The sequence below is a fragment of the Macadamia integrifolia genome, chromosome 6 (assembly GCF_013358625.1).
Source record: "Macadamia integrifolia cultivar HAES 741 chromosome 6, SCU_Mint_v3, whole genome shotgun sequence".
Lineage (NCBI taxonomy): Eukaryota > Viridiplantae > Streptophyta > Magnoliopsida > Proteales > Proteaceae > Macadamia > Macadamia integrifolia.
In genome coordinates, this window is record NC_056562.1 from 20,438,604 (window position 1) to 20,510,692 (window position 72,089).

General features: G+C 40.5%; 2 protein-coding genes and 1 pseudogene across 5 annotated transcripts; 1 reads left to right on the forward strand and 2 right to left on the reverse strand.

Moving 5' to 3' along the window:
- Window positions 1-6,325: 6,325 nt before the first annotated feature.
- LOC122081625 lies at window positions 6,326-31,531 on the reverse strand. The gene is made up of 3 exons (XM_042648808.1): window positions 31,384-31,531; window positions 8,558-8,637; window positions 6,326-6,562 (listed from the first exon to the last, which is right to left on the reverse strand). The coding sequence occupies exons 1-3, from the start codon at window positions 31,492-31,494 to the stop codon at window positions 6,490-6,492; spliced, it is 264 nt and encodes an 87-aa protein (XP_042504742.1). The 5' UTR covers window positions 31,495-31,531; the 3' UTR covers window positions 6,326-6,489.
- LOC122081624 lies at window positions 6,513-8,547 on the reverse strand (annotated as a pseudogene).
- Window positions 31,532-31,715: 184 nt separating the features above from the next.
- LOC122081626 lies at window positions 31,716-51,681 on the forward strand. Of its 4 annotated transcripts, XR_006141147.1 has the most exons (5): window positions 31,717-32,103; window positions 32,202-32,392; window positions 47,619-50,153; window positions 50,438-50,616; window positions 50,725-51,681. XR_006141147.1 is itself a non-coding variant. In XM_042648809.1 (3 exons), the coding sequence occupies exons 1-2, from the start codon at window positions 31,783-31,785 to the stop codon at window positions 32,388-32,390; spliced, it is 510 nt and encodes a 169-aa protein (XP_042504743.1). In that variant the 5' UTR covers window positions 31,719-31,782; the 3' UTR covers window positions 32,391-32,392; window positions 50,438-50,700. The 4 variants fall into 4 exon arrangements, 1 of the variants encoding a protein (XP_042504743.1); XR_006141146.1 differs by lacking the exon at window positions 47,619-50,153 and having other exon boundaries at window positions 31,719-32,103; XR_006141148.1 differs by lacking the exons at window positions 47,619-50,153; window positions 50,438-50,616; window positions 50,725-51,681 and adding an exon at window positions 32,555-32,690 and having other exon boundaries at window positions 31,716-32,103; window positions 32,202-32,493.
- Window positions 51,682-72,089: the final 20,408 nt, after the last annotated feature.

The window sequence follows — 72,089 nt, forward strand, 5'->3', positions numbered from 1 at the left end:
CCAAGGTCCCTCCTCTTTATATGTCAAGTTTCAATACAAATGGAATTTGTCAAGGTTTGAAATAAAATATTATAACATTTAAAACTGTGTGGCATGATATTAGAGATATGTGAAAAGACATAATAGAATTTGGTTTTAAATTTGACACGCGGTTAAACTATATCATCTCGTTAATGTCCAACAGTCAAAATTGTTGTGCGGTTAACTAATAGTTATCTACTAAGGGGGGGGGGATCATGAAGACTTTGCGCTTCTATTTTCTTTTTCCAAAATTTTCATTTACTTGTAAATCGTGCCAATAATATAAAATAATCTGAAAGGATTGATTATTCTTTCAAATTATTCAGGAAATGTTATAAAAATGATTAGAAAAAACCACATGCAAGGAATCATTCATATAATAACAATTGCCAACTCAATCTAATTGATCCACAGTCCAACCAAACATAAACTGATCTATTTCCAAACCGGGTTGGGTTTAGACTAAATTTGATCGGATCAATTTATTGGACCAGAATTCTGTACCCTAACGCGGAATTGAGGAATTAGTGATTTGTCTATGGATAAAGTTTTCTTTCTCCATGTGATGATGAGAAGATACCCATGCGCCCTCCCCTTACCCCACACCTCGAGTGGCCTTGATCCCTGCAGTGAACAGATTGGCATTTACTGTGGGTGGAGGAAAATTTAGTGCTTGTCCATTTGATACTGTCAGCCTCGACATACCAGAAAAGTTAGAAGAAATACTATGATTTCACTAGGTTCTTTCCTTTTCCATTGGGAGTACTTGGACAGCCGGACCAAACATCATTTTGTGACGGTGACTTTATCATTGATTTGTAACATCAACTTTACATTGATATCGCCCAAGAGGTGGTCCCACAAGCCCATGGTCATGGGCTGGAAATTGAAAGAAATTAGCCCAAAAAGCTGAGGAATAAAAAATTTTAAAAAAGGGAGAGATGGGTGAGGGTGAGGGTGGGGGTGGGGGTGGGGGTGTGAGGGAGAGAGTAATCTACACGTCAACCCAATTGGAGCACAGAAATGGGTGCCCAAAAGTCTAGAAGAGAAAATGCTTTGTCCCAAAAACGAAAAAAGAGAACCAATAGTAGGCATAGATTATATCATGGTAGTTAGGGGTGTCAACGGTCCGGGTTGGTGCGGTTTCGGTCCGGTTCCACCGGTTTCGGTGTGAGTTTGGAAGTGACCGAAACCGACCCATTAAGGATTTATCGGTTTCGGTCCGGTGTCGGTTTCGGTGCGGTTTGGGTTCGGGTTGGTACCGGTTTGGATTTATTAGATTCATTTCGGTTTGGATCGGTTTTTAAGCCGGTATGGAGCCATTAGGAAACAACCAAATGATGAATTGTTGAACTTCGGTTTCTTAAATCGATTTGTAACCGGGTTGGTTTTGGTTTTTGGTATAGTTTGGATTCGATTTTCCATACAAATGTATACAAAACTATTCAAATTTTGATTTTTTTAATGAATTTTGGAGTGTTTCGGTTTCTTACCGGTTTGGTTTCGGTTTCGGTCCGGGTTTGGAGCCGGTTTCAGTTTGGTTTCGGGTTCATCCGGTTTTCGGTGCGGTTCGGTTTGGTTTTGGGGTTACAATACTCGAAACCGAACCGAACCAATAAGGCTTCGGTTCGGTTCGGTCCGGGTTGTTATCGGTTCGGTCCGGCCGGTTTTACCGGTTCGGTTTAGGAATTGACACCCCTAATGGTAGTCAAGAGACTCGAGACGTCTAGGAGACCCAAGGATTTTTTTTTTTTTAATAAAAAAGGAAAAAACTTTATTAATTAATATAATAGAGAACATCAAGAATAGGTCTTGTATCTAAAATTCTAAATTTCCTATGCATAGCCAAAGTAGCAATGCGTTTGACTAATACCACACATTCATTTGAGGACTTAAAACAAAAACTTAGTTGGGAGAATGACTTATAAACATCCAAAAACAGTGGGATTGTGCTTCAAGGCCACGAGCTGATGCTATTATCTTGAATCAAGTTGTGCAATTCCTCCAAATCACTCCAAACTTGTGTCACGTTCTACCCTTCCTCCTTGGACTTCTTCAGGCAATAGACAAAAGTTCTAGTTAATGCCTCACTGTATATTCCTGTCATCAAATAATCGACACAAAGTAAGACAAATTTTCCTCTAAAAATTACTCCACATACCCAATTGAAGTAATTAAGAGATCTATTTGAAATACTTGTACAAATCAAAATGGGGTGTCATGAAAGTGGGGAAAGGGTAACATGATACGGGTTGTTTCATTGGATTGTACAACATCTAAAGATTCACATGCAGAGCCAATGTCTAGAGAAACTGAACTCCATCGATTGATATTAGTAATCATAGCCATTTGATTTGGCTGAACCTTGGAATATACAACCTGATTCCTATGCAACCAAATAAAATAGCATGATATAATTAGAATACCAAAAAACTTGGTTTTATCAGGGCCAGGCTAGGAGTACGATCAGAATTAAAACATGACATAATAAAGGACGGAAAGGAGGAATTAATTATGTTCTCAGTACGTAATCCTCGAAAACCAGTAGTCTAAATTCACTTAGAAAAATCACAAGCAAAGAAAATATGCCACACAGATTCGCAATTTGAATGACAAAGATCGCAAGTACGGTCAATATCCATCCACTTCCTAGTGATATCTTTAGTAGGAATGCCCTCAAATACAAGCATCCAGAAGAAAATCTTAAATTTTGGATGGAGTTCTAATTTCCAAAAGAATCTCCACCAATGCATGCACAGATAAGAGCATGAACACCTATTGGACATTCCTTTAGAATTATTAGAGTCAATTGAAATCAAATAATTGGCAGCTAACTTTGTAGTCAGTGATCCCTTCCTACAGAGAGAACACCACCACTTGTCAACCAAAGGGGAAACATGGATTGTAGAGATTTTATTAACGATATTCATGGGCAAAGAATATACTAAGAGAGGTAGATTCCAAGAATTCCTCGTAAGGAAGTCCTTGAACCAATGGATGGAAGTACGTGTGGGGATAGACAAGGGGATGGTAAACTCAAGTAAATCAGGGATCCAGGGGTCAGTCCAAAAAAAAGTATTTCCACCATTTCCAACTTTGATATACACTAACTTTTTCAGAATGGGTAAGATATTAGCATTACTAGTCCAAATAATAAAATCTCTTTTTTTTTTTTTTTTTTTTTTTTTTTTTTTTTTTTTTTTATAGTGGATGCATCAAAGATGGACTTCTTGTGAAAATATTTAGCTCTTAAGGTTTGTGACCAAAGAGAGTTCTGATCAGAGAGAAGATGCCAGCCAAGTTTAAGTAACAAAGCCTTCTTCTGAGTGGTAGAGTCTCTCAAGCCAAGACCTCCCAAAGACTGGAGAATACACTTTTTTCTAGCTATTCAAATGGATTTTTTTGGACTTATTAGGGTCACCATTCTAGAATCTTAAATATACAGAGTCCAATTTATTGCAAATCTATTTAGGAAAAGCAAGACAATTAATTAGGTAAGAGGGGATTGATGAAATAGCTGATTGGATAAAAACAATGCACCCTGCATAAGATAACATGTTAGATTTCCAAATAGAAAGACGGTTTTCAACACAAGAAATAATATGCTTAAAGCCATTAATCCTAGATCTAGAATGAAATAGGTTGGTGCCAAGATATGTGGAATCATTCTCTCTCTTTAATGCCAATAACATAACACAAGAGTTCACGATCAGCCAAAGAAACATTTTTACTGAAATAAATGTCACTCTTATCAAAGTTAATAACTAGGCCTGAAAGATTAGAAAAAAGCTCAAGGATGCACCTAATCGTGGCGAAATCATCAACAATAGCACAACAAAAAATAAACGTATCATCAACAAAAAAAGATGTGAAATTTCTGAGGCATGGCGAGCAACCTTAATATCTTTGAAAAGATTTAGGTCCCTATAGGCATTAAGCAGCAGAAAAAGGGCTTCCATCGCAGAGATAAAAAGAAATGGGCTTAAGGGGCATTCCTATCTAATACCTCTAGAGGGCTCAAAAAAGTCAAAAGCAGACCCATGCAATTTCACAGAAAAGAGGTTATGCTTAAAAAGATATCCAATCAAATTAGACCAACAGGGTCCAAACCCCAAAGAATCAAAGATCGATTTGATAAACCTCCATTCAAGCCTATCATAGGCCTTAGTCATGTCCAATTTGATAATAACAAAGCCCATTTTACCTTTTTTGTGCTTCAAATAATGGAAATTTCTTGAGTAATGATGATATTACCATGAATCTGTCTCCCTAGGACAAAAGCATATTGAAATGGTGAAATGAATGAAGGTAAATGAATTTAAGTCTACTAGAAAGAATCTTCGCCACAACTTTATAAAACACTTTGCAGAGATTGATAGGCCTAAACTTCTCAACTTTGGATGCCTCCTTTTTGGGAATTAAACAAATGAGGGTATGATTTGTCTGAAAGGGAGAGAGACATCATAAAAAAAGGCAGTCACAAAATCACACACATCATTGGCAACAATATCCTAGAAATTCTGAAAAATGTAGGGTTGGAAACCATCAGAGCCAGGGGCTTTATATGACCCAAATGAGAACACCACTTTACGAATTTCATCATGTGAGGGAAACTTGCATAAATGGGTAGCATCCGAGGAAGTAAGAATTGAGGGAAACAAGCATTCGATAAAAGATGGGTCGAGGGGGTTGGAAGTTGTGAACAAGATAGGAAGGAAGCAAATTCCCTTGCTATAAGACGAGGGTCAAATATTCTGGTTCTAGAAGAAGTGATGATAGATTTAATTCTGCGTTTACAGAGAGTTGACACAACAGACGGAATGATATAATTAAGTGTTTTGATCCCCTTGTGTTATGTACAAATGTCGAGATTTTGGTAACCAGAATTTTTTCTTAGTATCCAAGATCCATCTCAACTGATTAACAGTCTCAGAAAAAAACTCGGGGACAAAATGATTAGCGTTTTCAATGGATAGGACATTGGAGAACAACGCAGATTTGATATTTTCAATCCAACCAAAGACCGAATAGTTCCATTTATAGAGGAGATGACTAAAGCTGATGAGTTTGGCAGCAAAGTTTTCATCTAATAAATCCCTCCATTTATGAAGACAGAAAGAGCCAAAATCAGGATGGGCGGCCAAGGCGTTAGAGAGGGTATATGCCCAAGACAACCAAGGCATCACCTTGACAAACAACTATGGATTTTATGAAAGCTGCATTTGTCAAATGCTTTCTTAGATATTGCCATTGTTGATCCAACATGGCTGCGTAGAAATACAAGTCAGTTTTATACAGAATCCATTAGCTCTAGCCAACTGGCTTATCAGTAGCCATATTGCAATTATACACCTGAACCTGCAAACCAACTGATGAAAACTAATTAGGTGTTGTAATGAAGGTTTTGCTGTAGTGCAAATGTCCCAAATGTGAAGGAACATATTCTCCCCACACTTATAACATGCAATGAACCAATTAAAGCTCCAGCACTTAGATAACTAGTGCATACTCACCGCATCAACTTGTATGAAATGCACCATCATCTTACTCTGCAAATATTTCTACCCTCACCAATAGGGAAAATATTAGTGGTTACCGGATGATTTACTCAATTTCAGTGACCTTTTGCGGTTCTATTTGCCAACCCTAACGAACTGCAATGTGAACATTGATTTGGGGAAAATAAGGATTAAGTGAAAGAGGCACCAGTAAAGTTCATATGGTGTAGAATCCCAGTAGTTGCATAGAGTAGTTATGGTTACTAGGGTGTACCCAGGTTTTCTTCAAAGGGGAATAAGTACAATGTATGTCGAAGGGAAAGAAAAATACCATATTACACAATAAATGTGTTTCGACTCTGATCCATATACATAATGAATGTTTGGTTCCCACCACCCCCCCCCCCCCAAAAAGAGGAAAAAAAGAAAAAAAAAAAAGAAGAAGAAAAAAAAAAAAACAGAAAAAGATGTGTAACTGCTTTACAGTGTCATGATCCCCATACGTATGGGAACTTTGGACTACATCTTGAACATTTTTCGAGCTCCTTCGGTGTGCCATTAACAGAGTCACATGCTCGAGAGAAACCAACAAAATAATCCTGCAGAGACGAGTGGACCGTTTCTTCAAACAAGAAGGAGCTGAGTCAACCATTCAATCAAATGATATTGAGCAGAGACTCATCTTGCACCTTTCTCGTGATCATCGGGGAGGGGGCAGATAGAAGAGCTACGAGAGAGAGAGAGATGCAAGGTACCAACTCATCTTATAGCTGAGAGAACATTAATTTGACGACTACTCTAAAACAGAGAATGGAAAGTAATCACTTAATTGAATTCCAAGCAATACTCTCCCAACAGTGTCTTTTATTATGAATGTATACTACCAAAATAAAGGGGAAAAAAAAAAAAAGGTTCAGAATATAACTTTCACAATTTATGGATTTAAAACACTGACAACACTATAAATGCTTTACTCAAGTTTGATTTCTTCTCTTTTGGGGGGATCAAGCTGCAAATAGTGAAACGGCTCTGTGGGCTCCTCCCTGCAAAAAAAAAAAAAAAGAAAAAGAAAAAAAAGAAGAGAACATCAAGTGGTAATTAAGAATAGTGAAAAGGTTCTCTGAGCTGCCAGAGTAGAATGAAATCTGCTGCACCCCCCTAGGTCGGATGGGGAGAAAAAGATCTAAATCATTCAATCTGTTCACCATCGCATCTTTTTCTCCACTGCCGCTGAACCCTCTTTTACGCCCTCTTCCCCAGTTCACTGCTGCAGTCCACTGCCCCTTGAATCTCTCTCTCCTCAGCATAGACTCCTATGCAAGTTGCCCCATCGTCACTAGCCCCCTCCTCCCACTTCCCCTTCCAATACTGGCTAATGCACGGTCCCTGCTTGCAGTCTCCTTCAGATCCCCAGTTGCGGCCTCTGATCCCCGGCTGCAGACCCCTCCAATCTCCTCTTGCAGCTGCTTGGTGAGGAGAGCAGTAGAAAGCACAGGTGCCCTTCTTGTTGAAGGTGACTGCATAGGTCTCAACAGCGCCATTGAGAAGATCTTCCCCACTCATTGAGATGGCTGAAGCATCGATACCAGCTGGAATCTCATCCTTGTCGAACACTACATTGTGGGGGAACCCAGCATTGTTCTTGAAGGTGATCTTCCCTCAAGCGCTGGCAAGCATAGTGCAAACGCCAGCACCCATCGTCTCTGCACAGCAAGATCTCGGCCCCCATAGCATTGCTGGCAGGCATTGCACTTGTGCAGGTGGCCACACAACAGGCACTCCCACCTATTTCAGTGATGCCTTCACACCGTTGACCATGGGAGTAGGGGCAGACAACCTTTGTGGTGGTGCCTACTCTGTAGGTTGCTAGGGACTTTAGGCCGGTCAAGGATGGGAAAGCAGAGAGTGTGACACTGGCCATTGTGTTTGTTCTATTTTCTGAGGGAGGTTAATTTATGAAGCTCTTGGGTGTGGACTGCAGAGAAATCAAAATGCAGGAAGGGAAGGATTTTAATAAAGTTGAGTAGAGAAAGTGAGGTGGATATGAACACTCTGCTTTTGTGACTTGTGTTTGATGATTATGGATAGCAATGGAGGAGGTGAGGGCACACGGGTAGAAGGGGATGACGTGGTGGGAGAGCTAGTGGCAATGGGGGTGGTGATGGTGGAGGACGAGAGAGATGTGGAGGGTGCAGCAGCACTGTAGAGAGAGAGAGAGAGAGAGAGAGAGAGTGGCAGTCAGATTGAACGGTTTGGATCTTCCTCCCCCCCCCTCCCCCCGTGTTCCCCATCCAATGGTTAATAAACATGTTGGAGTAGGAAGGTGTGGGAGATTCCATTCCACCCTAGCAGCACGGAGAACCTTTTCCCTTGAGAATAAATCATAGCACAACTGAACATTTTCATATTATAAGAATTCCTTTTGACTTTTGTCAATTATGCAAAACCCATTTAGGCTAATAAACTAACTTCATTTAAAAAAAAAAAAAAGGAAAAAAAAAAAGGCACATTTCTGGGGAAAGTAAGGTGCTAATCTCCATCCCATATTTTGGAATGCAAAATACCCTCTTGTGATGGTTATATCAACTTTCAAAGTTGTTGCAGTTCAAAAGTACAATGCCAACAGTTTTGAAAAATACACAGCATGTAAGATGAACAAATTCAAGGACTGAAATTCATCCAGCTTATGGACTCAACTCACAGTCAATGAAGCTTCAAGCAAGCAAACCAACTTCTTTGGAAACTTCAATTGACCTTAGGTTACAAGCCATCTAAACACCACACAGCTGTGTGTTATAAATTGAAGTTCCAAGAGCATTGCTAGCGGGACCACAGAGTTCCTTATCTAGAGGACCCCCCAACATCTGATTGAGAACTTTCCAGTTCAAGGGCAGAGGTGGGAATTTCATCTTATTTTTCATTTAAAGCAGATACCATCACACCCAATCACATATGCAGGTCCTGTGGTTCTCTAAACAAATTCTGAAATTGTAAAATATTCTTTCAAATAAATACATGGTAAAGGAGCACAAGCATACCCTGGTTTCGAACGCATGCATTGCCAGAAGAGCTTGAAAGGACCTGGAACTGTTTTAAATGGATTCCCTTCAAAGCAAGCCTAGAGAATTTTCAAATAGCAAAGTGTTATCATAGAGACCAAAAAAGCATTAAAATACCCACACCCACACAACATTTGATGAAAATAATTACAATACAATACAATACAATGAAGAGATAATAAGACCGTCATAGGAGATGCATGTAAAAAGCTAGGGGAAGAAAATCTCGTGTACCCTGATACACACACAAACCAGTTTTAGAAGATGAAAACATTTCTTGAGCTTATTGGGGGGGGGGGGGGAATAAAATGCAAGTCTTATTGAAGGTCAAATATAACAAGTCTTCTCGGATCTCCACAAGCATCTTCATGGTTCAAATCCCATTATAAACATACTCAGTATTGCTTACCGCCACAGCCAGGATCAGAAGACACTATAATGAAGAGATGTGAAAAGAAATATGAAGATCAACAGCGCAAACGTAGGTTTTTCACTGCTCTTTTCCCCTACTCTGAACCCAATCATCATTATTTCAATAAAGAACACAGAGAATTTTTTTTTCACCGGGTATGAAGTGTTTTACGGTCAAGTAAAGCCTAGTGACAGATAAACCTCAGAGAAAATATCCAAAATATGAATATATTCAAGAAAATATAATGACATTGAGATCCAGTTTACATTGTTGAATCCAACATGAAATCTACCAAAGCAGACTAAATTCAATAATATATCCCAAAGGGAGTGGTGTTGGAGAAGAACAACAAACGAAGAGCTTCTCAGCTCTCCCCTATTTGTCGTCTCTCAAAATTTCTCTCCCTCCACTAAGATGAATCCCCACCCTTAGCCTGTATATCTCTCTTGTCTCCATAGTTGTTGCTTCTAACGTTCATATATCATTCTAGATCATTGCTTACTATAGTCAGATAAGAGGGAGGGGGGGGGGTGTGAAGAAGAATAAGAAGAGCAACCATCCTCTAGCAAATGCGTGAAAGCAATTTGAGTTTCCTTTGCTAGCGTAACAGTTTTTTTCCCCGTTTCTTTTCCCTCATGTTATATTTTGTTTGTTTTATTCTTAATACTTCTGTCAAGTCCCATCTACGTTGTCTCCATGGATTTTATTAGAATAAAAAAGAAGAGCCACACCAGCACAAATTACAACAAAAAAGGAAATGCCAAAGGCCCCAAAACCTGATTAAAATAAATTTACTTTCCCAAATGCAGATGCTGTTCTTCCAAACCCACTTCAACTAACTAGTCCAACAAAGAATTTGGATGGTTTCTACAGCCGGCTTCAGCTGGATCCAGAGGGTTAAGAACTAGCATTATGACTCATTAGCTGCCAATGAGGAGTCTCTCATAAGATTAAATGATGGAAGTAATTGGTGAGCACCACTACTAACCTTTAAGAGAGAGAAGTTGCCACCATAGTTGTTAGGGTGTGCCATGGTGAGCCATGGTGCCGGTCACCCACTAAGTGCTTAGGCATCGTCTAGGTGGGGGTGCAGTGGCAAGCCGAGTGTGATATTTCTACCAATGAACGGTATTAGTAGAAATACCAAGCTGAGTGTGATACTCCATGGAAAAAAGCGTAAAAATGCTTTATATCTAACAATTTATTCAAAAGAGCATAGTTGGGGCTTCTGTGGTACGAGAGTTGAGATGGTGAGTGTTCGACACCAACATCAATTTGTAACATGAGCTGGTGATGTTAATCAGGTATGCAGGTTCCACTTCTCCCTCCAACGCAGTTCCTTCTTTACCCTTCATATACAAACATCGCATATCTATGGATGTTTTTAGTGATTCCTTACTTGTGTTCAAATATGAAAAAGCTTACTCTTATTGGTATATCTAATCTCTCCTCTCTCTTAAGTCTCATAGTGTGCAGGATGCTTTGTGTTGTTAGTTCCTTGGTTGGTCATGTCTCTAATGAGCTTGGCCTTCCTATGTGTGGCCGCAATTGAAAAATTCCAAGAGTAATCAAGAGCCTTGCATAAGTCCAGCCCAGTTGGAGATGGTCATTGATAGAATGGGTCAAGACTTCAAAGGATTATTTATCAAGGACTTCACTGGATGAAATCTCTAGACTTGTGATTTTTCGTTCTATAATTTGTAAATCATGCAAATCCTAAGTATATATGTAAAGCGATTCTCACTCTAGACACCAAAGACACCTAACCCAAAAGACCTATACTGAACCATATTGGTATACCTTGTCTTAGGCATCTTTTGGCATTGTTCCTTCGGGAAAGACCTTGACTTGATTGGGAGCTTTTTAACTTAAAGAGTATATGATAAAACTGGCTAATATTTCAGAAGTTAAAAATCCACTTTTTTGCACAGCCCCTTGTGGGCTGCCAGTCGATGTAACCGATCGAGCGATTTCCCCCCTGATTGATGCTTTTTTATATCTATATTTAAGCTATTCTTAATAATTATTCTCAATAAACATACTAATAATGATGCAGATAAGTCACTTAAGGGCTTATTTTATTGGAAATAAGGCTTGGTAATGCGATACCGGGATTTAAAAAACCATGTTCAGTTCGCTTAATGGGCCCACCCAAATGAGAGAACTCAATAATCAAGATGCAGTGGCAGTATTATAAATAAACTGAAGTTATAAAGAGAGTAGCCGAGTTGTAAATAACCAGATTAACTAATGAGCTACTTGGGAGATGGGACTTAAGGGGAATTAGTAATTATTTAGTGGGAATAAACTAGGAAGCAAAATAGTAATATGGGATATGAGAGAATTAGAGGCAAAGAGAAAGGTATAACAGGAAATCAGAATAAAAGAGAACTAAACAGCAAACTCATGATTCTTCTTCAACCTTGCGTTAGAACCAGAAAGGGAGTGGAACTCCAATTAGTAGTCATGTTTGATTCGTCCTTCACCACTAATCTGCTCCACATGAGTTTCCAGGCATAGGAAGCTACTCTGAAACCCTTCTGCTCTCAAGCCCTAGCACCTCCAAAAGTCATCAACCAAGAGAGATATAACCTCCCGAACTCAGATCTGCGGGTAGCTTGAGAGAACATGAGTCGCAGGTTTCAGATCTCACAGTATACTCATCATCAAGCACTCATACCATAGGTATTAGGTTGCCTACAGGTAAGGAAGTAACCCAATAAACTTTAGCCCAAACCAACGAAGCACCAATGAGTTTGAAGTCACTGTCCAAGGCTGTAGGTACCACCCAAAAACAGGGAATGGGAAGACAAACTAGAAACGGAGGAGAAAAAGGAGGTGTTTCTCACAAAGGAGAGAAGAAGAAGAGGGGGGTGGGGGGGAAGAGAGCACACGCACAACAAGCCCACAGGCTACACAATTAGAACTCAACTTCAATTTATTCTTTCAATTCTCAAAACCTCCTCTCTAGAATCGTTTTACAGCCATTTAAAGAACTCATTGCATAAAATTGGAAACCAATTAAAAGATAGAAACTGCTCTAAAATAGAAACTAACTATTCCAAAAGGAACTACTTCTAAAACAAAACAGAATCAAATATACTATGATTGCTTCCCTAATTATCAACTACCAACTCTTGCCAGACCAGAATATCGATTTGGGTTGGTTGTGTCTTGGATTAGGCATCCATAGTGGGGTGGTTCGGTCCAGCAAAGCCAAGGTATCTGCATCACTTGGGTTGGGTTATGTAAGTGTTGGGCTTTCGATCTCATGGGTTTCTTTGTAATAGACTACTTTAATGTGCTTAAAATATAGCTCGAAAGGAAGAAAACGAGATTTACTTCATTAGTTTAGTTAGACTCTTGTTTTGAGTCAATTTCTTTCATTATTTTAGTTTCCTAGTCAGTTTATGTTATCTTATTAGTAACACCTTATTAGTAACAGATTGGATTAGGCTTTCATTTTTAGTGTTTTGAGTATTTTTTGAGTCTTCTATATAAGTTTGTAAGGGGCTACAACCTTGTACACGAATTTGATTGATGAGATTTTGACTTGAGCATTTTCTTTTGCTGCTGAGAAAGTATACATGCTGTGAGATTCAGTTATGGGCATGGTTTTAAGTATCGGTGCGTATCGTGCTATATCGGCCGATACATATCGGTATCGGTAGGCATTGGCATGATACATACGGATACGCTACAGGGAATTTTGGGCCCTCTTTTGTGTACCGGTGTATTGGTAGTACCGTATCGTGCCTTACTGATACGCACGATACTCTACGATACGAACTTTTGAAAACATGAAAATTCCCATGAGTATTGGTACGTATTGGTACCGTATCGACTGTATCGTACAGTATCGAACCGATACGGTACGATATGGCTACTTAACTATGAATGTGCCTTTTGTTGTTTGAAACAAACACTTCAAACTCTCACCAACAGTTTTCTATATTTCTCTTCTTTCTTACCCTTTGATTCACACACCTTTTTGGAGACTCAAATGGTAGATTGAAAGAAACATTGTGGAAGTGAATGGTTCAAAGAAGGAGAAAAACATAGTCTAAGAAGAACCTTGAACTTGAAAGTCTTGAATAGTAAGTTCTTGAATCTTTACTCACTTTTTTCAACTTTAACCTTAGATTTTCAAGTTTTTTTTATAAATCTAAGGTTCATCATACTTAGAATCACATTTTGTGCATCATTATTACATGAAATCATTGGATTTATAAGGATTTACACACTTTTTTCAAGAGAAAATGAGGGTTTCAATTTTTTTCAAATTTCTTAGATCTACTCATGCTCAATGGTTAAAAATGTTTAGATTTTTTACATGTTATGTAAAAACAAGTGTTCTACAACTTCCATGGAAAATTTTGATTTTTCTCAAAAAAATATATTTTGTTAAATTTTTTTATTCAGAAATTAATTAAAAAAAAAAAAATCCCAAAAAAAAAAATTTTTTTTTTTTTTTTTAGAAAATTTAGTTCATTCCTCTTAAAAATAATGTCATAACTTATAATTACTAAATACATGATTTCAAATAAAACCCACATTTTTCCCCAAAAAAGTGAAGGTTTCAAATTATTTTTTTATTTCTTAGATCTACTAAAATATATTGGTCCACACTTTGTTAATTTTTTATATGTTCTTTAAAAACATTTAATCTACAACTTCTATAAAAAAATTGATTTTTTCTAAACAGTTTGTATTTTTTATTTTTTTTTTAATTTCAAAAATTAATTAAAAAATAAGAAAAATACTAAAAAAATACAAATTTTTTTTTTTTAGAAAATTCAGTTCATTTTAGTTTAAAAAAATATATATAATTTACTTGGCCAATGACCATGATGTAAAATTAGATGCACAATTTTTTCCAAAAAAAATGTGCATTTCAAATTTATGTAAATTTGGAAAAATATAAAAAAATCTTTTTTTTTTCTTTGGATGCATCTCATTTTAGTTTCTAAAAAAAATGCTATTATGTACTAAATACAAAATCAATATATATGCATATTAAGATTCATTACGTATCTTTGTAGGAAGATGGCGCCTAAAGAACGGACTAGGGATATTGGATGGGCTACAACCGAGAAAGTATAAGGCAATAGGTTGTGTACAAAATGCAATTACTGTGACACTATCCACCTAGGAGGTGGAATTACTAGACATAAACAACATTTGGCTGGAGGATTTTCTAATGTTGCCAAATGTAACAAGTGCCTAGATAAAATAAGCAAAGCAATGAGGAAGAACTTAAGGGGAAGTAGAGATAAAGCAAAAAAAGCTGTTGAAGAAGATGATAGAATGGTTGAGAATCTAAGGGATCATGAGGATTATGAAGGATCTGATATGGAGGCAGAGGATGAAGATCAACAGCTTGCACGAGCGATACATATTTCAAGGGAGGAAGCAAAAGAAAAACAATGAATAGCAGAACAGCTGAGAAGAAGTCAATATGTAGGACCTAGGTGTGGTGGCCCGCTGATTTATGAACAAGGTTCTGGCTCTAGAAGTCATCCAAGTGTAGATATTGGAGGCACTATGAAGGGCATGTTTGACAAATTTGCCTCCAGTGGTAGAGGTAAGGGGAAAAGGAACCCAGAAATTAGAGATATGAGAGATGCACCCAAGGATTAAAGTATCGGTATCGGTCACCGTATCGGTCAGTCAAAATTAAGATACGTATCGGAGGGTATCGTATCGTATCGGAGATACGCTAAAGATACGCACATAATGGATAGGGAACACATTTTTATACACTTTTGCATAAAAAAATAGTTAAAAAAAGCTATATATAACATGTATAATGCATAAATACTTAAGTAGAGGGTATCGTATTGATAGACAAATATATTGAGTTGAAAATGTTCAAAATGATGAGGTTTGAGTTTCTTACAGTTTTTTCTTTCCTCATTGCCATTGCCACTATGATGAGTGCCGTGAAGAGTGTCGTGGTGGTTTAAATCCATGGCTAGGACCTTCTTCTTCAATAGGAGCAACTACGATGATATTCTGCACTTGTCGAATATAGGCACAATATTTACCCCAGTCGAAATATTTATGGTAGTGGGTCTCCCATTCATTGTAAAAAAATTAAATTTTTTTATAGAAGTTGTAGATTAAATGTTTTTAAATAACATATAAAAAATCAACAAAGTGTGGACCAATATATTTGAGTAGATCTAAGAAATTAAAAAAAAAATTTGAAACCCTCACTTTTTTGGGGGAAAAAATGTGGGTTTCATTTGAAATCATGTACTTAGTAATTATAAGTTATGACATTATTTTTAAGAGTTGAATGAACTAAATTTTCTGAAAAAAAAAAATTTGGGGATTTTTTTTTTAAATTAATTTCGGAATAAAAAAATTAAAAAATATATTTTTTTTTGAGAAAAATAAAAAATTTTCATGGAAGTTGTAGAACACTTGTTTTTACATAACATATAAAAAATCTAGAAAACTGTTGGTGAGAGTGTGAAGTGTTTGTTTCAAACAACAAAAAATTCACACTTAAGCAGCCGTATCGTACTGATACAGTATGATACGGCTCGATACTATACGATACCTTCGATACGTACCGATACTCAGGAATTTTCAGATTTTCAAAAGTTCGTATCGTACATATCGGTACCGATACGATACGGCACGATACGATACGCCGATACACAAAAAGAGGCCCAAAATTCACCGTAGCGTATCGGTATGTATCGTGCCGATGCCTATCGATACGGATACGTATCGGCCGATACGGCACGATACACACCGATACTTAAAACCATGGATGCACCATATAAACATCATGATGAAGAGTAACAAAAGATTGAAGAGGCTTTCCAACCAAAAACATTGAGTAAGAAAATTGAGAAAGCAATCTCTAGGTGGTTCCACAGTTCTATGATTCCACCTCACAAAACTAAAGATCCATACTTCAAGGCTATGGTCAAGGAGATTCAGACATGTGGGAAAAATGTGAAGACACCCACACCCCATGAAATTGCAGGGCCATACTTAGATACTATTGTGAAAGAGGTGGATGAATACATTGAAGAATTTAAATATAAATGGCCTGAATATGGAGTGACCATCATGTGTGATGGGTGCAGTAGACCGACGGGGATGTCCATCATCAATTTTCTGATATATTGTGATGGGAAAACAATATTCCATAAGTCTTTCAACGCATCCTCAGATATAAAGGACTTAATGTATTTGTTTAAATTAATGGATGAAGTTGTTCAGGAAGTTGGGCCAGATAATGTTGTCCAGGTTGTGACTGATAATGCCTCCAATTTCAAAAAGGCTGGTACTTTACTTATGGTGAAGTATCCCACCTTATACTGGACACCATGTGCAGCCCATTGTATTGATTTGATGTTCAAGGACATTGGTGAAATGAACAAAGTGCAGACATTGGTTTCTGATGCCAAGATGATCACCAACTTCATCTACAATCACGGCTGGGTGTTGGCATTGATGAGAAAGTACACAAAAGGTGACTTGGTGAGGCCTGCAGCAACAAGGTTTGCAACAAATTATACTGCACTTGATAGTATTCAAAAATGGAAGGAAGGGCTAGTTAAGTCATTCACCTCTAATGAGTGGTTCAGTAGTAGATATGCAACCACTGAAATTGAAAAAACTATTCAAGACCTAATCACCTTAACAAAGTTTTGGGAAATGATATACCGATTTACTAAGATTATGCAACCACTATTTGAGATACTTAAAGTAGTTGATGGTGATAAGGCACAGACGATGGGAAATATAGTGCATTGTATGGAAGTTGTCAAACAAAAGATAGAAGAGGAGAACCCAAAGTCATTTAAGGCATTTTTGAAGATTATAAATCGTTGATGGGAAAATAATTTGGTTCAAGACCTTCATCGGGCAGGTATTTTCTCAATTAAATTTATAAGTTACTTTATTAGTAATTTAATATATTTAATCGTTAACAATAAGTGATATGTAACAATGTCAATGTGCCGCCTATTATTTGAATCCGGATCAACACTACAAGAACAATTTAAGGTTTAGGAAAGATTTGATGGAATCTTTGAAGGATGTTATCAACAAGTTAACTCCTAATATTGATTCGGCTAAAGATGCAGTTGAAGAGGTTAGTAGTCTATTAAACTTACATATTGAATCATTGATTAATATTTAATACATTGAGTGGCATATTAATATGTTAATACATGTATAGGTGAAGTACTTCCGAGAGACCACTCAAAGGTTTGCTGATCATTTAGCTATCCGTGCTAGAGAAACACAATGCCCTGGTAATTTAGGCTTAATCAACTATCCTTGTATTTCAAATTCCTAATGTTGCAATTACCTTTGTACTACAACTGATTGGTGGATGAACTATGGATGGAGCGCTCCAAACTTGAGGCCAATCGCAATGAAAATATTATCATGCACGGCATCCTCAAGTGGTTGCGAACGTAACTGGAGTACGTTCGGATTGATACACACAAAACCTCGGAATCGTCTGAGTTATGAGAAGCTGGAGAAGATAGTGTATGTGCACTACAACATGAAATTGAAGATGAAATATTTAGAGTTGGAGAAATCAAGGGATGATATTGATGTCAACCCAATTGACATCACCCATATACTCGACGAGGAAGATCCAGTTAGGGGATGGATTGAGGAGACTGAAAATGTTTTAGTGTTGGACAAATTATCTGAAGATCGACGAGAAACCACACCTGATCCCATTATAGATGACCTCATTAGAGATATAAATGAAGATTTTAAAAAAATTGTTGATGATGAAACCCAAACACCATCAGCTATGGAAGAGGATGATGATAGCTCCAATGATGGCGATATTAGGAGGACGAGATCAGGTGCTACATATAGTGTAACTCAACCAGATAGTTATGATGATGATGATGATCAAGACAAGGATGGTGCTACTGCTGTTGATGATGATGATGATTATGATGATGGTAATGATGATGATGATGGTGGTGGTGGTGATGGTGGTGGTGGTGGTGGCCAAACTTATATACCACTACATTTCACAGAGGAGGTTGCATTTACACATGCAATCCAAGATAACCATCATGGTGCTCGCACACAACCAAAGTCTTATAGTCCGGGGCGTAGGCGATCCCACAATCCGAGTGCTACTGATGCATTGATGAGTAGCATGGAGTCAATGTGCATTAGTTCAGATCTTGTTGATTCCTCATCCGGACATGGACACCATGAATCTTCAGATGCATCTTTAGCCTATGGATATGGGACTTATGCAGAACAATCATTTGCCAATCCAGAGCAGTACAGAAGTTCAGATCATGCTGGTTCCTCATCTGGACACGGACATGGACACCATGTATCTTCGGGTGCTTCTTCAGGTTATGGATATGGGACTTATGCAGGACCAACACTGGCCACTCCTGAGCAGTATAGAAGATTCTACAATGAATGGGAGACCCACTACCATAAATATTTCGACTGGGGTAAATATTGTGCCTATATTCGACAAGTGCAGAACATCGTAGTTGCTCCTATTGAAGAAGAAGGTCCTAGCTAAGGATTTGAACCACCACGACACTCTTCATGGCACTCATCACAGTGACAATGGCAATGAGGAAAGAAAAAACTGTAAGAAACTTAAACCTCATCATTTTGAACATTTTCAACTCAATATATTTGTCTATCAATACGATACCCTCTATTTAAGTATTTATGCATTCTACATGTTATATATAACTTTTTTTAACTGTTTTTTAATGTAAAAGTGTATAAAAATGTGTTCCCTATCCATTTATGCACGTATCTTTTGCGTATCTCCGATACGATGCGATACACTCCGATACCGATACCGATACTTTAATCCTTGGTTAAGGGTGGGAAATCCTTGGAGGTTGGTGAGATTATGGTTCTTGTTGGTGGGAAGCCATAGTTATCATTCTTCTCTCTCTAGTTCTTGTTATGGTACTGCTATATTGTTTTCTGCAATTCTGTCCATCTTTTATGTCTGCGATTCACTAGTTCACTTAGCAATAGATTGCTGAATGATTTAAGTTCTGTTTTCTGCAATCCTCCATTAAAGCAGATCTTCCCATTGGACTAACCAGGGATTTTCAGCAAGGGTTTCTTTCACTAATAGGAGAAATTAACCTGAATTTCAGGTTCATCTGATTGCTGGATTTTGTTCTATTATTTCGTAAAAAACCTACTTGCGTATCTCCAAGGATTAACGTATCGGTATCGGTCAAGTAATTTTAAGAGACGTATTAGAGTGTATCATATCGTATCAGAGATACGCAAGATAAGCTAAAGATAAGCATATAAATAGACAAGATACAAATGGTCGTACACTTTTGTATTAAAAAATAAGCAACATATAACATGTATTATGCATAAACATTAAAATAGAGAACACCGTATTGAGAGATAAGTGCATTCAATTGAAATTCTTATAAAGGATGAGGTTTCTTACATGTAGTATAAGTCTATTGTTGACTTTTTGAGAAATTTTAAAACCTATAAACATATTGATGCAATGTTTTAGTTTGTTTTACCTAAATCTACTCAAACATAGCAAAAAATAGAAGTAAAATATGGTTTTACCAAAAAAATTTGAGTTTTTTCAACTTACCTGTTTTGTGCTATGTTTAGATTCAATGGATGATTTTTTATACTTCAATCCTTTAAACATTAGTTTGATTGCATGTTTTGGATTGTATTCTATGAATGTTTCATAACCATAAGTTCAAGAAATGAAAGGGAGATCCATTGTGCAGTTGTGCTTCAAATTTTGAAAACTTAAGTACAGCCAGCAAGAACAGGCTTTGTTTCAAAAGTGAAATGGGTTTTGTAGACACGTATCTTAAGTATCGGTATATATCGATATGTATTAGCTGTGTATCGATCCATATCATATTGATACATTAAGATAGACTGCATTTTAAAAAATAGTGTATTGTATCGGTATCGACCAATACCGATATGTATTGGCCATATGATACGATACGAACCGATACTTTAAACCTTGATTGTACAGCCGACTATAATGTATGGGGCTGAATGTTGGGCAGTTAAGAAGCATTAAATAGAGAAGCTATATGTAGCAGAGATGAGGTTGTTAAGATGGATGTGTGGCAAAACTAGGAAGGATAAAGTAAATAATGAACGTATTAGAGATGATTTGGGAATTGCCCCGACTATTGACAAACTTTGAGAAAGTCATTTGAGGTGGTATGACCATGTTTAGTAGATGACTGATCAGATTTTGATTGAAGGAGTTACAAGAGCTAGGGGCAGCAGGCCCAAAATGACCATAGGAGAAATTGTAAGTAATTACATATATAGTCTTGGTCTTGTCCCAAGTATGACCTCGGATAGAGCCTATTGGAGGGAAAGGATCCATGTAACTAAGATTCTCTTGACTTATTGGGACGTGCCTCTTTCCTCTTACTTTCATCTTTTATAAAAGCTGAAGTAAGGAAATATGCATGATTTGCTGTGGAAGAAACTCTGTCATATAATTGACTATCCCAAGAAATTGTTGAACCTGATTTTTTGTTAGAAGGCCATCTGGAAACAACTGTAAAGAAGTTGCAATATGAGGCTGCAGCTTATATTGCCCTTTTGAGATGGTCACTCCGAGAAAATCAATTGTAGGGATGCCAATTTGCATCTTCTTATAGATTTGGGTTTAGCCCTTTTCTTTCTCCCTCAAAACCGGCATATTAGGAGAAGGCGCCAAGGGACTTAAGTATAGACCGCGGATGGGATCCACGAGCGATGTGGGACTAAACTCCTTACGCAGGAGATAGACGTGCACTCACTCTCCCCCGGTCTGCCCGGCTCTGATACCAGATCTGGGTTTAGCTCTTTTCTTTCTCCCTCAAAACCGGCTTATCAGAAGAAGGCACCCAGGGACTTAAGTATAGACCGCGGACGGGATCCACGAGCGATGTGGGACTAAACTCCTTAAGCAGGAGATAGGCGCGCACTCACTCTTGAATCATGGTTTTCGCCATGTTTGGAAGGTCAAATCTCCAATCCATGCTTCCGAACAATCTTCTGAAATTTCTCAGGCAGAAGCTGCTCTGAATTGGCAAGCAGAGAATGCCATTGTCCAGAATCAATATCTAGAAAGAATTTTGGTCCAAACACAGCAAACCCATGGTACTTTAATTCATCATGATCACTTTCTACAGTCTTTACGACGAGAAATTGATCAGGTTCATACTGAACTTGCTGGAATTGCCTCTAGTGTTGTTGATACTACTATAGCTTTTGCCCTTATTGGACAAAAGGAGAAGCATCTCCGATATCTTGAAGCCCAACTGCAACAGATACAGCGGTCACAACCTCCGTCTTTTGCTTCAAGTCGGCAGCAACCGCTTCCAGTAACAGTTCCAAGCTTCATTCCTCAAGATCCTTTTGCCATATATGCCTCTCCTGCTCCACCAGTTGTCTCCTCTCCAAGGACTTTTCCTACTGAAGAATTGAAAGAACTTCAGAGACAACAACGTGCTCTTCCTAAAAGAACACGAGCAACCAGAGGTCATGCCCGTGGTAGACTTCCACCAGCATGGACATCCACTACCGCACTTATGGATCTTAGTGACTATGAAGACGAATTTACAGATGCCCTACCAGCACCACCTCCATTCACCCCTTATCCTATGCCTGTCCCATACCTAGCACCACCACCACTAGTACCACATGTGTCAAACCCACTACCCAGTTCTCAGGCTATTACATCATCTACCCCTGCATCTACTCAACCACCTAAATCCATTTATACCATTGTTTCCCCCTCAGAAAATCTTTTATCTGAGTATCTTACAAACCTTACCATCACAGATCCTCTACCTTCTTTGATGAATGAAGGACCATACCATGCGGCACCTCATGTTTCAGAAATGGACGATGATCCTGAAATACAGAATCTCGAGGATCCACCTAGACCTCCGACTGTCCCACCTACACCTTTTACCCCATATCAAAACCAGGACCCTAAACAATTTTTCACTCTAGATGATATTCCTGTTCCTAAATGGGCATCATGAATTGCAGACGTTCATGCATGGATCAATGCAGAATTACTTCATGAAGGAGCTTCCACTGTCACTGTCTTGTCCAAGTTTGTTGCAAGACTCCAAGGAAAACTCAGGGAATGGTATTTAGCTCTTGGTCCTTATAGACAACTGCAACTTGTGCAACTTACTGAGAGCCAATTTATTACCACTCTCTATCAAGAGTTTCTCGGCCCAGTTTCAAATGATCTTTCCAAGGCCCGTGATGAATTCCTCCAAATAAAGTGTTGCTCTCTGCTCAGACCAGATCTTGACAAACATTTCTCAAGAATGACTGACCGATTTCATAAAATCAGTGGTATTGATGATGAAAATCTAAAGCAGGTTTTCTTGAACTCTCTCCCAGAGCCTCTTGGCACAGATACACAGCAATTTTTGAGAAACCAGAATATTCTTTTAGCCTCTTGCACCATTGGCTCTCTTTACAGCTATGCACTCACTGCCCTTGATAAGCTTTGCAACATCAAAAAGGTCTGGAAAGATTTACAAGATCATTCTGATAAGGTTTCCTCAGCCTGTGATACTTCTTATCTCAAAATTAAGTGCGAAGGTGATAAATCTTATGATTGTTATACCAAGAAGTCTTCTCACCACAGAAGGTTTCCACCTTTTTCTCACCATCAGAAATGGAAACCAAAGAAGAAATTCTCCTTCCGATCTCCAAAATTTAAAAAAAAATGGAGATTCCTCAAGAAAAAGTAATACTGGGGAAAAAACAAGTCCACTGCTTGTTATGTCTATGGAAAAAGTGGACATTTTGCCAAAAATTGTCCCATGTCTCGCAAGAAAGATAAGGTCATGCACATGCTATCTTCTCTTCACCATGAAGATCTTCAAGATGCGGACCTCGAATCTTTATACTCTCTTGATGAAGCCCCTATAGATCTTTCCCTATTTGCTATTGATTTTTCAGCTATAGACTCAGACTCAGACCCAGAGTCTTCTCTCTCCGAGTCCGAGGAATTTGATCCCCTCTACCAAGTGATCCCTTTCCTTTCCCCTTCCTAGACCAGCCTCCACCCTTCTCTTCTCCCATGCCAGGTTGTTTCTCTCCCCCATGTCTCGGTCCAAATAATCCCTGAACCTTATGCCAAACCTATAAAACTCATTGCCTTCTTAGATACAGGAACTGCTACAACAATTTTGAACCCAAAAGTCCTCCCCAAAACCTTTTGGAAAACTCAGGATCCACCCCTACCTTTTCTTGCAGCTAATGGTGAGATATTCCATATCCATTTAGTGTCTAAACATCCCATAAGAATCCAACTTCTTCCTACTTTGTCTTTGAACCATACTATTTTAGGAACCCATTTTCCAGGCAAAGACCTCATCATAGGTTTTGATGTTCTCAGCCATCTCCCTCTCCGATGGACTCCCCAAGGACTTGTGTATAAATAACATCTTTTTCCCTGGTTTCCTATTTCTAACCTCTTTTTTGCAGGTGTTTGAAGAAATCAAAGCCCACATTCTTTCAACATCATGTGCAGAATTTCATTTGGATTTTCTCACCATATGTTCCCCTCCTTTATGGCAGAACTCTGACTTCTTCATTCAACTTCCTTTCAAAAGGAATGAGGACATAAATCCAACAAAAGCCAGCCATCCAGGACTAAACCCAGATCATCTTTCATTAGCTGTTCAAGAGATTCAGCAATTACAGTCCCAAGGTCTTTTAGAACCTACTCTTTCTCCATGGGCATGCCAAGCTTTTTATGTTAACAAACGAGCAGAACAAGTTCATGGAAAATTAAGAATGGTAATTAATTATCGGCCATTAAATTTCTTCTTGGCTGATGAGAAATTTCCACTTCCGACTCGCCCGGCTTTGCTCCTCCTGTTAGCCCATGCCACTGTCTTCTCCAAGTTTGACCTTAAAGCAGGTTTTTGGCAACTTAGAATTGTTCCAGAGGACAGACCAAAGACAACTTTTTGCATTTCCGGCTACCATTTACAATGGACAGTAATGCCTTTTGGTCTAAAGACAGCTCCATCTATCTTCCAAAGAGCCATGATGAAGATCTTTGCTCCCATCCAAGACCATGCTCTTATATACATTGATGATATTCTTCTATTCTCTATAGATGAGACAGCTCATCTGCGGCTTCTCCACCAATTTCATCAAATTGTTTAAGATTATGGTCTTATGTTCTCTCTTAAGTAGATGCAAATTGGTGTCCCTACAATTGATTTTCTCGGAGTGACCATCTCAAAAGGGCAATATAAGCTGTAACCTCATATTGCAACTTCTTTACAGTTGTTTCCAGATGGCCCTCTAACAAAAAATCAGGTTCAACAATTTCTTGGGATAGTCAATTATATGACAGAGTTTCTTCCACAGCAAATCATGCATACTTCTTTACTTCATCAGCTTTTGCGCAAAAAAGCCCCTCCTTGGTCTTCTGCTCATACGTCGGCAGTTCAAGCTCTAAATAAACTTTATGAGAACCTCCCCACTCTCCAGATCCCTTCTACTGGAAAAAGAATTTTACAAACAGATGCCAGTGATACTCACTGGGGTGCAGTTCTCCTTGAAGAACAGACTCCACATCCCAAAAGAACTATTTGTGGTTACAAGAGTAGTTCTTTCAAGCCTTCTGAAGCATATTATCATTCTACCGTTAAAGAAATCCTAGAAGTCAAGCGTGGCATAGAAAAATTTCAATTTCATCTTATTGGCCATAAGTTTCTCGTTGAACTCAACATGTCAAGTTTTCCACGCATGTTTGAATTTCGACAGAAGATTCTTCCTCAAGCACAACTTCTCTGATGGGCTTATTGGTTCTCCCAATGGTCATTTGATCTTAAGCACATAACAGGAAAAGAAAATGTTTTTGGCAGATTTCCTCTCCCGGCCTACCTCAACCTTTGCCATCATGTCTTCACTGTTCCCCATAACCCCTGGTGCCTCTACCTCTCAATCTCCACCTCCTGGTCATAACCTTTGCTCCTCTCTTCCACTTAACCTTCCGTATGAAATCCTACAAGATCTAACCCTAAGAACGATAGTTGTCACGGCGCCAAGGCAAACCAAGGCGGTGGAGGGTTGTCTAAGCGCTTAGGCGAGAAGGCGCCCGCCTTAAGGCGAACTAGGCGAACAAGTGTTATTTTTTATTTTTCCTATTTTCTAACATTATTTAGTAAGTTATATATACTTTGTATCATAAAAAATCAAGATTAAGCAATATCAAGTCATTAAAAATCAACATTTAGCCACATCAAATCATAAAAAATTACCATTAAGTCATATTAAGTTATAAAAAATCAACATTTACAAAAATGTTCTTATTCTATAATAAGTTTGACTGGTCAAATGATTTTATTTTTACATGAGACTTTTTGTATTAGTTATAATATAAAACCAGCTTTCTAATAAGTCTAAGATTACTTAAATCTGAGTTGCAATGACAAAGTTATGCTTCAGTCAAACTTATTTTTAAGTGCGCGAATACTGTTAAAATCGCCTGAATGAAAATAATTTTATGAATATCAAAACAAAATATTTTTTTACCGGACTTTTGGTTTTTAGCAATGTTTTAACATGATAGAATTTATAAAATTTTCATAATTGAGAAAAACCCTAGTATTTAAAAGTTGAAAATCGTCCCTATAACCAAAATCCAGTTTTTGTTCTTGGACTGGGGGGTTGACTTTTTATCCTTTTGGAATTTGATTTTTAAACTATTTTTATTGGATTCAAATAGGGGGTATTTGCTTATTTATGAATAATATCTTAAGTAAATGAACATTTACTTGAATGATATTTGGCATAAATAAGAGCCGAAACACAAGGCAACATGCAGTGCAACAAGGTGGCTGTCGCCTAGGCCCCCAGGAAAACCGCCTGGACGCCTAGGCGTCGCCTATACTAAGAACAGTTATTTCTTACAGCAAAACCACAGCAATCCAACTCCTCGAAGTCTCTCTTCGCCGAGAAGGATTACCTTTCCCTGGCCTTTCCTACCATCCAGACTACCCGTACCTTACCCTGTTTGCTTTCACTACCTTACATTAATTACAAGACCTCCCCCTAATTTACAAATGTATATTTTGGCACCTCTGCTCAGTCCACACTATTGCCCTAAGCCTTCCCTTGAGCACCATCCATTGGTTTACCACCCGTTGGATGTTTCCCCATCGAGGTACTCCTAGACCTAACCTCACAATCCTCACCTTCCTACAGCTTTTTGCTCCCATAGACCATTGGTTTAATCTCTTCTCCTCCCATCTCCCGGACACTACGGAAGAGCACCCAAACCAACACCATATTACCATCCTTTTCTATCGGCCACCTCTCATCCATCAAACCATTGAAAACCAACAACCCTGCCATTATATTCATTACAATCCTGATTTTCACGTAATCAACATCAAGGAAAGTGAGTGCGCATCTATCTCCTGCGTAAGGAGTTTTGTCCCACATCGCTCCTGGATCCCATCCACGGTCTACACTTAAGTCCCTGAGCGCCTTCTCCTGATAAGCCAGTTTTGAGGGAGAAAGAAAAGGGCTAAACCCAGATCTAGTATCAGAGCCGGGCGGACCGAGGGAGAGTGAGTGCACGTCTATCTCTTGCGTAAGGAGTTTAGTCCCACATCGCTCGTGGACCCCGTCCGCAGTCTATACTTAAGTCCCTGGGCGCCTTCTCCTGATAAGCCGGTTTTGAGGGAGAAAGAAAAGGGCTAAACCCAGGTCTTTTTTTTTTTTTTTTGTTACCCAACACAAAACACCCTTGGGATCGGATGTCTTTCATTCATTCATAAGGCTCTATATATAGAGCAAATACAAGAGCAAAGTAACATAGGATCCCAAACAAGTGGACCCCATAAAACAAGTGGACATGGGACACGTTACAATGCTTTAATAATACATAGGGACACGTTACAATGCTTTAATAATACACACTGCACACGCTGCACGAGGAGATAATATAATTCTCCTAAAAACAAAAAACCAAAAACAACCAACTTTAAGCAAACCCGAGATGATAAGTATGTGGGACCAACCACTAACTACTATCAGTACTATCGGAACTACTGGTTGGGTAATAGCTGCAGTGTCAATTAACCAGTCATTGTAGGCATCGAGTAGTTGGCCAATACGTGGATCAGTGAGTCTGCCTGTTTGATGGAGTTCCCATGCAGTATCAAGGCGGAGGAGAAGAGGAGCTGGGACTTAACTTGGGAGGATGTTATTAGCAGCGCACATGGTAGCCAAGAAAGATCTCCATTCATTTCTGTGTTGAACCCTAGTGGTAAAAAGATCATATGGCTTGATGTTGATTACGTGAAAATCATGATTGTAATGAATATAATGGCAGGTCGTTGGTTTTCAATGGTTTGATGGATGAGAGTAGGCCGATAGAAAAGGATGGTAATATGGTGTTGGTTTGGGTGCTCTTCCATAGTGTCCGGGAGATGGGAGGAGAAGAGATTAAACCAATGGTCTATGGGAGCAAAAAGTTGTAGGAAGGTGAGGATTGTGAGGTTAGGTCTAGGAGTACCTCGATGGGGAAACATCCAACGGGTGGTAAACCAATGGATGGTGCTCAAGGGAAGGCTTAGGGCAATAGTGTGGACTGAGCAGAGGTGCCAAAATATACATTTGTAAATTAGGGGGAGGTCTTGTAATTAATGTAAGGTAGTGAAAGAAAACAGGGTAAGGTACGGGTAGTCTGGATGGTAGGAAAGGCCAGGGAAAGGTAATCCTTCTCGGCGAAGAGAGACTTCGAGGAGTTGGATTGCTGTGGTTTTGCTGTAAGAAATAACTCTTCTTAGGGTTAGATCTTGTAAGATTTCATACGGAAGGTTAGGTGGAAGAGAGCAGCAAAGGTTATGGCCAGGAGGTGGAGATTGAGAGGTAAAGGCACCAGAGGTTATGGGGCAACAGTAAAGGTATGATGGCAAAGGTTGAGGTAGGCCGGGAGAGGAAATCTGCCAAAACATTTTCTTTTCCTGTTATGTGCTTAACATCAAATGACCATTGGGAGAATCACTGAGCCCATCGGAGAAGTTGTGCTTGAGGAAGAATCTTCTGTAGAAATTCAAGCATGCGTGGAAAACTTGACATGTCGAGTTCAATGAGAAACTTATGGCCAATAAGATGAAATTGGAATTTTTCTATGCCACGCTTAACTGCTAGGATTTCTTTAAAGGTAGAATGATAATGTGCTTCAGAAGGCTTGAAAGAACCACTCTTGTAACCACAAACAGTTCTTTTGGGATGTGGAGTCTGTTCTTCAAGGAGAACTGCACCCTAGTGAGTATCACTGGCATCTGTTTGTAAAATTCCTTTTCCAGTAGAAGGGATTTGGAGAGTGGGGAGGTTCTCAGAAAGTTTCTTCAGAGCTTAAACTGTCGACGTATGAGCAGAAGACCAAGGAGGGGCTTTTTTGCGCAAAAGCTGATGAAGTAATGGCGCCAAGGCGTTGGAAGTCCACCTAAGTGCTTAGGCGACAAGTCTCTTGCCTTAAGGCAAACAAGGAGACTAAGTGTTATTTTTTTATTTTCCCTCTTTTCTAACATTTTTTAGTATGATACATATATCTTGTATAAAAAAATCAACATTAAGCCACACCAAGTCATCAAAAATCAATAATAAGCCACATAAAAATCGACATTTAGAGAAAATTTCTGGTTCTACAATAAGTTTGATTGGTCCAATGACTTTATTTTCACATGAGACATTTTGAATTAGGTAGAGCACAAAGCTAGCTTTCCATCAAGTCTAAGATTCTTTAAATCTGATATCTAATGGCAAAGTTATGTTCCGGTAAAACTTATTTTAAAGTGCGCGAATTCCATTAAAATTTCCTAAATGAAAATAATAATTATTAAAACAAAAGATTATTTTACTAGAATTTTGACTTTTAGCAATGTTTTACTGTGATGAGACTTATGAAATTTTCAGAATTGAGAAAAACCCCAGTATTTGAAAGTTGAAAATCACCCGTGCAACTAAAAAATCAATTTTTATTCTTGGACCAGGGGGTTGACTTTTTATCCTTTTAGAATTTGATTTTTAACTATTTATATTGGATTCAAATAGGGGGTATTTGCTTATTTATGAATAATATCTTAAGTAAATGTATACATGATATTTGACATAAATAAGTGTTGCACCAGTGCAATAAGGCGACAGTCGCCCAGACTCTAACTAGGCTTCCTAGATGTTTAGCATTCACCTAGGGCTAGGAGACACCTTGACAACTATGATTTCATTTCTCATCTCTTCATTCCCCTTATTTGGTTTAGACTTCATTTTCCCCTATTTTGTTTTGTACGGATCTATGTAACCGACCCTATTAAGTTGGGATAAGGCTGAGTTTTTCGTTGTATGATTTATACCTAGGGTCCTATGAAACTGCTATAACATCATACATATCATGAGCTTGCTACTTGTTCATATAAAAAATTAATAACTCTACTTCAAAAATATCTTTTCTAACTCATATCATCTGATAAAGAGAGATAAAATTAGTACTCTACTAGGTAACAAGGGCAAATATAGGAAGAGTAAAGTCCTGAAACAGGATGGCAAAATGCCCAACATGGCACCTGCAGTGAAAATTATTATATAGCATAGCAAAGGCAAAATAAGGGCCATTGTCTGAAATGGAGACAACAATTGAGGTTGTTAAAAAGCAAGATTTTAATGCTGAAGTATTGGTAGTCTATCTTCAATCTTTACATTCAATATTCCACGGTATCTATAGGACTATTACGTGATTGGCATATCCATTTAAAGTTTAAGGGAAATTTCTCTAAGAGTGTTGTGCGACCAACTATGATGTATGGGGCGGAATGTTGGAAAATTAAGAAGTGCCATATAGAGAAGTTATGTGTAGCTGAGATGAGGATGTTAAGATGGATGTGCGGCAAAACTAGGAAGGATAAAGTAAGGAATCAACATATTAGAATTGACTTGGGAGTTACCTCGATCAATGACAAGCTCCATGAAAGTCGTTTGAGGTGGTATGACCATATTCAAAGGAGGCCTGAGGATGCCCCAGTAAGGAAGAATGATTTGATTTAATTTGAAGGAGTTAAAAGAGCAAAGGGCAAGCCTCAAATGACCATAGGCGAAGTGGTGACGAATGACGTGCATAGTCTCAGCCTTATTCCAAGTATGACCTTGGATGGCATGCATAGTCTCAGCCTTGTTCCAAGTATGACCTTGGATGGAGCCTATTGGAGGGCTAGGATCCATATTGCCGACCCCATTTAGCTAAGATTCTCCTGTCTGGTTGGGCTGCGTCTCTTTCCTCTTACTCTCATCTCTTATTTATTTATTTTTTTATGGAACCATGTAGCTGACCCCATTAAGTTGAAATAAGACTGAATTTTTGTTGTTATTGTAGTTGTATCTTCTTGCCAAAGCTCATATTAGAGACCACCATAAGATCCAAGAAATTTGGATAATTCATCATGTATGCCACCGAATAGCGGACCAAAAATGTTCCTTCTAGTCCAACAAAAAGACTCCACTAAGTCACCCAACTCTATCATAATCTAATGTGTATTTGATGGACAACTCATAGTCCTTTAAAATCATCATCCATGATCAAGAAATAAGAGGCATGCCCAAAAGGTGGGACTACCTTGAGCTTAGTCATCTTTTGTTAGAAGGCAAATGATGATCTGTCAAGTCTGTTCATGGGATGCTTTCACTATCTTTAGGAAATGAAGAGAAAATTTGTATTGAAGGACTTGCACTAAACCTCAAGGTCAGGAAGTGAAATCTGCAACTCAGATCAATTCAACTGTCATGATCAGATAAAAGTAGCTGTTTGAATTAAGATGGCCTACACCCAGTCTTATCACTATCACACTGAAACTCCATTCCAATGGACGCAATTAAAAGCCAGTATAACATATAAATCACTCCTCAACCTAGCCCATTAAATCCAACTTATTGGTGCACAAATTCAATTGGCATTAAGCTAAATTCCTCGCCCTCATAACACATTGACGCCACAAAAGCCACTTCAGTGGGAGGAGCACCCACTGCAGCAAAAGAATTAAAGAATTTGGGCTTCTCCTCAATCCTACTCATAGTTGAATACCTTAAAAGAATTTAAGGCTTCTCCTCAATACCTTAAAAGAATTTGAGGCTTCTCCTCAATCTTACAGAGAGTCAAAGAAATGAATGTTTAAAAAGTGATTAGCTGGTAAAAGATGGTGCTAATTCAAGTCGCTCTCTGTCAAATTCACAGAAAAATCTTAATGAAGACTTCCATGATCAAGGTATCCACCAAAAAAAAAAAAAAAGGATTCCTTATAGAAGTAGAACCAGTGGGTAATAGGGAGTCTCTCGTATAATGACATACCTGAATTACATCCTCAGCTCGATCATTACACCTATGTGCCTGAGGTTGGCGATTGTCTCCGTCGGGCATTCCCCATGGACTCTCTCTCCTTGGAACTGGTGTCGTACTCATCTTCCCTTCCTCCTCGCCTTCTCTTCACTACTACGGCCTACGGGACCGAGGAAGGGCTTTAGGGTCTCGGTTCGTCCAGTTTATGGAATCTGGAGTCTTAACTCCGCTGCACGTACGTGCACATTTCCACCACGCCACATCTTTGTCAATTGCATCCTGACCGTCCATCATAAATACTTGGGATAGTCCACCCTGTATCTTTCCTTTCTATCGTCCAAGTCGCGAGAAGGCCTTTTCATAGTTTATTGTTCCAAGTTCTAACACAAGGAGAAGGAGAAGACGAAGACGATGGGGTTGTGCAAGCTGGTGGATGCGATCCTTCTCCTCTTCTTCCTGGTTATTGCAGTGGTAGCTCCGCTCATGGACTCCCAGACTTGTCTGCCACTGCACCTGTTTCCGGATTTCCTCGTCGACTTCAAGTCCTGGTACGCCGGTGAATACGGAGATTACCTGATCGGCGAGAAGCCCAGATTCTTCGTAGGCCTCGTCTGGCTTGAGCTTCTCCTCCAATGGCCTCTCTCCATTGCCAACCTTTACGCCATTCTAGCGAGGAAGTCCTGGTTCAGCACCACTTGCTTGATCTATGGCGTCTCCACTTCCACTTCCATGGTTGGTTTCTAGGTGAATAGATCGTTGATCTAGAAATTCTGGTGAATTAAGACTCTGATTCTCCCTTATTCTCTGTTTATTATGTTGGGCATTCTCAGGTTGCGATTTTAGGGGAACTGATGGGTTCGGGAAAGGCATCGGACAAGCTTCTTCTGTTGTATTCCCCGTTCTTGGGCTTTGCTATCCTTGCGGTTCTGCGTGGGCTTGTGCCAAGCGGGGGTAGGAGCAGGACTCCTACTTCAACGAATGCCGCAAGAGCAACAACGGCTAGGAAAAAGAAGGCTTGAAGGTACAGGCCACAGATCCCACGAATCCATCTTCATTTTTGTTTTGATTCTTTTAGTTTACTTCCAGCATTCTTGAATAGGAAAAACCTTTCTATCTTCTCATATTTTTTGTTTTTGGAGAGAGAGAAAGGGATCTGAGTCTGATGCATGCATTCCCTTGGCAAAGTCTAATTATTGTTATTTTGTGAGCAAGCCTATGTATGAAGTATTAAACATGATCCTTATTTATGTTTTTTTTTTTTGTAAGAAGGAACTGCAGTCTCCCATAATGATATGAAAGAAGTCTTCTCCCTTGCACAACTTTTATCTAATACCTAAGATGGTGCAATGACTTTGTTCTTCTTGCCAGTATATCCATGCAATCATACTAAATCTTAGAAATAAATAAATAAGGGTTAATTACTTGGACACCCCTGTATTATGGCTAGATTGGCCATATTGCTTGACACCCCAAAAGTTTGAAAAATTTACTTGAAGCCCATGAAACCTAATGTTGTTCGTCTGTTTGTTAGTGGTGGAATGAAAAGACTATTTTACTCTTATGAGTTATCTAACTGAATCTTGTAAAGGTAAAATGATCAACTTTCCTTTAAAGGTAAAGGTGAAGAAGAAGACTGAAAATTCAAGGATTAAAGTATTAGTATCAGTCGCTATATCGGTTGACTAAATTTAAGATACGTATAAGAGGGTATCTATCGTATCGGAGATACACTAAGATATTCTAAAGATCAAGGATTAAAGTATCGGTATTGGTCACCGTATCGGTTAGTTAAATTTAAGATACGCATCGAAGGGTATCGTATCGGTATCGGAGATACTTTAAACCATGACTGAAATTTCAGCCAAGGCTCAGTGCTGCAACTCCCCGGTGAAGATAGGGGAAGGTTGTAGGTACTACCGGGAGGTAGGGGATGGTTGATTTCTCTTGTGGGGGAGTGTTGCAGGTTAGGGTTGCGGTTAATGGTGTCGTAGTGCTTACGGTGGAGAATTGAAGAAATTCCAGAAGGAATTGCCATCACCAATGACCCGGGGGGGATGTGAATTAGTGAGAGGATGTCTGTCGTGGTCACTTCTGCAACAACGTCGATGAATTCCACTCCTGGGCTGTTTGTTCATCACCTATTCTAGTATGGTTTTCTTATATGATTCAATCGGTGCATTGGACTAGGGTTTGTGTGTGTGTGTTGGTGTGCGATGTCTTTTATTCCATCACAGTTTAACCCAAGGAGTCTTGGTGCAACACCTCGACAGGCAGGACAATGGTCTCGCTAACCGGTTAGCGGGCCGTGGGGTTTGCAAGGGGGTAAGAGGCCCCCCTTCATAGTAGGCCCCCGCTTGAATTTTTTATTTGAGGGCAATTGTGTACTTTCCGGATTAGGGTTTTTCGCTATATATTTATAGCGAGGGTTTCTTTCTCTGTAATGCAAGCAATGCTGAGAGGTGTGAGAGACGAGCGCTGTAACCCTATTCTCCATTGATAGTGAAGCAGGATCTCATATCACCGGGGATGTAGGTAATTTTGCCGAACCTCGTAAATCTGTGTGCATTACTTGTTCTTGTTTTTTCCATTATCTTCTGCATCGTTTTAGGGTTGCGTTTCTACAGTGTGTGTGTGTGTGTGTGTGTGTGTGTGTGTGTGTGTGTCTTGCAAAGAAAGTGCTATTAGTTCCATCTTGCCTGTGATGGAATGTTTCTGGCACAACTTCTGTAGTCTTTAATGGCAATCTCCGTCTGGTATAGTTCTCCTTTCTGTAATTAGTCTTTTGGGCTAGGGTTGGTTATAGTTTTAATCAAATGTCATAATTCTTCCTCCTTTCTTAATTTCAGAGTAATCTGTTTTTGTATTCGACTTAGGTCTTGTAGGTTGCAGTGTTTGTTCTGGGCTCTCTCTCTCTCTCTCTCTCTCAAAATGTGCACAGTTCAAAGTCATAGAGATCAATACCTACAAAGATATCCATTTAGTGACTGAAACTGCAAGTTGATGTCTTTCAAAGAAAAAAAAATTGGCACAAATCTATATCTTCCTCTGGCTTTTTTCTTTTTCATTTTTATAAGAAATCAAAGACGAGATCTACGAGGTAAGAACGAGAGTTGCCCATTTACTAAGGGCCCGTTTGTTTAGAAGGGAGTTGGGGGTGGGAGTGTTGTCAGTATGGGACCCATATGTTAGTGGGGTGAAAGACAAGGGAAGTAAAAATGAGGTAAAGTGAGGAAGTTCCCACCCCAGCAGCGTTTGGTTGGAGGAGAGAGATGGAGAGAAGGAAAAAGGGAAAACTAGGGCTTGCTAAATTCCAGGGAGATGAGGAGATCCATGGGGGTTGCACATCAGCATCGTGGGGTGAAATGCATAGCCTCTAGCATTGTTTTTTTCAATGATTGCAGCTTGGAATGTCGATGAAGCTCTGAAGATTCTATCCACTGGGGGTGAACATTCTCGGTGTTGGAGTTCATGGCCTTTTTTGATCTTTTTTTTTTTTTTAAATAAAACCCCTCTTTCTGCAGATTCATTTCAGCGACCGCAATAGCAGACTCTCAAGAGATCTCGCTGAAAAAGATAGGGACGGGGAGGAAGGAGAGAGAGAGAGAGAGAGAGAGAGAGAGAGAGAGAGAGAGAGAGAAGGAATCTTGCAAGAGACCTACTAATTTCAAAGGACTTGGAGAAGGCTTGGGGTGGGAGAAGTTGCGTGCCACGTGGGCCGACAAGAAAATTGGGTTGTCTGCTCACTTTCCCGCCCCTAAGAAAACAAACACCTTTGGATTTGCTATATTTTGGAAAAGTGCAAAAATATACCCAGCTCAACAATCCCACCCCACAACTCCCTTCTAAACAAACGGGCCCTAAAGGAAAGAAGGAAACCCTATGTCATAGATTGGTTTTCCTGATACAGATTCTCGATATTTAGGGTTTTTTTTTGGGCTGCGGTTTCACATGCACCTACACACGTTGAATTCGTACATCTGTAAGTCATTGCTCGAGTAGAGATAGGAAGAGAGAAAGGGCAGTGGCTGGCATTGCTGGCGATGGGTAGGGCCAATTTCCGACAAGAACAAGAGGTTGAAGACAATCTCGTCAAGAGATAAAAGGGAAGGCATCTTCCCTTGTTTTAGTTAATGGGTATAAAGGTCTATTCACTACCCTTAAAGGGTAGTTTGGGCATTTAAGATTTTTTCCACCCATTACGTCATCACTAAACGGTGACTAACTAACAGGGCTAGTTGTAATAAGTCTTAAATACAAGGGTGGTTCAAGTAAACTTTTTAAACTTTTGGGGTGTCAAGCAATCTGGTCATAGTACAAGGGGTGTCCAAGTAAATAACCCAATAAATAAACTAAGATATAAGAAAAAAAAAAAAAAAAAAATAACAATCTAATGGGAGCCTAAACCTTGTAATCCCCTGTAGAGACAGAACATGCAATCCACTTGGGAAAAGAAAAGACAAGCTTTTAACCACAAAGCACTCATTTCAAATGGAAGTAGCAGTCTAACCCTGTTTGGAAATAACAAGCACATCCCAAGAAAATCATTCTCTTTTGATCAGTTGCTAAATTTGCCACAAATCATTAGTTGACTTGTTGATTTGATTAAAAAAATCTGCATTTTCCCCGAGTCTACCTAATATTAGTCTAGTTAGATGAACCTGACTACTGGTTACTCTAGTTTGAGATAATGGCAGTAGTGACACTGATACCTTGAATTGGATCAGTTGGTGGTCAGACTGCCAAAACCATATACTTATTTTCCATGTCTTAGAGGAGCAAGGCAAAAGGAACAATAAATTGCTGTTCCAAGACTCGGCTTATACAAATATGTCTGGTACTTGATGGATAAATGTCTTACTGAGTAATGTAAGATAGAGTTGGAACACCCAACCCCAAATAGGATCTAACAACTCCAACACAGGTACTGACATTAATACACTACTAATAACTCCAAACCAGAGACAGAACTTAGAATAAAATCTGGAAATTTCAGGGCAAATAAAAGTAATTCCAGAACTCACAGAACAAACTAAATAAGCCTGATGGGGATCCAGGTTCCAAAACAGAAATCGGGTCGCTAATGGGCCCACAATAGTGATAGAAAACTCACATTTGTGGTTGAGTGGCAATCTTGTAAATTCTCAGCACGTTTAGAATCTTTGTGAAAAGGATTAAAAAAGACTAAGGGAAACAGTAATTTTAGTTTGGAAAACTGGGTTATCTATAATTAACTGAAGAGGAGATGCAATATAAGTATTCTATGGACATGAGGGATTTTATGAAAATACCAGAAATTATGCCTTTATCAACAAATCGAACCAGCGGTGGATGTCTCGCAGCTCCAGTGATGAAATTCAACTATCAAACACCCAACTAGGCTGAAACTGGAAGAGCAAGATCGTAACTCACGTTCCTATCTGTTGAATGGGGTAATGACTTGTGCCAAATATGGATCAGTCTTCTTTATTTATAATAACGGAGAGAAAGTTCTAGAAAATTACAAAGACCATTAAATCCCTTAGGGTCCGTTTGGCTACTGATACATTCCCTAAAACCCATTATTACAACACTCCCCCCTAAGTTGGTGCATAGATATTACATATGCCCAACTTGCAAATAATAAAATGAAACTTCTTACTGCTAAGACCTATAGTAAATACATTACCCCATATCTAACTTCTTTTTGATGAAGTGTAGATCGATCTCCACATGCTTGGTTTGACATATTGGTTAGGGTTATGAGCAATGCTAATGGAAGATTTACCATAACAAAAGAGTTTCATAGGAAGGGTGGTTGGGACAGCCAAATCTGTGAGAAGACCATGAAACCATAGGAGCTCACAAATGCCATATGCCATAGCATGAAACTCTGCTCGGCACTTGCGAGCAACTACGGCTTGCTTCTTGCTTCGCCATGTAGTAAGCTTACCATCAACATTGATGCAATAACCAGTAGTAGACATACGGTCATCAGGGGAAGTTGCTCAATCAGCATCCATGAAGGCCTTCACCCTAAGGTGACTATAAGGAGAAAAAATGGATGCCATGTCCTAGGGGCATATTTCAAGTACCAGAGAATACATAGCACAACTTCCATGTGAGTAGAGTAGGGATTATGCATGTACTGACTAACCAGGTTAACGGCAAATGCTATGTCACTATGTGTATGGGGAAGATAGATCAAGCGTCTATCTAATCTCTGATATCTCCCCTTATCCATAGGATCACACTCCTTGCTACTCAGGTGATCGTTAGCTTCAATAGTAGTGTCTGTCGACTTACACCCCAATATGCTTGTTCTAGAAAGAAGATTAAGCACATACTTTCACTGAGACAAGTAAATCCTATGAGAAGACCTGGTAGTTTCAATGCCAAGGAAGTGACAAAGCTGTCCTAGATCATTGATCTTGAATTCCTCAGTTAAGTATCTCTTGAGGCGAGAGATTTCTGCCAGATCATCACCAGTAACAACAATATCATCTACATAGACTATTAGGATAGCAGTATTCCCATTAGATCTCTTGATGAACAGAGTGTGGTTGGCATTGCTTTGAGAGTAGCCTGTAGCAATCATAGCCTTATGCAAATGCCCGAACCAAGCACGAGGGGATTGCTTTAGCCCATATAATGCATGCTTCAGCTTGCATACCTTGGGTTTTGGAGCAAGTGAACCCAGGAGGAATTCGCAGAGGGGTGTAAATTTGGCCCTGCCTGAACCCTATCTAACCCCGTTATGAGGGTCAACCCGGCCCAACCCGACCCAACCCGACCCAACCCTGATGGTTGGGCCTGGGTTGAGAGTTAGGCCCGGCCCAACCTGGCCCAATTTTAACCCTGATCTATTTGAGTAATAGTGTTCCCCTACTAGTATATAATGTATTTTTAAAATTTAAAACCCTAGTTCTCTTTACAACAAAAAAACAAAAACCCTTGTCTTGACTCATCCCTCTAGGTCGCTTTCTGCATTTCTCTCCCCCATCCCTCTCAGCTCTCCCGAAGTTCTCTCCCTACCCATCTTTGAGAGACAAAGATGAAAGAAGGAAGCGCTGCCCTTTCCCTTTGGCCTTCCTTTCCTTGGGGTTTGCGTCGTCTCCTACAAATCCCTCTCCAAATTGAGGAAAAAATTGCAAGGCTACAACATCTTTTGTGATTCCAGCTCACACAACGGCAATTCTCTCTCTCTCCTGTGTCTACAAAGTTTTCAGATGTAAATAATGAGATTCAAAATAAGTAGCAAGTTTAAATTGCTCTGAAGATTTTTGTTTTTTTTGCCAAGGGGTTTCAATAGCAACACCTGTCACTTGTTGGTAGATCAGTAGATAAAGAATGCTATGATCTGAAATCAGATATTTGGAACAAACACAGGATGTTTAGACAATTGCTCTTTTTTTTTTTTTTTTTTATACATAATATTTGAAATTACTTTGTTTGGGTGAGAGTGGGGGTGTAGAGCTCATTATATTAGAGAAGTATACACAAGGGCTATCTGAAATTTGGTCCATCACCACACCAATACAGGCACCTGATGAAATTTAATTGATAGAATTGCAAATGAATTTTAGAACTTATAGGCAAGACCTTGACTGAGTACTTCGTTATATGAGGATCCACAACCCTTCCTTGGTTCACAGCCTATAAAAGGACATTTCTTATTTTAGAGGTTAATTGTGATAAAGAATCAGAAGCAATGATTTATAACAAAATGTCAACAAGACAAAGCCCATGCAACAATAATTTTGCTGCAATAAATAAGTAATCTACAGCTAAAACAAAGATAAAGACCTTAAACTCTTTCAAGTTTACCCTAGTAGTTGGGCCTGGTTGTAGGAAAAAAAATAACCAAAAAAAATAAATAAATGAGCTCTGCACGAGGGTCAACCCGGCCCAACCCGGCCCAACACTGAGCCCGGTAGGGTTGGGCTGAGCATTAACCCGATAGGGTTGGGTTTGGCCTGGGGTTGAGTTTTGGGGACCTAGGGGTGGGTTAGGGCTTTAAAAAATCCGGCCCAACCCGGCTTTGTTTCACCGAAATGCCTATATGCACTTCCTCCTCAAGTTCCCCATAAAGGAAGGCATTCTTCACATCTACCTACTAGCGATCCTAATTTAAGTTGGCGGCACAAGTTAAGATAACACAAATTATGTTCATTTTAGCAATTGGAGCAAAATTCTCGTGGTGGTCAATCTCATAGGTCTGAGTGAAGCCCTTGGCAACCAGTCTGGCCTTATATTGATCCGCTGTTCCATTAGCCTTCTGCTTTACTATGAAGACCCACTTGCACCCAACTCTCTTCCTTTGTGAGGGAAGACACACCAGATCCCATGTGTCATTCTTTTTCAGAGCCTACATCTCTTCAACCATAGTTGGCTTGCCATTCTGAGTCTGCACTCGCTTCCTGCTAGGTGTGGGGAATGGACATAAAGGAAAGAGAAGACACAAAACTATAGTAGGCAGGAGAAAGTGAGTCATAAGAAACAGTTTTAGCAATAGGATGTAACGTACAAACCTAGTGCCTTTACGAACAACAATAAGTAGCTTAAGGGATGGATTAACAAAAGGAAAATTTCCTAGGTCCAATGGGATAAGATCAGGCTCGAGAGGAAACAACTGGCATAGTAATGTAGATGATGGATGTGCAGTGGTCTGAATTTACTGTCTCCAACTATAAACACGTTTCTCTGGCCGAGGCGAAATAGTAGTGTCACTCTCCCCCCTAAAATGGGATAATGGCAAGGATTGCAAGTTCAAAAGGTGGCACATCTTCCATAATGGAAGGAGATTCCCTTTGACAAGATGTTGCAGTGTAGTATGATGCAGATTCTTGAAAGACAACATCCACAGTCACAAACCAATGTCGAGTGGGAGGATGAAAACATCGATAGCCTTTTTGAGTATGAGCATACCCCAGAAAAATGTCCCGAGGACCATGGGGATCAAACTTTCCATTAGGATGATGATCGCTAGCATAGCAAACACTATCGAATACCTTAGGAGAAACAAGAAAAGCAGTAGAACCTTGGAGAAGATACAGAGGGGAGCGGAAGGAATGGACCCGAGAAGGCATTCCATTGATAAGAAAGGCAACAGTAATATTTTCGTCACTCCAGTACTAGGGAGGAACATGCATCTCAAACATAAGAGAGCGTGCTACCTCACAAAGGTGGTGATTCTTCCGCTCAACAACCCCATTATGAGCCAGAGTATCTACACTACTAGTTTGATGGATCATCTCATGATCAGAAAGGTAAGCCTAAAATGACCCTTCAAAGTATTCATGGCCATTGTCGCTTCGAAGGAGCTTAATGGTAGCACCAAACTGAGTCTGAAAGATGCGGTAAAACTGTTGAAAGCAATAGAAGGTCTCACCCTTGCCTCACATCATATAAATCCAAGTGGTCTGAGAATGACAATCAATAAAAAAGAAACCATCGATAACCATTGTCAGACATATAGTGGGAAGGACCCCAAATATCAGAATGTATCAATGAAAAAGGAGTGGTATTTTTATTTCCTGAAAAATAGAATAAGTGATCCAAGTTAGATTGGTCAAAACACATGCCTCACAAAAAATTGGCTCGAATTACAATTTTTTAAAGAAGAAAAAACTCTAGCTAAAGTTCCCAAAGGGGGATGTCCTAATCGACGATGCCACTATATTAGAGATGGGAGGTGACGTAGAAGATAGGGGTGTCAACCGGTTGAGCCGGGCCAGTCTCGGTCGGGCTTAATTGGGCTTGACCCACTTGGAAGCCTTGCACCGCGAACACTTGTTTAAGTAAACGGGCCTAGCTTTGGGGGGCATGGTACGGTTTATAATCAGGCCGATCGGTGTCGGGTTTTAATCAGGCTTCCTTAAACAGGTCTTAACTGGGCTATGGGCCTATTTAAGTCTAAACGGGCTTTAAACGTGCCTACCCTAAAATTCTTTTCTTAAGTTGGTTGAATGCCCAGAAATATGTGAGGCAAATCTTTAATAAAAAAGGGAAATGATATGAGATTATGGTTCTTACAAAGAAAAAGATGAGATTATGATCTTTATAACTTACAAAATAAAGCTTAATTAAATCAAATCCTATTACAAAGCAAAGGGTAAGAAAACTTAATTTTTTCTTACTAGTAGTGGCAAAATAGGAATTTTATGTAGTATTAAAGGGGGTCAGGCTACAATGAGTCGGTCCAAGCCTAGCATATAAATGTGTCGGTTCAGTCGGGTGCTCGACAGGCTAGCTACTTGCACCGTAAACGCCTGTTTAGTATTAAACAGGCCGTTCCAAGTTGGGCCATAAACGTGTCGGGCTCGATCGGGCCTACTGGTGTGGGCTTAGAATTGACACTCCTAGTAGAAGATGTCTGAAGAGCCTAACCAAAGGCCAATGCCGAGTCATCATAAAGCAGATAGACCACCACGCACCCTACCAGAGCCAATCGTTGCCCCTGTCACCAGATCCTGAAAAACACAACAAGATAGGAAAAAGGTAACTTTGCAATTAACATTGGAAGTAAGATTAATAATGGACAAAAGGTTAGTGGGAAAAGAATGAACATGCAATACAATAGAAAGGGATAAAGAAGGGGTACAACCAACTTGACCTTACCATTGCCCGAGCAGGTACTGTACTATGAGAAAAGAGGCAAGCAGCCTGTCATATGATCAGAAGCCCCAGAGTCATAATCCAAGGGGTAGAAGGGACAAACATAGTATGGTCACAGAAGGAGATACCTGACTCAGAAGGGGTGGAATGAGCAGAGCTCACAATGGTTGGTGCAAGAGTGTTCAAACGTGGTAAAAGGCACCAGAGGGCAGTAAGCTCAAGATGCTGAGGTGCTAGGAGAAGAGTTAGAGTTAAGGCTCTTAATATGGTTGGCCTGCCCAGGAGTATCGGCACGACCCTTCCCTCGCCTTTTGCCAGATGTAGCAGTAGGACGGCCATTAAGATTCCAGCAGTGCACCTTGGTGTGATGCTCCTTTCCATAATAATTGCACTTCATTAGGGTCTTGCTAGAGGAGCCACCAGACTTTAGGGCTGCATTAAGGGACTGAGTGCCAGAGACAAGTGCAAATCTCTCAGTAGGATTGGCAACTGGCTGTGGAGGCATAGTGTTACGTTGGTTGTCCTTAAGTTGGATCACAACATAGGCTTAATCCAAAGTAGGAAAGGGGTCATGACTTAAAACCTAGGATCGCAGCCATGGTTTTAAGTATCTCTGATACCGATACGATACCCTCCGATACGTATCTTAAATTTAGTCGGTCGATACGATACACACCGATACGATACATTGAATTTTTTAAATCATTTCATATCGATATATATATCCTATAATACATACCGATATGCATCAATATACCACTAATACACATCGATACGATACGACATGCCTCGATACGACTCTATGAAAAATATAAAATTGAGGTAAAATGTACGTTTCGGTATGTATTGGTACGTATCGGTGAGTATCGGTATGTATCGATAGGTATGTATCGGTATATATCAGCACGTATCGGTGAGTATCGATATATATCGGTATGTATCGGTGAGTATCGATACGTATCGGCGCTACGGTCATATAATGGCCAATATGGGTAATTTTTCAGAAAAAACGATTTTTTGAAGGGTTTTTGTTCCAAAGTTGCTGTCAGCCATATTTCTCTCTAACTAAAGTGGAAATCAAGGTTGGGAACAAGGATTTTACATTTATGGGATAACTACAGACCTTCAATTCTTAGTACGATACCCTCAATTTAGTGTTTATGCATAATACATGTTATCAATAGCTTTTTTTAACAAATTCTTTATGCAAAAGTATTTAAAAAAATGTTTCCTATCCATTTATGTGTGTATCTTTAGCGTATCTTAGTGTATCTCCGATACGATACGATACCCTCCGATACGTATCTTAATTTTGACCGACCGATACGAAGATCGATACCGATACTTTAATCCTTGATCGCAGCTAATCAAACTCCACATTCAAACCTACCAGAAAGTTATAGATCTAAATCTTGTCCTCTCTCTCTTGAAAACTGGTGACATCTACAATGGTGGAAGGAGTTTACTCCTCATAGAAGTCCAGCTCAGTCCACAATTCTGCAACTCATAATAGTACTGTGACAGAGTGAGCCCTCTCTGCCTTAGATCACGAACCTTCTGGCGAAACTCTACGATTTGAGCATCATTTCCCACCAGGGAATAGATATCCTAGACAGATTTTTAGATCTTCGTAGCGGAGTCAAGAAGGAGATAGCCATGTGAAAGCTGTGGCAACATGGAGTTGACAAGGAAAGCCATAACCAGAGGGTTGGCACACTACCACTTGTCAATCTCAGGACTGGTGGTTGGATGCTTCGAGGTTTCAGTGAGGTACTCGTAATAGCCACGGGACTTGATGGAGATGTAGACTGAGCGTGACCACATAGGGTAGTTTGTGCCATCAAGCTTGATAGCACAAGGAGGAAAGGTAAGAAGTGCCATGGTGTCTCCGCCAGTAAAATCAAATGAACTGGTAGACATGTTTGCTACTTAAGGGGGCTGTGCAAATAGAAGAACACTAGCCAGAGATAGAGAAAGCACCTACTACTCAGAAAACTGCTAGAAAACCCAATAATTGATAAAGGATAAAAAAACCTAAGAAATCGATTTTAGGGATAGCTCTAGAATAGAGACCTCAAACGGAAAAGTGGTTAGTACATACCACTATAAGGATAAGGAGCACCAATCGCAACAAACATCAAGACTATCGGAGCATTGAGCAGGTAAAAAGCATGGTCGCAATGAAAAAAAGATTTCAAGGGAAAATCCCTGAAAAATCAATGGAAAAAGGATCTACATCTCTCAGATCATTGTAAAAGAGAGTCTAAGAGCCTCGGGGAAGGATGGATGGAGTCTAGAAGTCCTCTTGGTGGGTTAAGAAGCTCCCACCACGAGAGAGAAGCAGATGAAGAGAGATGGAAGGAGGCGTTGGGAGAGAGAGTGAAACTAAAAAGAGAGATTGAGATGGAGAAGAGGGAGAGCCCTTAGGGTTTCGGATCCTATGGCTTTGATACCATGTTGGATGGGGTAATGACTTGTGTCAAATATGACACGAGCCCTCTTTATTTATAATAATGGAGAAAAAGTTCTAGAGAATTACAAAGACTATTAAACCCCTTAGGATCCGTTTGGTAACTGACACTTCCCTAAAACCCATTATTACAATGCTATCAGATGCAAGCATTAATCATACCAGGAAGTCAGGTATGAGGCTAGGGAAGGCTCCTACAACTGAAACTGGCGGTAGTTATGGTTTCAGATGTGGAGATAGGTTGAATTATTCAGTAGGTTGAGTTGTTAGAGGTGAGAATTGAGGGCTAGGCTTGCCTGGGGGGGAGAACCTTTGACCAAAGCCTCAGCCAATGCAGATCAACCACAAAGGAGATCGATGAGCTTGTGTAGGGCTGCAACTATCACCATAAACAGAATAGTTCCAGATAAAGGGGAAGTACAGCAAGAAAGTAAGGAAGAATTAGAAAGAAGAAGAAGAAGATCAATGAAGGAGAGAGGGCTATGCAAGCCTCACAGCAGCCATGGTCCAATCAGGCATACATTCATTCAATTCTTCAAAAATCCCCCTAAATCATTGGGTGCAAGCTGATATTTAAAGACTTAGAATTAACCTACTTTCCTATTCTAAAACTGAAGCAAATATGGAATCCAAATCAAATAAAGCTTGATTCCCAAGCTATTTTAAAAAGGAAATAAATCAAACTAAAAAAAAGTAACTAAATATCCTTTGCCTAACTGCATCAAAGCTCCAAATTCTGGTCGAGGGTAATCTATAATGACTTTAATCAACCCTCAAAAACTGAGGCAGAATTTATGGTTAAACTCTCATATAGAAGGAATCTTGATTTAGGGCACCCAAAGGTGCAGATTTCTGATATTCCAACAACTAGGCCTCAATAGTGGCCTTGAATCCTTGGTCGTGTGGCCTATTTGGGGGGGGGGGGGGGGGTCCCAATAAGTCCACAAAAGATGGCCTCCAAAGGTTCTGGGATCAGGGAGATCTGGCACCAAAACAGGGCCTCGGTCTTGAGAATGTCTTCTCAGATCTCAGCAAGTGTTGGGGCTTGTATTCAGGCTTCACACTGATCTTAGGCAATGCTTTTAACACTTAGAAATCAGAGAATTAAGAAAGGAGAGAGGTGAGATTGATGGCAAGAGAAAGAGGGGATAGGGATGTCTATCTCAGCCTGGCATCTCACCCTTGACTCTCACAGTCAATCAGCTTCTCATAGGACCATAACTTGCACAAAGCAAACCTTCAATTATCTATTCAAATCATCGGGGACCTCTTAAGGGTCTGCTTCCAAACAACAACAACAACAACAACAACAACAACATTTAAATTTTTTCGTAACGTAAAGGGTCTGCCTCGAAAAAGGTAAGAAAATAAAATAGAAACTATGGAGAAAAGGAAATAAAACATGAAAGGAAACTATTAACCTCTTAAACTGGAACTAAGTTGCCTGTGAATGCAAGCGACTAATTACAAAGAATAACTTTAGAAAAAGAAGGAAACTAAGCCTTCTAGAAATTTCAGTTGATACTCCTTGCTTATCCAAGTATCTTGCTATCCAAGAATTTCAGAATACTCCAACTAATGGCTATTTGACAAGGAGTAGAAGACTTCCTCATTGCTTGCTTACTAAGGCTGTAATAGGAGAAAAATAACTCCAAAAATTCAAATCGGTAGAGCTATTCTAATGCTCTACAGCTGTCCCCAATAAGTTGGACTGGTTGGACCAGCCTTAGATCGATTGGGGCCCCTTTTGCTGCTGTACTTTCTCTCATAAAATCGATCTACTTCACTGAGTGGACTTGCCAAAGATTTCGATGGAGTGTAAGGGCTTGTGATATCAGATTTTCTTGAATGATGTATTATTGTGGAAAGCTCAATTACTGTAAATTGTGCATTACAATTAAGAAATACTCGGGACTTCCATACAATGATGCAGTGTTTAATATACATAAAGTTCATAAATTTGTTTACCCAAAAAAAAAAGGTTCATAAATTACATATTTATTATATGTTTCAACTAAATTTTGGTAGTAAATGTGGTTGTTTATTGGTAAGGAACATGTATGAAAGCGTTGCCCTTTTTTTTTTTTTCTAGGAGTTGACTTCCTTTTATAGAACCATAATCCATATATTTACATAAATGTAGTAAAGTGTGTGTTAGTTAATTTTAGGCACTCTGACTGGAACAGAGCAAGTAAAAATCTAGAATATCCTTAATCCTTAGTGGGATTAGTGGGTGTCTGTGCTATCCATAAGTTCTTAGCTGATTACAAGCTAAAGAAGCAATTCTCAAAGTACTCCAAGATGCCTTAATATGAAAGGTGGGATGAAACTAAGCTAGAAACATCTAAATATGAAAAAAAATTAAAGAGCATAATATGAAAAAAAATGTGTTTTTAAGTGTGTTTTGGATTCAATCACTGAGAGGGAAAACTCTCCTTAATTTTATCAAATGAATTTTTTTCCTCATCCATGATTTTATCATAAAAACACAGCCCTCAAGAAAAAAAAAAAATCTGAGATAGTGACATAGAAGTTAAAGGGATTGCCTTGTTTTTGTTTAAGCATGTTTTGAGCATAAATGATCTAGTTCTGAAATTGTGTCCTTCCGTGCTTGTGGTCTTCTGTGCCTATGGTACTAATACCCACAGGCTTCCTTTTATATGATTCTGTGTGTGTGTGTGTGTGTGTGTGTGTGAGAGAGAGAGAGAGAGAGAGAGAGAGAGAGAGAACAGACCAATGAGGAGGCTCTGCATATGGTCTTTAAGAGAGATTTCAAGAGATTTCCTTTTTGTCTGAGAATAATGACGAAAACACAGCTGTTATTGCACAGCTGTAAATGCATCACTGTGGAGAATCTTACCATTCATCCACTTAAAAAGGGAAAAACCTCAATGCCATAAACCATGCCTTGCTGTTAGAACAAGGAACGTTCTCCATGTGCACATTCCGTCTCTTACCGAAGTTTAAGGGATTGCCTTGTTTTGGTCTAAGCAAGTTTTGAGTAGAAATGGTCTAGTTCTAAAACCATGTCCTTTTATGTTTGTCGTCTTTCGTGCCTGTGGTCCTAATAACCATAGACTTTCCTTGTATATGAGTGTTTGTGTGTGTATGTGTGAGAGAGGGAGTGGTTGTTTCATATGTTTTGAACAGACCAATGAGGAGGCTCTGCATATGGTCATTTCAGGAGATTTCGGGAGATTTCCTTTTTGTCAGGGAATAATGACGAAACCACAGCCGTTATTGCACAGCTGTAAATGCATCACTGCAGAGAATCTTACTGTACATGCACTTAAAAGGGAAAAACCTCAATGCCATAAACCATGCCTTGCTGTTAAAACAAGGAATGTTTTCCATGTGCACATTCCGTTTCCTATGGAAGTCAAAGGGATTGCCTTGTTTTGTTTTAAGCAAGTTTTTCGTGGAAATAGACTAGTTCTGAAACTATATCCTTTCATGGTTGTGGTCTTTCGTGCCTGTGGTACTAAAAGCCACCGAGTTCCTTTTATGTGTGTCTGGTGTGTGTTTCTTATGTTTTGAACAGACCAATGAGGCTCTGCATATGGTCATTTCGAGAGATTTCAAGAGACTTCATTTTCGTCAATAATGACAAAACCACAGATGTTATTGCGCACAGCTGTAAATGCATCACCATGGAGACCATTCATCCACTTGAATGGGAAAAACCTCATGCTTAGCTGTTAAAACAATGAACGTTCTCCATGTGCACATTTCCTCTCCTATGGAATTTAAAGAGATTGCCTTGTTTTGGTTTAAGCAAGTTTTGAGTGGAAATGGTCTAGTTCTGATGCATATGGACATTTCAAGAGATCTCCTTTTTGTCAGAGAATAACGACGAAACCACAGCTGTAAATGTATCACTGCGGAGAATCTTAATGTTCATGCACTTAAAAGGGAAAAACCTCAATGCCATAAACCATGCCTTGCTGTTACAACAAGGAACATTTTCCATGTGCACGTCCGTCTCCCACGGAAGTTGAAAGGATTGCCTTGTTTTGTTTTAATCAAGTTTTTCGTAGAAATGGACTAGTTCTGAAACTATATCCTTTCATGCTTGTGGTCTTTCGTGCCTGTGGTGCTAAAAGCAACTGAGTTCCTTTTATGTGTGTGTGGTGTGTGTTGTGTGTTTGTTTCTTATGTTTTGAACAGACCAATAGGGCTCTGCATATGGGCATTTCGAGAGAATTTGAGACTTCCTTTTCGTCAATAATGACAAAACCACAGCTGTTATTGTGCACAGCTGTAAATGCATCACCACGGAGACCATTCATCCACTTAAAAGGGAAAAACCTCAAGGCCATAAACAATGCTTAGCTGTTAAAACAAGGAATGTTCTCCATGTGCACATTCCCTCGCCTATGGAAGTTAAAGAGATTGCCTTGTTTTGGTTTAAGCAAGTTTTGAGTAGAAATGGTCTAGTTCTGAAGCCATGTCCTTTCATGCTTGTGGTCTTTCGTTCCTGTGGTCCTAATTCCCACAGACTTCCTTTTATATGAGTGTTTGTGTGTGTGTGTGTGAGAGAGTGAGTTGTCTCTTATGTTTTGAACAGACCAATGAGGATGCTCTGCAAATGGTCGTTAATAGAGATTTCAAGAGATTTCCTTTTTGTCAGAGAATGACGACACCACTGCCGTTATTGCACAGCTGTTCATCACCATGGAGAATATTACCGTTCATCTACTCAAAAGGAAAAAACCCCAATGCCATAAACCATGCCTAGCTGTTAAAACGAGGAACGTTCTCCCCGTGTATAATCCCTCTCCTTCCTCTTCTCCCCTCTAGCATTATAAGTACCACTGTGCTGGCCTCTCCATTCACTTCACTCTTCCTTCCTCAAACCCACTTTTGAGCTTCTTCTTCTCCTTCTGCTTGCTGCTATGTATCATGGCAGATATTAGGGAGAACAGCTTCAATTTCTCCCATCTATGTCAATAAATGGTCACTATGATCATCTCTTTCCACTCCCTTCTTGATGCCATGAATCTCTGCTCTTTGCATTGATTTTGGGATAATCTCTGGTCCCACTGCAGGATCATATAGCTTGATGAGACCTCCTTCTCGGACATCGATGGAATACACAAATTGTTGGCTGATGGAGAAACAGGGTTGGCTATACACCTGAAAATTGTCCGAAGGAGTTGGTTCATTGGGCACGTCAAATGGGTGGTTTCTTACCTTGAAGCACAATTTCTCTCCAAATACATTATTTGGGTTTGTTGTGAACTCCAGCACCATAAATTTATCGAAGAATAGATTGGATTTGCCACCATGAGAAACGTTGAAGAGCTCAATCTTGACTTCGGGGAAGATCCATTTCCGACCCTCTTCTTACCAAGGTTCATTATGCCTGAACTTTTATACAGCCTTGGAGGATCTATAAAATGTATGAGCTTGAACTCGTCACCTAAGAATCTAATTTCCTGAGCTTTCTAGGACATCAACTCATGCTATATGAACAGTTTCTGAGGGTTTCGGAGCATTTTGGAGTTCTAGTATAGCCACTAAAAATTGAGTCAGAAGCTTGTTTGGCTTGATGATTACTTTCTGTAAGACCAGTCCATTTCTCAACAAGAATTTCAGGAAATATATTTCGCAATGGTTGGCAGAAAATGCAATCATTTAAACCATTTCAAGACAGTTAAGGGCATGATGTTTTCTCAAGCAGGTCAGGATGCTTAAACTGTGCAGTTACATGCACAAGGTATGTTTCCCTTACATGTATGATCTTTTATTGTTATTGTTCTTGTAGTTATTTGAAATCCATTCTCTGATATGGTAACCAACTGATAATAAAAATGTTTATTGGAATTTGGACTTTAGATGCATATTATCTGATTTTTTTTCTGCATAAATTTCCTTGGGAGATCTTTCTTGCTCCCCTTGGAGATCTAAAAAATTACTTGAACATAAGATGCTTTCCTTTGGATTGACTAGCTCTTAAAATGTCCATGAGAAAATGAAAGATCCATCTATTCATGTCTGCAGGTTTTGCCTTCCAATTACCGCTATTTTCATGAGCCACCATTGCAGTTGAAAACTCTATGCATTTGACGTTGAAGTCTTGCGTGGAAGGTTATGAGCTACTGGGAATAATATGTTTGCTTGCATTGGTACCTAATCTTAGAACTCTCTCCATTATGTTGGGATTCATGAGGACAGTGCATGTGAGTCATCTCGATATTATAGTATTGATTCATTAATTGGATGAATTACTTCTAATTAGTATTCACAAGCTTTCGATTGACCAAGTTGTATTTTACATCTGGTTTCAGGATTTTTTGTGTTTCAACTTTCTGTCGAGCTGTGATGGGTTTTGGAGACAACCAAAATGGCCCCTTAACTGTCTTAAGATGGTTGAGATGACTGCATTTTCTGCGCACCCATTGCGAAATGGATTTCTTGAATTTCTTTGTTGAGAAATGGAGTGGTCTTACAGAGCTTCTGACCCAATTATACAAGCTATATTAGTACTCCAAAATGTTCCGAAAGCCTCAGAAATTGTTCAGATAGCGTAAGTTGTTATAGATGTCCCAAAAGTTCTGGAAATTAGGTTCTCTTAGATGGCAGAAGTTCGAGCTCAAAGACTTTGTGGGATCCTCATCCAAGGCTGTAGAAAATTTCAGGCATAGTGAACCTTGGTATGCAAATGGTCGTAAATGGATCTTCGTCGAAGAAAGCAAGATTGAGCTCCTCAACGTTTCTCTCAGTGGCAAACCCAATCCAGTCTTCAATAATGTTGGGGTTCACGACAAACCCAAAGACTGAATTTGGAGAAAAATGGTGCCTCAAGGTGAGAAAGCACCCATGTGCCCAAGGAATGAGGTGCATAGCCAACTCTATGCCCCCATCAGCCATAGCTCTCTGTATTCCATCGACGTCGGATAAGGATGTCTCATCAAGCTGTATGATCCTGAGATCAGAGATTATCCCAAGATTGATGTAGGGAGCACAAATTCATGGCATCGGGAAGGGAGATGAAATAGATGATCATAATAACCATTTCTAGACAAAGATGGGTGAAGTTGAAGGTGTTCTCTCTAATGTATGTTATGATATGTAACAGCAATAAGGAGGGGAAGAAGAAGAAGATAAAAGAGTGAATGGAGAGGCTGGTACAGTGGTGTAATTGTGTGCCAGAGGGGAAAGGAGGAAGGAGGGGGAATAATTTGTTAGTGTATGTAAAAGACCGTTTGAAATAAAATTCTGTTATGGTTTGTAATTACAAAAAATGAACAGATGAAGCGTTAAAACACCCTCTTACAAGGGGATGGGGTAGTGAAAATGACCACCCAGCCCCTCCCCTTGGATGTCCTTGTGCACACTCCCATTGGCCCCATGCTATTCTAGGGGTTTTGCAGCCTGGCAGCAAACCCTTACCCTACTTATTATTTATTAAAGGGGCAAGAGAACATTGTCCGCTTGTGTGGCCACTATGTTAGCACATAGGTCAATGGGAAGCTGTTTGGAGGCAACTGGGGTAGTGCCGCTGAGTCAATTTACATTTTTCAAGAATTAAATCACATCTTTGTTGATATTTGTGCATGTCGGCCTAAATAGGAGGGAAAATGAAATCAAATAAACACTCAAGTGGAATTTAAATGATCACATGGTTAATTTGATAGACAAAGCAATAATTTCATATTAAAATAAAAATACCATCCTTCTAATGGTTTCACCACCACCGTGCCACCACCCTACTATCGCAAGCACCACAGCCACCTCCCACCACCATCCCGTTGCTGCCATTACCACCACCTCCTCACGACCATGACTTGCCACCACCACCACCATCACCACTCCTCCCTACCACCACCTCGCCACCACCATCTCCCAAAGAAATATAGAGAACCTATTTCTCAAAAATTGAGCAACCAAATAGATTAAGGGTGTCAATTTAAGATCGAAATCAAAACCGGCCATTTAAAACATAACCAAATGAACCAATTTTGGTTTTGATTTAGAAAGCTAGAATCTTTTCTCAATTCGATTTGGTTTCGATTTGATGACTAAAACTGATGAACCGAATCAAATTATCTATTTTTAGACCAAATAGGGAATAGGCTAAAACTACATTCTTTTTTACTATTTCAATCAATGTGGATGATAATTTCTTGTATCTTTTTAATGTTTAAAAAAAGGTAAAAAAGTTACGAATAAGGGTTTTTTTTCTTTTTTTTTTTGATGAAAATGTAAAAAGTTGGCCTAAATACTTAAAATTAGACCTTACCTGAATATAAAGCCAAATAAAGAATCGAGTAAAAACTAAAACTGAACCAAGTCCATTCAATTCTAGTTTTGACAATGTGATTCTATTCTCGTTTCAATTCAATTTTAGATTTTGGAGTTGATATAAATCAAATCAAAACTAAATCAAATAACCAAAACTGAACCACTTGACCCATTAACACCCTCCAACCATAACATAAAAACTGTCCTTAATTATAATGAAAGCAAAGCCTCTAGAAAACTTGTCATTTTTGGCAAATTTCCACATTCTTTTTCTTTTGGGGGTAAATTCTATTTTCTACATTCAGTTATTAAAGAATAGAGGAAAAGGACTGTTCGGGAGTGTAGCTGTTGCAACCCAACTTAGTAGGGGGCTATCATTTTGCTCACAATGAAAATCGAAAATAACGTCTCTGTTGATGTTTCCTCTTGCACTCTCATTGGGCCCTACATTGGTGTAGGTCACACTTTTGTACAGAAATTTCTCCTCGGAATATAATTAGTCAAGATTCTCTACCCTAAGTGGGGTGCCTCCTTTCTACCAAAAAAAAGTGGGGTGCCTCCTCACATGAGCAGTTTTGCAATGAAATTGAAATCTCCCTTGTTTATAGTTGTGTTAGTTAGGAAGGAAATTTACTTTAGTGATCACTACCTAGTCATGTGGGTAGAGATTCCAACCCCAATAATATGGTATCCTATTTTAGCTCCTCTCCAAAGATCCCACAGATCAAAAAGTAATCCTAGGGTTGAGATGACTCAGGCACACATCCTTAGGTCACCTCACCCTAGGGTCACTATTTGGTCCATATCCAGGATAATTTTTTCTGTCGCCAGACTCGCCACCAGCCACCGTGTGAAGAGGTTTTTGACTATTAGAAAAAAATTTAATAGATAAATAAAAAAGAAGAGGTTAGTGAGAATAGCTGCTCAGTAGCTCAGGGATGACATTAGTGCCATTGGAGATTACCCTCTTCTGGTTCTAGTTCTCCTCCAATGGCCCCCTCTCCATTATCAACCTTTACGCAATTCTAATCACTAGGAAGTTGTGTGATACGCCCAGATTAGTCATCCAGTGAAGCAAGAGCACATGGCATCCGAGGGAAGGACACGCGGTGCCCCCAACCGAGGGATACCCACTATGACCATAACTCCGAAGATCAAAAGGAGGGGGAGACGGGAGTTCCCCTCAACTAATGGAGGCCGCAAGGACTCTAACTACGTGAGGAGGAGGGGATACCCAGATAGGGAATATTCCAGACAAAGGAAGGAAGACGTATCCTAGTAGGACTAAGAAAGGGGGTAATCCTACAAGAAGGAACCCTAAAAGGCAGAAAAGGTAAGTCAATACGCTCACACCATTACTCATGTGAAAACACCATTCGGCCAGTCTCTAACTTGTGCGTCGGAGGGACTAATATCGGAGACACCTTCGGGCCTCTGCCTTCTGTTCTTGTGCAGGATCGGTGCTCAGCCTCATACAGATTTTCGACAGTAACAAATTGGAGCCGTCTGTGGGAACGACAGAGTAATGATGGGGAATACCTACAATCATAAGAAAACAAGAGTAGTGCCGAGTATGAATATGAATGAGGGGGAACCTTCAGAATCTCTCCCCCCCCCCTCGGTGGACATCGTGAAGAACAGGGAAACAATGATCGGGAAGGGTCCATGAGGTACCAGCACTCGATTGGACATTCGGTGTGTAGAGACAATAATCCTCCACCCCCTCCTAGGGCGTAGGAGTATGTGTCTAGGGAGCAGTTCGACACCCTTTAGGAGAATTATGACCGAATGGCCGAGATAATGAAGGTGGTCTCCAAGGTCGTCTCTCAGAAGACCAATGGGGCAGCAAGAGGCTCCCATGTCCAGCCTAAACGAGTTCAAGACAAGGACTGAAGTAGCTCAGGGTTGATAAGGTCAGGTCAGAATCCTCAAAACTGAGCAACAAGGGAGGGCCCCGCATCCAAAGGAAGGACGCGGCACGCCATAGGGGCTAGACATAAAGAACCGCGCCAAGGAGATGATCAGGGACATGAAGACCTAGGGTTGAACCAGACAGGAACTCGCGAGCCAGATCTCACCAATGACACGGCTCTAGATGATGAGGTAATGAGGGATCCGCTCCCAGTTGGGTTTTTTCTGCCTAAGTATGACACATATGATGGGTCGGGGGACCCCGTCAATCATCTTAAAGGCTTCAAGGTCGCGGTGCAATTCCACCAGGTGTCGAAAAACATCATGTGTCGCACCTTGCCTTTGACGTTCAGAGGAGCGGCAAGGCTATGGTATAACCGCTTGCCGATGAAATCAATTCACAGCTTCAGTGATTTGAGTTACTTCTTCGTGAATGGATTCTCCAGTAGCCAACCCCTTCAAAAGACTATATTGAACCTGACCAATGTCAAATAGCATGAAGGAGAGTCACTGCGAAATTACATGAAGTGCTTCCAGCAAGAGAAGATCACGATCAGAGGTCTGGACCCGAAGGAAGAGTTCATAGCCCTGTTGGGAGGCATCAACGATAAAGAGCTAAAAAGGTATTTGGTGAAGCATACACCGAGGAACCTAGCTAAGTTGAGGGCTCGGTGCGACAATTACATTCAAATGGAAGAAACCCTTCAAGTTGATGAAGAAGTTGAAGGGAAGGCAGGGATGAAAAGGACCTCAAGAGGTGATGATAAGCCTTCCGAGGGTAAGAGACAAAAGTCCAAACGTGATCGGGCACCCAGTCCTTCGAAAAAATTTGAAAGATATGTGCCCCTAAACTGGAGACGGATGGACGTGCTAATGCAGATAAAAGACTCCCCAGATGTCAGAGCCATGAAGTGGCCAGGAAAGATGGGACGACATCCTGAGAGGCGCAACATGGACAAATATTGCCACTTCTGTAGGGACCACGACCACGATAATGAAGATTGTTGGCACCTGAAGGTAGAAATAGAAGGAATGATCCTAAGAGGATATCTGGGCCGATTCGTAGACCACAAAAAGGAGGATGCCAAAGATGGTAATGACCGTAGAGACATCCACCAAAGAGACGCCAGAGGCCACCGTGAAAGAAGGGGACCAGCCCGCAGAGGCAATCAGAAACTGTAAAAGGATCGGACACCTAAGGAAGCTGACCATCTCCCCCAGGACGATCATAAAAGCCCAACCAGGTTTATAACAACTATCAGCGAAGGTTTGACTGCTGGAGAAAATTCTTTTCTCTATGGTGTACATCAAACGGGCTCTGCCCAAATCCATTAACTGAGGGGCTTTAAATAGCCAAGGATACAAGAGACATGTGAGACATGTGGGACCTAAGTTCACATGGACTTCACATGGACTTCACATGGACTTCATATGCTTGTGGGACCGTATGTCGGGACTGTCGGCATACGTGCCTTACATACATGCTTGTGGGATCGTATGTCGGGACTGTCAGCATACGTGCCTTACATACGGAGAGTACATACTCAATACACATTCTCAATACAAGATACTTACACATACTCACACATACAAGATACTTACACATACTCACACATACTTAATACAAGATACTCAATATACTCAATACACAATACACACACATACTCAATCAGTATCTGGATCCGAAGAACTGCTATAAGGGTAGAATGCTGCCTTATCAATGAGCCAATCGTCATAGGCGTCCATAAGAGGGATGAGACGAGGACAAGGAAGACGACCGTTCTGATGAAGTTCCCATGCGGAATCAACAGTCTGAAGAAGAGGGGCTGGAACTTGATGGGGCTGAGTATCATTGACTCTACACATGGTATGAAGAAACTGTCGCCACTCTGATCGATGTTGTCGTCGATTGATGAAGAGAGTATAGGGCTTTGTTCCATACACATGATAGTCTGTTGTATAGTTAATGTAATGGCAGGGATGTAGGGTATGTGGAGGATCTGTAATTTGAAGGACAGCTAGAGGTTTATGGAAAAGGATAATGCTATGGTGCATAGGTATATCCGGGGACTCTGATTGTGGGAGAAGAGATGTGAAAAGGTCTAACCAAGTTTCCATAGGAGCAAAGAGTTGTAAAAATTGAAAAATTGGGAGGTTAGGACGATGGGGTTGGATTGGACTACACCATTGGAAACACATCATCTGGATAGCTTGAAGGGGAAAGCTGATGGCTATGGAGTAGGCTGTACATAAATGCCAGAAAATGCATTTATACATGAGGGGTAATTCCTGTAGGTCATACGAGGAATTGAAGGTGAAGACTGTGAGGTAGGGGAAGTCTGGGTGGCAAGAAGAACCAGCAAGAAAAAGACCTTCTTGTCGAAGGGCTATTCTGAGAAGCTGGATGGCTGTGAGCTTACTGTAGGTAAGTATGGCTTTGTAGGTTAAGGTGTGAAGTATTTCAGGAGGAAGATGAGGAGGGATATTACAGCAAAGGTGATGACTGGGTAGGGGATGTGGTGAAGCTGAGGAGGAAGAAGATGAAGCTCCTGGAGTTAGAGGGTATAGGAGTGGGATAACCGAAAAGGTAGAAGTAGGTCGAGAGAGGAAATCTGCCAAGATATTTTCTTTTCCTTTGATGTGTTTTATATCAAAGGACCACTTTGAGAACCATTGAGCCCATCGCAGAAGTTGATCATTGGGAAGTTGTTTTTGTCGGAATTCAAGCATTCGAGGGAAACTTGACATGTCCAGTTCAATGAGGAACCTGTGTCCAATGAGATGGAACGGAAACTTTTCAATGCCACGGCGAACTGCAAGAATTTCCTTAAACGTTAAGTGATAATGAGCTTCAGATGGTTTGAATGAGCCACTCTTATAACCACAGACGGTTCTTGTCAAATCAGGGGTTTCTTCAAGGAGAACTGCACCCCAGTGGGTATCACTAGCATCGGTTTGAAGAATTCGACGCCCATCAGAAGGAATCTGTAAACAGGGGAGTCTTGTAGATAACTGCTTCAAGGCTTGAATAGCTGTTGAATGTTCAGAAGACCAGGGAGGAGCATTATTTCTCAATAATTGATGAAGGATAGACGTATGTCTGATTTGTTGAGGAAGAAACTCAGTCATGTAATTGACTATACCAAGGAATTGTTGGACCTGATGTTTTGTCAGGGGTCCTTCAGGAAATTGCTGTAGAGAAGTAGCAATATGCGGTTGTAATTCATATGTTCCTTTGGTAATAGTGACTCCAAGAAAATCAACGGTTGAAACACCAATTTGCATTTTCTTTGGGGAGAGCATGAGTCCATAGTCTTGAACAATCTGATGGAATTGTCGGAGAAGACTGAGATGTTCATCCTGTGTAGATGAAAACAGAAGAATATCATCAATATAAATCAGGGCATGGTCTTGAATGGGAGCAAAGATCTGCATCATGGCTCGCTGAAATATTGATGGAGCTGTCTTCAAGCCAAATGGCATAACTGTCCATTGTAAATGATAACCAGGGACACAAAATGCTGTCTTTGGTCTATCTTCAGGGAGAATTCCAAGTTGCCAAAATCCTGCTTTGAGATCAAACTTGGAGAAGACAGTTGCTGAAGCTAATTGAAGTAACAGAGCTGGACGAGTTGGTAATGGGAACTTATCATCAGCCAAGAAGAAATTTAAGGGCCGATAATTGATCACCATTCTCATTTTTCCACGGATCTGTTCTGTTCTTTTGTTCACATAGAATGCTTGACATGCCCAGGGAGACATAGTAGCTTCAAGTAATCCTTGAGCTTGTAATTGACTAAGCTCTTGGACGGTAAGTGTCAAATGTTCAGGGGGCATACCAGGATGACTGGCTTTTGTTGGATTGACATCTTCATTCTTCTTAAAGGGTAAGGAGATGAAGAACTTTGAATTCTGCCAGAGAGGATGAGTGCATTTGGTTAGGAATTCAGTGTGAGAATCTGCACAGGAGGTTTGCAGAAGTTTGTCTTTAAAATCATCAAACAAAGTCGGACCTGTTCCTGCAAGAAATAAGTTAGAAAAAGGGGACCAGGGGAGAAGTTGTTGTTTATACACAAGACCTTGGGGTGTCCATTTAAGGGGAAGATGACTTAACACATCAAAACCTATAATAAGATCTTTACCAGGACACTGGGATCCTAACATAACATGGGTGAAGGAAAGGGTTGGAAGGAGTTGGATTTTAATGGGTTTTTTAGTAACTAAGGTGATATGGAAGGTTTCACCATTAGCTGCTAAAAATGGTAGAGGAGGGACTTGAGGTTTCCAGAAATGGTTTGGAAGGACTTTAGGGGACAAAATGGTAGTAGCTGCACCAGTATCAAGAAATGCTATCAGACGGACTGGTTTAGCATATGGTTCTGGAATAAGGGTTACTGCAGCATGGGGTAAGGTGATAGACTGACAAGGAAGAAGTGTTGGGTCTTGTTTCTGGGAAAGGAAAGGGATAACCTGGTAGAGGGGATCTAATTCCTCGGACTCGGAGTAGGAAGACTCTGGGTCTGAGTCTGTGAGGTATTGTGGATCAACCTCATCTGGGTAATCAATAGCAAACAGGGATAGGTCAGTTGGTTCTGCATCCAGAGAATACAGAGATTCGAGATCAGCATCTTGTAGATCATCATGATGGAGAGAGGCAAGCATATGAAGCACCTTGTCTTTCTTACTTCGGTTAGGACAATTTTTTGCAAAATGTCCATCTTTGCCACAAATGAAGCAAGAAGTATTCTTGGATTTCCCACGAAATTGTTTTTTCCAAAGGAATTTCCACTGAGGCTTAAACCGTTTAAACCGAGAAGGCTTAAAAGGAAACCTTTTCTTGTGCTTTCTGGAGGAATGAAAGAACTTCTTCTGATGGAATTGTTTCTTTGTCGGACAATCACAGTTGTGATTTGAACCTTTACACTTGATCTTCATCCAAGACGTGTCACAGGCAGAGGACACCTTTTCAGATTTAGATTGTAATTCTTTCCAGATTTGTTTGACGTTATAGAGTTTGTCAAGAGCTGTAAGAGCAAAACTGTATAAAGAGCCGATGCTGCAAGAAGCTAGAGCAATGTTCTAGTTTCGGAGAAACTGCAGAGTATCAGCACCAAGAGGATCTGGAAGTGAATTCAGGAAGATCTGCTTAAGGTTCTCATCATCGAGGCCGCCAATCTTATGAAATCTGTCTGTCATTCGAACAAAGTGTTTGTCGAGATCTGGACGAGCTAGAGAGCAACACTTTAACTGTAAAAACTCTTCACGAGCTTTTGTAATATCATTCGAGACAGGACCAAGAAATTCTTGATATAAGACTGTAATAAACTGGCCTTCAGGAAGTTGGACAAGTTGTAGTTGTCGGTATCCACCAAGAGCTAAATACCATTCCCTGAGTTTTCCTTGAAGACGTGCAACGAACTTAGTCAGAACACTGACGGATGTAGCACCTTCTTGTAAGAGTTCAGCATTAATCCAGGCATGGAAATCAGCAAACTTAGATGCCCACTTAGAGACAGGGACATCATCCAGGGTAAAGAACTGTTTAGGGTCTTGGTTGGAGAAGGGAGCATATGTTGGAGGGGGCTGTGATGCAGGTTCAGGATTATGGACCATGGGGTCATCCTGATCACCATCCATCTCTTCTACTTCAGGAGGTGTAGGATAAGGAGCAGGGGGATCTTGGCCTGTGTTCATGAAAGAAGGGACAGGTGTTGGGTCGGAAAGAGCTAAAGTGGTGAGAAGGTCTGTAAGGACATCATCACCAGAAGGGGTTATGGCACCGATGGGAGGGTATTTGGCTTTGGTTCGGGGAGGAGAAGGTGAAGGTGAGGGATAAGTAGGAATAGGTGGTGTGGGTGCGGGATAGGTGACAGCCATTGGATATGGTTGAAACTGTGGAGGAGAAGGCTGTCTTGGCTTTGAGGGTATAGATATAGGTTGCTGCCTGGGTGTCAGATTTCTTTGCTGACGCTGTAGTGCTTTTAATTCTTCGAGTGGGAATGATCTTGAAGAAGCACCTACCGGAGGAGCCGGTATAGTGTATATGGCAAATGGATCTTGAGAAGACAGACTGGGAACAGTTAATGGAAGAGGTTGCTGTCGACTGGATGTTGCTTCTTGAGGTGGAGCTTGTTGTAGACTATGCAGCTGGGCTTCAAGAAACCGTAGATGTTTTTCTTTTTGGCCAATAAGGGCAAAGGCCTGAGCTGTATCAGCAGTCGAGGAAGCAATACCAGCAAGTTCAGTATGAACTTGATCCATCTCAGTTTTCAGGGATTGAATCAACTGAGTATGCCGGCCAACAGTACTATGAGTGTGTTGGGTAGTAGCAAGAATGCGTTCAAGGTACTGATTTTGAACGATGGCATTTTCATTTTGCCAGTTTAAAGCGGCTTTAGCTGGGGAAATCTCTTTTGATTGACCAGAAGGGAGGATAGGAGATTTTACCTTCCAGACATGACGTACACCATGGGAATCAGGACAATAATCTGTAGGACCAGGAAAATTCTGCAAGGGGGCAGAAGAAGAAGATCCTGGAGCATACATGCCTTTGCTCCCTGGGGCAGAAGAAGAAGATGATCCTGGAGCATACATGCCTTTTGATGATGCCCTGGTAGTCGATTGCAGAGTAAAAAGGATCTTAGTGAATAATGGCAACTCAGCTGATATCTTGTTCCTCGAAGCTTTTCAGAAAATGGGCCTAAATAGAGAAAAGTTAAAGAAGGTCAAACATCCATTGCAAGGGTTCTCGGGTTCCCCAGTCAAAGTAGAGGGGTCGGTCGAGTTGTCACTAAGGGCTGACACTGGAGACCACCAAGTAACAATCGTGATCAACTTCCTAGTAGTGGACATCACTTCGGCATCAACGCCATACTGGGGAGAGTCGGCTTAAACCTGTTAAAGGCCGTCGTCTCCACACCACATCTCAAGATGAAGTTTCCAATGAAGAACGGAGTCAGTGAGTGTCAAGGTGATCAAGAGGCATCCCGAAAGTGCTACGCCACCACCTTATGGGGAAAAGAAAAGGCAAGCAAGGTGCTCCCAATAGAAGATCTACGTGATGACACCAGTTATCAAAGGAGGGAACCGATAGAGGAGCTGATACAAGTTGACGTCGAAAAAGGGGATAACACTCATCAATTCCAAGTTGGGGCCTTAATGCCAAGGCAACAACGAGAAAAGCTCATCTCATTCCTCCGAGACAACTCTGACGTCTTCGCCTAGTCAACCTCGTACATGCCTGGAATAGCCCGAGAGGTAATAGAGCATCGTTTGAGTGTCAACCAAACTAAGAAGCTAGTACAACAAAAGAAGAGGACCTTCGCCCCTGAGAGGCAGGAGAAGATAGATAAGGAGATAGAGAAGTTGCTAAAGGTCAAGTTCATCCATAAAATCCAATACCCTGAATGGATATCCAATGTGGTGATAGTCCCGAAGGCCAACAGGAAGTGGAGGATATGCATCAACTTCACAGATTTAAACAAGGCTGCCTAAAGGACAGCTACCCCATGTCAAAGATAGACCAGCTCATTGACGCCACTTCAGGACACGAGGCTTTGAGCTTCATGGACGCATACTCCAGGTACAATCAAATCAAGATGGGTGAGGCCGATGTCCCGAAGACTTCCTTTATAATCGAAGGGGGTTGTATTGCTATGAAGTGATGCCCTTCGGGCTAAAAATGCAGGGGCCACTTACCAAAGGCTAGTGAAAAATATCTTCAAGGGGATGATCGACGAGACCATGGAAATGTACTTGGATGACATGCCTGTGAAAAGCCTGAAGGAGGAACACTATATCCGAGACTTAGAAAAGGCATTCCAAGTATTGAGTCAATACAGCATGGAGCTGAACCTGATGAAGTGCGCTTTTGGAATAGTATTGAAAAAGTTCCTTGGATTCATCATCTCGGAGAGGGGGATCGAAGCGAACCCGATGAAAATACAGGCCATCCGAGATATGAGGTCACCGCAGAATGTGAAGCAAGTCCAGGAGCTGACAAGCAGAGTCATTGCCCTGGGACAGTTCATGTCTCAGTCAGCTGACAAGTGCCTTCCGTTCTTCAAAGCCTTGAAGAGGTCCAAAAAGTTCGAGTGGGCCGAAGAATGCGAGAAGTCCTTCGAACAACTAAAATAGTACTTAAAGACGCGTCCGCTACTGACAAAGGTAAACACTGGGGACACCTTACAGTTATACCTAGTTGTATCGATAGTGGCCGTAAGTGCAATACTGATAAAGGAAGAAGGAAGAACACAACGTCCAATATATTACATAAGCCGAACCCTTTTGGATGAAGAAACAAGATATCAAAAGATGGAGAAAGTAGCGTACGCCCTGGTGATAGCGAAAAGAAAGTTGAGGCCCTATTTTCAATCACACATGGTATGCGTGCTCACAGACTAACCCCTGAAGAAGATACTATAGAGGTTGGATATTTTCGGTCACCTGGTAAACTAGGCCATAGAGTTGGGAGAATTTGACATCCAATACAAACCGAGAACCATGATAAAAGCACAGGCCCTAACAGACTTCATAGCCGAGACAACGCTCCCAGATGAACCCTAGGAGTTTGTCGAGACTCAGACAGAAAAGACTTGGACATTATATGTGGATGACACATCCAACAGAGCGAAAAGCGACATAGGGATCAAAATAATTAGCCCCGAAGGATTCAAGATCGAGTATGCCCTATGGTTCGACTTTAGTACCTCCAACAATGAAACTGAGTACGAAGCACTAATAGTCAGAATTAATCTGGCGCGGGCTTTGATGGTACTGGAGTTGGTGGTGCACAATGACTCGCAGCTTATAGTGCAACAAGTGAATGGAGACTATGAAGCCAAGGAACAAAGAATGGCCGAATACTTGAAGGCAATGCAAGAGAAAGTAGCAGCCTTCAAGGAGTTTAAGGTAAGGCAGGGGACACCGACGGAGAATGCTAGTGCAGATGCATTGTCGCAATTGGCCACCTCTGACTTTATGGACCTCGGAGACAATCGGTGTATCTTGAAGTGTTACCCCAACCAAGCACCGAAAGACCTCAAGAGGTATTACCCGTTGGCGAGAACAGCCCTAGATGGATGGATGCCATAATCAAGTACTTACAGGAATGAGTGCTCCCCAAGGATAGGGATGAGGCAAGGAAGGTAGGAATGCATTCAGCAAGATTCCTATTGAAGGACAAGACGCTATACAAGATAGGATTCACCACACCATACCTCAAGTGCCTGAACCTTGTCGATGCTGAGTATGCACTCTGAGAAGTACATGAAGGGATATGTGACCAACATCTGGCAGCCCGGGCCTTAGCCCACAAAGTGCTAAGGCAGGGCCTATTCTAGCCGACCATGAGGAAAGATGTAGAGGAGTTTGTCAGGAAGTGCGTTAAGTGTCAAATGTTCACCCCCATCCCTTGGCACCACTTTGTCAAGCTTTCCTCCCTGTCAAGCCTGAAATCATTTGCCATGTGGGGAATGAACATCCTGGGCCTGTTCCCCCTAGCCACGAGGTAAAGAAAGTTTGTTGTGGTAACGGCAGACTACTTCACGAAGTGGGCAGAAGCCAAAGCACTGCTACGATATCAGAGAAGAATATAAGGGACTTCTTTGAGAATGCAGTGGTCTATCGATTTGGGATCCCTCAGGTGGTAGTAATGGACAACGGAACTCAGTCCGTTAACCCACCTTTTGGTTTGTTTTGTGAGGCCCTCGGCATTAACCATAGGAAAACGTTCGTCGGTTACCCATTGACCAACAGGTTGACGGAGGTAACCAATCGTACCTTGCTCCAAGGAATAAAGAAAATTGGATGATGCTAAGAGGTTATGGGCAGAAGAGCTACACAGCATCCTTTGAGTCTACCGCACGACTGAAAGATCTGCCACCAGAGAAACACCTTTCAATTTAACTTACGCCACTGACGCTGTTCTCCAAGTGGAGGTAGGAGTCATGACCCATTGAGTTCAGTACTACGATGAAGAAGAAAATGATAAGGGGCTTCAAGCAAATTTAGGCCTCTTGAATGAAGTACGAGAAGCCTCATAAGAAAGAATCGCCGCCTGCCAGCAGAAGGCTGTAAGGCATTACAACTCTAAAATCTGAAGGAACGAGTTCAGAATGGGTGACCTCGTCCTCAGAAGGGCTGAGATATAAGACCCGAAGCATCAAGGAAAGTTGGCTCCAAATTGGGAAGGACCTTACAAAGTCACCAGGGTAATATGACTAGGGTCCTATCACCTGGAGACTACGGGGGGAGAAAGGGTACCCCGATCATGGAACTCGAAGAACTTGAGAAAGTTCTATCAATAGCAGTGGCGTGCATATTTACACACTTGCTTAGTCGTTTTGTTAGTCGTTTCTCTTTTTTACACTTGAATGTTTGCTACTTCTTCAACACTTTCAATTTGTAGTGTTACATCCCCAAGCATTTCGTAGGATTTTTTATATACAAGTTGGTTTACAACAATCAATTTCAGGTAACATTTATAAAAAAGGGTACCTCGATCGGGTGCTCAGGCCAAGGCCAAGCAGACCTGGCCGAGGGTCCAAGGCTCTGTTGGGTGCATGGGCCAAGGCTGAGTATATCCGACAGAAGTTATAGGCCAAAGTTCATGGTTTTTCCCTCGAATGGGGTGCTCAGGCCAAGGCCGTGATAACCTAATCGAAGGTCCACACCTCAGTGCGTCCCTCAACCTTCGGATGTGAAAGAAATATTATTGGCTGAAGCCGAGTGGAAACCCAAGACTTAAAACTATATATAAAGGAGCTTCAGCTTTCATCAGGCTAAGAAACGTACTAGGGCATTCTCGGTTGTTTAGATAGCCCAAGGCACAAATTATACTTGGGAAAATTTGGCATAAAAGCTTTGGCTCTCATCCCTATCTACGGGCCAAAGGCCTCCTGACGGTCCTAAAGGTTCAGGACTAAAATGTTGGAAATGCAAGAGGGAAAGGGAACGAAGACAGTGGAAAGCAAGATCTCTAAATTCTTTCATATAGGCTCGAAGGCTGAAGTTACAAAAGGGCCTGAAGGCTAAAGTTACAAAAAGGCCCAAAGGCCAAAGTAAAAAAAAAAAAAAGGAAAATAAGAGCCTCATGAAGCGTCTACTGGGGGGTGGCCTCATCCCCTGTAAGTTCAGCAACATCTCTGTTGGAGTCTCCATGCCCAGGAATCAGGGGGACCTCACGAGATAGCTGGACCCCTTCTGCCTCACTACTGCTGTCCTCATCATCTATGACCTCGGTGGCTCTAGGAGCTATGCTGACATCCTATTCATCGAAGAAGAGGCCACTCCCCTTGAAAGATATCTCAAGGTGATGTTCGAGGATCCAGTCTCGAATGTCGGTAGCGCCCATGATAAACCTAGGGGCGATGGCACGATTGATCACCTATCGAAAGTCTTTAGAAGACTTGTAGCTCTTGACGGCTCGGGCTTCGACTTCCTTTAGCCTTACGGCCTTCTGCGCCTCCAACTCCTTGAGCTTCCAGTTGCACTCCTACTGAGTGCAGAGGAGGTCGGCCTCCAGATGTTCTACCTTTTCAAGGAGGACGGTATGCTCCTTGTCGAGGGTTGACTTCTCACGCTCAGACACCTCAAGGTCCCTGGCCAGGGCCTTAGCTCGGATAGTCAGATGGCCCACCTGGTTCTGAGCTGAAAGAGATCAACAGTTAGGAAAAAAATTACAAATGAGAAAAGAAAAAATTCAAAGCCAAAAGCCGAAGATTACCGCTACCATGAACACAAGTGCTGATGACCATGGCCTTGGTCCCCTGCCTTTGGGCCTTGACGGCATCTCTTGGCAGGCTCCCCTTCTATACGAGCTCTCGGGTAACTTGCCCTAATGGAAAGTGTCTCGCCCTCCTTGATGGACCACCAAGGGACAAATCCGACTTCAACATGAGATTGGTTTGCCCTCAGACTTCAAAAATCAACACCCGGGGAGGAGGCCTGAGGAGGGGATGTACCGCGACTAGGGGCCTCTAGAGCCTGGATGGCCTCGGTAATGGGATCGTTGGCTCTGGGCTTCTTCTTCGAGAGGGCATCGGAAGTGGAAGCTCCCCTTCTCTTCCCCTTCTTCTGCTGTCTTTGTTGGGCCTCTTGGGCCTTGGCTTCCCTCAGCTGGGCCTACCTCTTGACCACGGCCGCCCTGGCTTCTACTCTGGAGAGTTGCACTGCAATAAGGATGGCCAAGATCAGTGCGAGAAAAAGAAAATCCAAAGCAAAAAAAGTCTCGGGAAAACCTAGGACTCACCTAAGCTAAACCTGAACAAGAACAAAAAGGCATCCGACTGGAGGCTATTGCACTCAATAGGCCGACGGAGTGTCTTGTCCTTAGCCATTGACAGTGACTCTGCATCTGTCCCGAAGAGGGTAGGTGCAGGGTTCACGTCCTTCAGATCAGGGATGTCCCAAGTATTACCGAGGGGGAACCCCTCGAGCATCCTCACAAAAAAAGACTTTAACTTCCAACCATGTATTGAGGTCAGGTATCAGTTTAAAAGCCGGAGGTCTTTCCTAGGGTAGAAATAGTACCAGCCTGAATCCCCCTTGCTAGAACCGAGAGACAGACAATTGAGGAAGAGAGGAAGAAAGAGGAGTCTCCCCATCTAAGAGAAGAAGACTATGAAGCTGAGAACCTGTCGCCACCCGTTCGGGGTCAGCTGGGCTAGACAGATGTCGTAGTGTCGAAACACTTGGCCGAAGAAGGGATGGAGAGGAAGCCGAAGCCTAGCCTTGAAGGCATTCTGATAGAAGCAAAGCTCCTCAGGGTTTCGGTAGCTAGCTCTATCCTCGGGCCTTAGTATCCAAAGGATGAACTCATCCTGGATACTACAGGAAGCTCGAAGCTTCACTAGCTCCTCTTTGGTCATGGTGGACACAATATTCCTGGCCTTGACTGCTAGGGACTTGTTTTCCTGGGCTCAGGACTCAAGAAGCCCCTCCCTGATACCTTCACCACTCATGTCACTGGCGGTGGAGGAAGAGGAAGCCCCAGAAGATGTGGATGTGGAGGACGAGTCCGAGGACATCCCTCTGATCCGATCGGGGCTCCGACGCCTAGAAACGGCACCCTCAGAAGACGTGGGCCACTACCTAAAGAACTAAACATTAACTTACTTCTGAAATAACTCTGGCCGAACCGAAGATCAGAGGACAGTTAAGGACGAAGGTCGAAGGGTCAGAGAAATGAGGAGAAGATGACAAAATGAGAGAAAGTGGCACTATTTGTAGGCTAAGGTGTGTCGATACGACTCCCCAGCCTCATTAATTGCAGTACACGTCATCTATGTGAGATTCCCGACGCACACTCAAGCAAAGCACACGAGCGAAGTACCGTACCTCGAATCCCAAACCTCGGTTGGGGGCTCAGGCCAAGGCCGAGCAGACCTGACCCAAGGTCTTAGACAGTACAAAGGCCAAAGCCGAAGGAAGAAGGCTGAAGGAGCATATGAAAGAAAAAGGAAAATTACTAAAGACGTGGTTACTCCCACTGGAAGAGCCTCTTAGTGGGAGTAAGGGGCTACTGATATGCCCAGATTAGTCATCCAGTGAAGCAAGAGCACGTGGCATTCAAGGGAAGGACACGTGGCACCCCCAACCGAGGGATACCCACTATGACCATGACTCCGGAGATCAGAAGGAGGGGGAGACGGGAGTCCCCCTCAATGAATGGAGGCCGCGAGGACTCTAGCTACGTGAGGAGGAGGGGATACCCAAATAGGGAATATTCCCCACAAAGGAAGGAAGACGTATCCCAATATAACTGGGAAAGGGGATAATCCTATAAGAAGAAACCCTAAAAGGCAGAAAAGGGAAGTCCATACGCTCACACCATTAGTCCTGTGAAAACACTATTCTTCCAGTCTCTAACTTGGGCGTCGGAGGACTAATCCCGGAGACACCCCCAGGCCTCTGCCTTCTGTGCTTGTGCAGGATGGGTGCTCAGCCTCATACAGATTTTTCGATTGTAACATTCTAGTTCAGCACCATTTGCTTGATCTATGGCGTCTCCACTACCACTTCCATGGTATGTTTCGATGTGTATATATCGCTGATCGAGAAATTTTGGTCCATTAAGACTCTGACTCTCCCTTATTCTTTGTTTATTATGTTGGGCATTCTTAGGTTGCAATTTTAGGGAAGTAATGGGTTTGGGATAGGCATCGGACAGGCTTCTCATGTGGTGTTCCCCATTCTTGGAAATCGGACAGGCTTTTCATATTGGTTCATCCACCCAATATTTAGTCTAGATTACAGATGAACCTGACCAATTCCCGTGCTGGTTAATCAAGTTCTGAGATAATGCCATTATTGATACCTTAAATTTGGATCAGGTGGCGATCAGACCTATTTTCCATGTCTTAGAGGAGCTAGGCAAGAGAAGCAATAAATTTCTGGCCAAGACTCAGCTTATACAAATATATCTGCCATCTGATCATTTTCATGCTTTCTCTCCATTTGAAGTATCAGTACTTGGATTTCACCACACCCCAAAATATAAATAGATAAATAAATATAAAAAATCCAAATCCATTGCGTGATGGATAAATGTCTTACTGAGTGGACTTGACAAACATATTGATGAAGTCTACAGAGCTTATGACATCAGGTTGTCTTGAATGATGTATGATTGTGGAGGGCTCGATTACTATAAATATTGTATTACAATCAAGAAATACTCAGGACTTCCATACAGTTGTGCTGTTTTTAATATGTATAAGTTCATAAATTGCATATTTGTTATATATTTCAACTAAATTTTGGCAGTAATTGCGGTTGTTAATAGGTAAGGAACATTTATGAAAGCCTTGCGGGAAAAAAAAAAATATATATATATATATATATATATTCTAGCACTTGAATTTCTTGTATGGAACCATAATCTATATATTCAGCAAAAAGGAGGTTAAAGTATGTGTTGGTTAATTGAAGGTAGTCTAAGTGGAGCAGAGTAAGTGAAATCTATAATATCCTTAATCCATGTAGAATTATTGGTTGGTGTCTTGTGTTATCCACAAGTTCTTAGTTGATAAAAAACTGAAGGAGCAATTCTCAAACTACTCCAAGGAACCTTCATATGAAAGGTAGGGCGAAACAAAGCTAGAAACATCTAAATATGGAAAAGTTAAAGAGCATGTAACAATAGCAACCATAATCTTATCCCAACTTAATGGAGTCAGCTACACGGATCCAATATGTATCAAAGTAAAAGAAAAAAACAGAATAAAGAAGTGCACACGGAACTAAAAAACGATAAAAAAAAGATCATAATAAGAAAAAAAAAATCTGTTTTGAAGCCTTGAATAGATACTCCTTACGTTTCATATGGAAATTTTTTGTTGATGTTTTAAGTGCTGGAATGTATCAAAAGATTGGACGGATTTGGGAACAACTGCCTTGAAAACAGATATAGGAGCTGCCCTGCTTCCTTTAGCCATGAAACTATCAAATCTATACCTTTCTGGAGTTTTAACTTACAACATCAGGTAATTGCATTCATTTTTGTGGGAAAGATAGTAAAATGCTCCTGGAATTTTATTATTTCAATGTCAACTAATATAAAGATAAGAAGTCTAGGATATTTATTTGTGTTATAGTTCAATGAAAAAAAAAAAAAAACAGTCAAAGGATCGGTCTAAATCTGTATGATCTTTTGAGGCTGTCTCCAACAATTTGAAGGTCTGCACTATCTTGTGACATTATTGATCATGTACACAGTCTTCAATAAAAAAAATTCCATGTTCAAATGTCTTGGTTGATGCATGATGGCTTCTCTATGAGATCATGGAGTGTTTAGGGTTTATTAACTGATTCTTTTTTTTTTTTTTTTTGGTACCACTATTAACTAATTCAATTAGTGGGATTAAGTCAAGTAACCATCGTGGTTTGTCTTGGAAGTATAAATATTGGCAAAATGGTCGCGGTACGTGCAGAGAAATAGGAATACGGAACTTCCGAGCCGGTGAATGTTCACGTAAGTGATATGATTGACACATGTTAAATATGTTAATCCTACTAACAAAGTTGTAAACAATTACAACTCTATTTAATATTATTAATATTTAAATAAATAAAATTTAAAAATCTCAATATACACGGACTTCTCCTTTGACTCCGCTTAGAAATCTCGATCCTCTCTCTCTCTCTCTCCTTGCTTATTTTTCAAGGTTGTTCCTTCTTTCTTCTTCCTTTTTCAGTGTTCTCCAGTCTAATTGAAGTTTTGTTTACCAATCTCACTGAAGATTTGCATTCATGGTAAATTTTCATAGGTTAATAATATCTACCCAAGGAGTGATAATAAAATCCTAGATATTCAACAGCTTTGTTTACTTTATTAATTCAAATTTGTCCTCTGCTATACATGCAAGCTTTATTGTCCAAATTCTTTCCCTGATGATTAATATGTAAACATGGTATATGTGTGGCTAAGTCTCTCATATGCTCAATGCCCAAAAATAGTTATGTTGATTTTTTTCTTACCACATCCTATTTTGAGAGAGAGAGAGAGAGAGAATTGAGATTTCCCAGCAGAATCGAAGGAGGAGTCCGCTTATATTGGATTTTTATTTTTTATTTTTTATTTATATAAAAAAAAAGATTAGACAAGTTAAGTAACCACGTCCATCATCTCTCCACCCTAAAAACTAAGAATCAGTTACAATATAAAAAACTAATAGACGGTTTAGATTAATCTAATATTAAATGAATGGTTAATATTAAAAGAAAGTGAAAATAAGATTGCAATATGTACATCCTACTACCACTCGCCCATAAATATTTGTTAGACCATTGAAAAAGGACAATCAAGAACACAACAACAAATCACAACCACGCGCAAGAAAGAATACCATTTTTCGGTCTGATGAAATTCAGAAATAATTTTTTAGTCAAAGGACTCTGGCACGCTCGCATTCATCGGACACGTGTACTTACGTGAGAGAGAGAGAGAGAGAGAGGAGAGGAAGGAGAGGGATGGTACATGTGAGAACGGCTTAGTTTGGATGCATTTAGAACAGTTTCATAACGGTTGTGGTTTCATTATTATTCTCCGCCTTTATCAACGTCGAAATTTGACCTTATGAAAGCCTCCCCGTTGGTCTGTTCAAAACATGAAGAAGCCTCTCTCTCTTTCTCTGTCTGTCACAGAGGCACGTTTGACCACAAGCATGAAAGCTAATACATGGTTTAAACTTGCTTAAACCGAAGAAAAAAAGATTCAGCAAGAGAACTATGTCCGTTTGCTTAGTCACTACGTCAGTGCACAAGTTAATCAGAAGTGGCATGGAGGCATCTTGTAGGATAAGAGGGGCAGCATAATCTTTTTGCACTTGCTGGTCATAGAGCCAAACTAAAGGAGATAAAAATTAATCGAGCTTAAAAATTAACCAATGAATAAGGAAAAAAAAGAAGTTAAATACTAATGATTAATATAGTTTTTAGGAAAAAATAATGCTACCTGGCAAATCCCCTTACGTCCTCTCACATGGGGCAGTAAAAT

Coding starts and splice junctions, on each gene's coding strand:
- LOC122081625 (XM_042648808.1), bottom strand. CDS start 31,494: ATGAGTACGACACCAGTTCCAAGGAGAGAGAGTCCATGGGGAATGCCC. Junction 8,638..31,383: donor GAGCTGAGGATGTAATTCAG/GTATGTCATTAT, acceptor AAAATTCTCTAG/GCTTGCTTTGAAGGGAATCC. Junction 6,563..8,557: donor TGCATGCGTTCGAAACCAGG/GTATGCTTGTGC, acceptor TTTTTTTTGCAG/GGAGGAGCCCACAGAGCCGT.
- LOC122081626 (XM_042648809.1), top strand. CDS start 31,783: ATGGGGTTGTGCAAGCTGGTGGATGCGATCCTTCTCCTCTTCTTCCTG. Junction 32,104..32,201: donor TCTCCACTTCCACTTCCATG/GTTGGTTTCTAG, acceptor GGGCATTCTCAG/GTTGCGATTTTAGGGGAACT.